Here is a 70,878-nt window from a genome sequence, read left to right as displayed (position 1 = left end):
TAGATAGATAGATAGATAGATAGATAGATAGATAGATGTGTTTGTATGCATATACACATATACACATAAACACACATATATACATATACACATACAAACTGTACTGTCATCAGCACTCCACTTTTCTGGAATAAAGTTTATTTTCAGTGGAAATGCTGATGTTGCTTTCTGGAGACTTAGATAAATTGCCTGAACATTTCTGTAAGACTTGGCACAAAATGTAATCAGAAAGTACTGAGCTTGAGGTCATGTGAGCTTCAGAGGCTGCCAAGGAAACTGCCCATCCTATTAGCTGCTTTGATGGGAGTCACATGAATGTTATGAAATGAATGCTCTGGAAAGCAGTTAGTTGTTACCCCACCAGGATCTTGATGTTGACTCACTTCCAAAAGCTGCCAACTAATTTAGCTGAAAAGAAAAGTGCCTTGTAGATAACAAAAGTAAAATGATCCCTGTTGTCTCTTAACTCTTCCTCTTTTATTTTTTTATATTGTTATCTTTATTTTAATACAATTATACTATGCCACTTATCTTCATGGTTAATTTTCAAATACAAGCATTTGGAGCGATAATATTAATGACTCCATAGCAAAACCTTGCCATGTTAAATAAATCCTTCCAAAACCAATTGCTAGGAATTAATTCACTCTATTTTTTACAGTAAGGATAACTCTCTCACAATGCTTGGGACATAGAAAAGCATTTGCTAAATGCTTATTGGATTAATAGTTCAGTTTGGAGAAATCAATTTCTAAAAATTTATACGTGTATATTTTTTAAAGCACCACAGTAGAATATACAGTAAAATGATTGCTGACATGTAATCAAATAATAATAGCTAACATGTAGCATTTTAAAATTAAAAGCACTTTGCATATATTATCTTATTTGATAAAATCTTAGGCAAGCAGTGAAGTTTATTAAAAAGTGGACAAAGGAATTATAACAAACTTTCAAGAGAAATGTGAAACTTTATTTTTGTTTAAAGAGGAATTAAAAAATAAACTACAGTTGTCTAAAATTTACTGTTTTCAAGGTTGTATATTGTAAATATGCTTATAATATATCATATTGTGTATTTTTGTACATACAATATTGAATATTTTCCAAATACTTATAACATACAATACCATATATACTATACAATATCATGTGTGTATATAAAATATGCAACCTTGATTATATACATTCAACATCATTTATGTTAACAGTATTGCATATATACATATAATATACAAACTTGGAAAATATAACTTTTGGATCATCATATTTTGTCTTTTTTTAATAACATTTTAAAATAAAATTTAAACCCTTATCTTCTGTTTAGGCAAATGAGTAAGGTGATTTGCCCAGGGTCACACAGCTAGGAAGTGTCTAAGGCTAGATTTGAACCTAGGTCCTCCCAACTCCAGGCTTGGTTCTCTATCCACTATACTACCTACCTACCCCAACACATTGCTCTTGAAAGAATATTTAATATTAAAACTTTCTTTGACACTTTTTAATCAGCTTTATTAAATTTGCCTAACCCCCTAAAGCACTGGAATATCCAACTTTTATTTAGTACTTTTTCCCAAGTTCCGTTACATGAACCAACAGAAACCTTCACAGCATCTTAGTAGTGTAGATAATGTCTATATCTTATTCATAGCATCCAAGAACCTCAGAATTAGGAGGACTTTAAGAAGCCATCATACTTGTTCTTTAAACAGGAAAACTAAGCTAAAATAGTATTTCAGTATTTCAAGCAATCTCTTTTTCATTCAGCACAACACATTTTCTTCATTTCCAGCATACATATGTAAAAATATGATCAGGAAACTAGCCACAGAAATAATAGAAGTAACTTGAGCCAGGTAAGTAAGGTCTAATCTGGAATTGTATCCAAAAGTTCTTGGAGGAAGTGTGTTCTGAAAGAAGATAAGAGTTCTCAGTGAAAATGAATTGTATAGTGTGTTCTACAAGGAAGAGATGCCATGTAAAACAAGCTAATTAAGAACAGATTTGGACCCTAAGGGAATGCAACCCTCTCTCTCTCCTCTGCCCTCCCTCCCCCATAAATAGTTCCAGTAGAGATAGTCTTGGTTTGCACCCCTGATCTAAGGGGCAATCCAGTCCAATCAGCCAGTGCAACTGCCAGGCTGAAGTCAGAGTGGTTTTGCCATAGTAACCAGGCTATAGTGACGCCTAGTCACCTTGGCCCCTAAGCAAGGCAGCTATTTGATCAGAAGAAGAGAGGAAGAGAAGATATCAGCAAGATACATTTTTGAGTCTCAGAATCAGAGGAAATACTGTTTTTCCCATATAGGGGTGAGGTAAGGAGATTTGGGAGTGGGGAGGGGGCATAATCTAAAGAAATGTCAGTGCTGGGAATCCTCAGCCTCTACTTTGTGGGGCACATTTAATACTATTTACTCCCTCATGTGGAGGTTATCTGTCCTCATAAGTGTTATGGCACTTTGTATCTGTCTTTTTAAAAATTAAGTATCTACATGTTTTATTTTCTCTCTGGATTGTTAATTCCTTAAGGACAGTGGGTATTCTTCCTCTAACACTGACCTTACACACAGATGCTTGACAAATTTTTTTTTTTAACCCATAACCTTCTGTCTTAGAATCAATAGTATTGGTTCTAAGGTAGAAGCCTTAGAAACCCTTACTACTGGGCATTTGGGATTAAGTGACTTGCCCAGGGTCCCACAGTTCAGTACTTCTGAGCCTTCATTTGAACCCAGATCTTTCCATGTCCAGGCCTGGCTCCCAATCTACTGTGGTACCTAACAGCCCCCAAAGGATATTTTTTTCATAATTCACATTGGTATAGCAGTTTATAGTTTTCTTTTTCTTTTCTTGGGTTCCTTTAAGGGCTTTCCAGGTTGAAACCCCATTTTTTTTTTACTTTGTCTAACTTCACTTAAAAAGTTATAAATTTATTTTGTTTTTGTTGTTCAGCAATGTTTTATTTTTTACTAGTTACATGTAAAAATAATTTTTGGCATTCATTTTCTGACATTTTGAGATCCAAATTCTCTCTCTTCCCTCCCTTTCCTTTCCCTCACCCTAAAACATTAAGCAGTTTGATATTGCTTCTACGTGGGCTATCATAGAAAACATACTCCCATATTCATCATGTTGTGGAAGAAGTTTAGAAAAATAAATAAATAAAATGAAATATGGCATACTTTGATCTTTATTCATACTCCACCACTTCTATTTCTGGAAGTTGATAGCCAATTTAGAGTTTTCAATGCACTTTCTTCAAAACACCTCTGTGAGCTGCATAATGCAAATATTATTATCCTATTTTATTTACCTATTTCCCAGATAAGGAGGTTGAAACTTAAAAGGATGAAATTATTTGCCCACAGTGAACCAGCTTTTGTAATAGAGTAAGCACTTGAACCCAGGTGTTTTGCACTCTTTGCAGTGTGTATCTAACAATTGAATTGAATTTCTCCATGCTTGAGTAGGACCCTATTTTCTCTTGTGAGCCATTGACACACAGAAGGAAACAAAAAGTTCTTCCAGAGACCCCAGTGGGGTAAAAAGGGAATTTAACAATTAATTTTTTATCTGATTCTTGTGTTTTTATATCTTAATATAAAAACTTAAGAAAGCTTAAGAACTGAAAATTTTATATATATATGCATATATATACATAAAATTTTCAGTTCTTAAGCTTTTATAATTAAGAATGAAGAACACAAAATTTGTTGTTATATACTCGATAAATATACTTCATTTTCAATTCATGACCAATTAAGGGAAAGAGATTGAGAAATAGAGGGGAAAGGTATGAAAGAGAAGGAAGGTAGACTAGGGATCTGAAATTAAGCCAAAGACTTGATCTAAAGGCTCCTTATTCCTAGGCTATATAGCTGCTGGCTGGTTATTGACAAAGCCATATGAATTTGTATTATAAAAAACTAAGAAAAATAGATGCTATTTATCCTTTATTGTAGAACTGAAACACTACCGATGCCAAGTGAAACACATAATATCATAGGATTATAGATTTAGAGCTGAAAAAAAGATCTAATAGTTCAACCTATATAATTTCTTCATTTTATATATATATATATATATATATATATATATATATAGCTTAGGAAACTAAAGCCCCATTTTGTCTCTCCTATTAGAGTGTGATCTCAAGTAGTACCCTGCCTTTCTTTTTCTCGTTAGTGCTTAATTGGCACATAGTAAGCCCTTACTAAATGCTTATTGAATGACCAAATGATTTGGTGTTCATACAGATTGTGTGTGTTGGGGTCAGGATCCAAAAACTCACTTTTAAAGCATTTAAATACTAAGGCTACTTGATAGATACTGTACTGCATGTACTTCTTTGATACTTCAACAGGACCACTTCTATGAAATTTATGTGCTTTTACTGTAGACAGATTACAACCCATCTAGACTCTCCTTCTCCTATATAGTTCTTAACCACATCTTAAAATAAGTCCTCCATAGAAGATCCACCCAATATTTTAGAAACCTTCCTTTGGTTCTTTTCATATTTCATGCATACCAATGGAACATGCAAGCTGTCAATCTGTTGTCCCTCCTCCCTACATAACAGGCCCACCTCCAGTTATGTTTACCTTTTATGATATTGTAATTTACCCAAAAAATATTTTATTTGATTTTCCTTATATAAATCATTTTCAGACATATGCTATAGTCCATATTTTAGAGTATCTGCATATCTTTCCATTGTCTGTAGGTCACTTGTCATTCTGATTTTTGAGATCCTGTGATTGACAGATTAGACCACCAGGAGAGTATTAAAGATCAAAGAGTTATTAATATCAGCTTTGTTTAATTATGTATTAATGAATTAATTTTTATTTATGTTGTTTGTATTATTAATATTAATTAAAATATTAAAGAGTTGGGTGTTTTTAAAAAATAGGCAGCCAGGTACCATTATAAGTGATACCTAAGGACTTCCAGAGCTCTTAGGGAATTGGACAACTGGTCAGAAAGAGGTTACAGAAGTCCCTTTGCTGACACTGAGTGCAGGGCTGTTGCATTGCCCATATACAGATCCTGGCCACAGTTCTGGGTCAAAGTCCCAGGACAAGGAAGAATATTAGTACACCAGGCAGGGCTTGTGATCCCAGGTGAACAGGGACCCTGATCACAGTTCCAAAGTGGGAAAGGGTGCTTATGATCACTCATAGGCCAGAGCACAGGTCAGTAGGGTAGTAGATACACTTCTTAGCTCAAACCACCTTGGAAGAACTGAAAACAAATCCCCCAAACTAGCTCAGAAAACACAGAAAATCTGAAACTTGGGACAGTGCCCCCACCCCACAAGCAAAAGCCCAACTTTAACATAATGTTTAAAGACAAGGAATAGGCTAGGAAAATAAGCAAACAACAAAAAAGAACCTGACCATAGGAAATTACTGTGGCAACAGGAAAGATCAAAACACAAACTCAGAAGACAGCAAAGTAAAAGAAAAAACTACATTCAAATCAATACCCCACCCCCCTCAAGAAAAATATGGATTGGTCTCAGGCCCAAAAAGAATTCTGGGGAGAACTCAAAAAGGAATTTAAAAATCGAGTGAGAGGTAGAGGAAAAATTGGGAAAAGAAATGAGAATAATGCAAGAAAGTCATGAAAAAAAAGTCGAAAGCTTGGTAAAGGAAGCAGAAAAAAATATTGAAGAAAATAATACCTCAGACTGTGTGTTTGTACATATATATATGTATATATATCTCCAATCCTAATATCTTCTGAACTCTAATTCCATATCACAGTTTACTGTGGCAGCAAGGTGGTACATTGGAGTCAAGAAGATCTAAATTCAAATCAGACACTAGCTGTGTGACTGATCAAGTCACTTAACTCTGCCAAGAAAACTCCAAATGGGATCATGAAGAGTAAGACATGACTGAAACAATCAAAAAATCCTTATTGTGCATCCCCAACCAGATGAACTTAGAGATCTGACTTATGTCATTTCCATATTCAGAAACCTTAGGAGTGACCCACAGAATGATTCTAGGATAAAATACAAATTCTAGTCTTTTCCATCTCCCAACTCCATGCCTTTGCAGATATTGTCTCCTAAACTGGACTGTATTCCTTATCTCTGCTTCTCAGAATCCTAGTATTCCTTAAACACACAGCTTGAACTTTTCCATGAATCTTTTCTTGAACCCCATAGAATCTCTATTCTCAGATTCTACCCTCAATTATATTTATCTTTTAAAATGTGTTTTTTCAGAAGAATGTAAGCCCATTGAGGAGAGACTTTTCAGTTTGTAACTAGCATAGTGCTTTGACTAGAAGAGGTACCTGATAAATGTTGACTTACATTGAATTGAGTTGAATTGAATTGACCAGCTAAGTTTATCGTTTATCCCATCTTCCCCCTTCCAATTTTTTCTTCCATAGAAATTTCTCTCATTTCTTTACCATTTTTCCTCTCACATCATTTATTAAAAAGAAAAAAACACTTTTAAACTCTTGTTTCATCTCTTCTAAGAATTCTATTTGAATTTGTGCCCAAGCTGTGTTTTTCTCTGAAACCATGCTTGTAGATATTTTAGAGTCAGTCTCTGACATTTATGACTTGAGCATCTCTGTTACCATAATAGCTCAGTATAGTGGGGTCCTTTTTTTGTTTGCCCATTATTCCAGCTTACTTTCTTGAGTCTGAATTTAATGTTAGGGCTAGACTCTGTAACACTTTTGGAGGGAAGATCTAGCCTGGTTTTGTTGCTGACTTCTGAGTATTTAGTTTTGTGTTATTCCATTATTTCAGGGGCAGACTAGGGATCTATGAGCTTTCAGTGTTCCCAAAGTGGCCTGATTCAGAACAAAGTGTGAGTGCTGTCCCTTTGGTCTGAGCTCTAAAAATTCCTCACCTGGCTTTGGTTTTGAGCTAGAGTAAACTACTGCTGGACTTCATCTCTATCAGCCACCTGGAAAGCACTCTTGGCTCAGAGCAGCAGAATTGTAGGCTCTGCTTTGGTCTGGAATGTCTCATTATTTCTTTGCAACTGGCCTAGAAGTTGGAAGTGAGACCTTGCTTTGCACCTGAGGCCTAAACCACACTGTTGCTACTCTGCTACTGGCTTCTGAACTTCCTTACCCATACATTGCCCAGAAACATCATTGTCATGTGTAGGTCCCCTTCTACTCTGCCTTGGATCTGTGACCTGGGACTGAGTAGTGAGAGACAAAACTTCCCTTTGGAAGCTCATCATAGAAGTTAATATGGCAACAGGAAAGATCAAAACACAAACTCAGAAGACACTGAAGTCTTGGCCCTTATTGTAATCACAGGCCCTTGGAATGGGCCTGGGGTGACCAATATGGATCCAAGACCACCTCTTGCCCTGGGGTATAGTCTCTTACTAGGGGATAGAGTGCTCTACATGCATCACAGTACAGCATGTTCTTTCCTTGAGCTCATGTGAAATGTCCACAGACCTCCCTGCCTGTTTCTCTCTGCTAATTGGGCTAGACAAATATCTCATCTGACATTTTGGGGAATTTCTTTGTCAGGATACACTATGGTTCATTTTTTTAAAAAAACCCTTACCTTCCGACTTAGAATTAATACTAAGTATCATTTCCAAGGCAGAAGAGCAGTAAGGGCTAGGCAATTGGGGTTAGGTAACTTACCCAAGGTTATACAGCTGGGAAGTGCCTGAGGCCATATGGATTTGAACCTAGGACCTCTAATCTCCAGGCCTGGCTCTCTATCCATTGAGGCACCTCACTGCCCCTATGGTTCATTTTTTAAATCTCTTCGGAGGAGTTTGTGGAGAGGGACACATTGCATTGTTTCCTATTACTCCACCATCCTGGCTCTGCTTCAAATGAAAAACTTTAAAAATAATTATCCACAAGTATAATGGACTATCTCAGGAGGTAGTGGGTTCCCCCACACTGGAGATCTCCTAGAAACAGCAGGCCTTTCTACATTTGTCCCCTTGTCGGGGACCATAGAAATGGTTCCTGTTTAGATATGGGTTGGACTGGTGACCTTTGAGATCCCTTTTAATTTCCAGTCCCTTCTTATCAATGGTCCTTGAATTTGGGAGCCAGTTAGGAAAACTATAAGCAGAAGGGCATTGTCTTGGATTAGATCAGAAGAGAAGTGAGAGGCTGGAGTGGACTACCACATCATTACACAAACTCATGCTACAAATCAAGCTTCAGCAAACAAAACTAGTAAACTAGTCTTCAAGTAATTCCAAAGAACCTAGTTACTGGAGTTTCAAAAATAATTACTGAGAAAACTGAAAAGCAGACTGATGGGTTAGGTTTGGAGCCATACATCATATACCAGCTTAAGCTTCAAATGGATACATGATTTGAATATAAAATGTCACATAATAAAGCAAAAAAGAAATTGCCTTTTGGATATATGGATAGGGGAATAACCAAACAAGGGATAGAAAGGATCACAGAAGATAAAAAGATAGTTTTGATCACATATAATTTTAAAAGTTTTGTACAAACAAAACCAATGTAGCTAAGGTTGAAAGGGAAACAAAAAGGGAAAAGAATCTTAATAAGTTTCTCTGGTAAAGGTCACATTTCCAAGGCATATGAGGAACTGGTTCAAATTTATAAGAATAAGAACCATCCCACAACTGAGAAATGATGAAAAGGATACGAATACAATTTTAAAGGGGGAAAAATTTCAAGCTATTTTCAGCTGTATGAAGAAACACTCCACATCACTAATAATTAAAGAAATGCAGTCTGAAGTAACTCGGAGGTTCTGTCTTACACCCATCAGATTGATAAAGTGAGAAAAAGAGTCCTCAGGGTCACAAAGAGTCAGACTCAACTAAATAACAAGCAACAGTCTCGGTGAGAGGCTAAGAGTGCCTGAATTAGGACAGTAGCCACGTGAATAGAGAGAAGGGGACAAGTGGAGGAAATGAAATGCAAGTCTGGGCAACTTGCTTTAGACTGGGTAGGAGGGTAAGGAGAGGAAAAAGGAAAGAACACTCCAAAGTGAGCCCAGGTGACTGTAAGGATTAGTGATCCCTCCAAAAGAAATGGGGAGATCTAGAGGAAAGGAGGTTTTAGGGAGAAAGAATGAATTCCATTTTGAACATGTTGAGTTTGAGATGCCTTTGGGACTAACCACTCATTGGGTTCCTGTGTGAGTATAATTAACTCTGATAAATGAATGATTGTGCTGATGAAAGAAGCATAGGGTTACCCCCAACTAATTACATTGATTAGGCTTCAAACAGCATGACATTAGATCAAAGAATGCTGCAGTGAGGGTTAGGAAGGGCCTCTGAGGAACAACATTACAGCCATGTTTCATGACTCGATGGTGAGGTTTGGCTCTCATGTGTTAATGACTGCTGTGAAGTCGTGCTGGTCAGGACAGTGTTCTACAGGGGATGCATTTGTTCTCCATGTTCATTTCTACTTTTCAGTAGAATCTAGGTTTCTAGAGGGCAGCGACTTAGGACAGTTTTTATCTTTGTGTCTGAAGTTAACTAGATTGACTTTGCTACTGTCTGGAGCCCTCGCACGTGGGAATCACTTAATAAATAATAGCTCATAGTGCTTTAGAGTTTGTAGAAGGTGAGAAGGGAATTTAATATATCATTCACCATACTTTATAAATAAAAACAAAGTCCCAGAAAGATTACAGAATTTGCCTAGAATCTTGCCATTTAGTAAATGGTCAGAGTCAGGACACAAATTTAGGTTTCTCCTGGCTTTTTTCTACTGCACCATGCTACATCTAAATGTTTGTTGTTGATGTCATTGCTATGGTGACGTGGTGACACATTCTTAGACATGATTAGAAAAAATAGGAAATGAGATTGAGCAAGCATAGTGAATGAGCAAGCCAGGGAGGCCCAGGGCCCAAGCCCTACTTTTTTTTTTTTTTAACCCTTACTTTGTTTTAGTAACAACTCTAACAGATGGCAAGAGCTAAGTAATTGGGGTTAAGTGCCTTGCCCTGGGAGTCATCCAACTAGGAAGTGTCTGAGGTCAAATTTGAACACAGGACCTCCTGACTCCAGGCCTGTCACTCTATCCACTGAGCAATCTAACTGCCCAAAAGTCTAGCTTCTGATACCTACTAGACCCTGAGCAATCATTTATTTAACTTCTCAGTTTTTTAAGACTAAACATTGCAGACAATTTTCTAGCTTGCATTTGTAGAGGGAGTTTTTCTTTCCTTGAGACTTCCCTCTATCAATGAAATTAAAAATCCTTCACCTTATGTAGTAGGTTATGTGATTTTTCCAGAGCCACACAAGGGGGAAGTGCCAGAATGGGAGTCTCAGTCCCCTGACTTCAACTTCAATGTTCTCTCCACTGAATTAACAATTATTAGAAAGTCTTAAAACCTCAACTCTTGAGATTTAATTTTACATGAAATGTAATACTTATTCTTTTCTCTGGGTATGTTTCCACAGCTTATTTTAATCAACATATCTATGCCCCATTTCTGCACTGGAGCTCAATTTATTCATGAGCAAACATCAGGCATTTTAAAATTTTATTAATGAATACATAAATGATACATTTAAATAAGCCAGCAGGATGTAAAAATTACCACCATTCTTGGGTCACACAGACGTTCTGTGTTAACCATAGAATGAAAGGGAAAGAGGTAATTGTCCACTTCATTCTAAAATATCAAAGAGTAAAAAAAATAATCCTTTTGAAGCAAAATTCTACAAGCTGGTAATTTGTAGGCTGTATTATAACCAGTTTCATCCATGCTGTTGTGATGCATCGGCACTAGGTGTCAGCAGACAACAACCACAGAACTTAAGAATGAATGCCTCAAAGTATTTATCTGCAAGAAAAGACCAACATGTTAATGCTGACAGACTGGATAGGCACATGGTGGAGAGAGAGAGCCTCTGCATCAGGAAGACCTGGGTATAAAAAGTACTGACTAATGTGACCTTTTACATGTCATCAAACCACATAATGTACCAGGCACCTCTTTAAGACAAGTCGATAGAGGTGGTTTCCTTCTTGGGAGTTCCCTCTGCTAGTGAAATCATAGATACTGGCAAAAATAAATAAATAAATGAATAACAGATTAACATTCTGCCTGCGCAAAAAAAGGGAAGTTTATCATATAATCTCTGTTCAAAAATAAGGTTTCGGCCATACAAATAGATACCAGTGATTGTTGGGACAGGGGAAAGAGTGCCAAAAAGACCTCAGATCTAGGCCTAGCCCTTCTACTTCCTACCTATGTACCCTTGGGAAAGTAATCTTACCTCCTGAGACTTGGTTTCCTCATCTGTAAAATGGGGCATTGCACTAGATGACCTCTGAGATTCCTTCTAGAGCAGTAATGGTGAACCATTTAAAGAATGAGTGCCAGGGGCAGCTGGATGGCTCAGTAGATTGAGAGTCAGGCCCAGAGATGGAAGGTCCTAGGTTCAAATCTAGCCTCAGATACTTCCTAGCTGTGTGACCCTGGGCAAGTCACTTAACCCTCATTGCCTAGCCCTGTGACAAATAAAATTAATATAGAAGGATGTATATGAAAAGATTTTAGGGTTTAAAAAAATTTTTTTTAATAAATAAAGAACAAGTGCCCAAACTGAAACCGTCACATCACATGTGAGCTCCCTTACCCCAGACAGGGGAGGGAAGAAGTGCTCCCATTGGCTGCTGGACAGAGGGGAGGGTCATGGGACAAATGGCCTCAGTTGCATGGAGAGGGGGAGGGGATCAGCCTCCTCCTGTACATGTGCCATATAGTTTGCCAACACGACGTAGATCTAGGCATCTGACCTTGGTTAGGTGGGGGGAAATACAGAACTTGGAATTAGGAGAAGCCCAGTTTTGAGCTCTGGCTCTGACATTTACCACCCTTGTGACCTTGAAATAGTTACTACACTCCTCCGCCTCAGTTTTCTCAATTTTAATATGGAAATGGTAATAATATTTGCGATGCTATCTCACAGTTTGAAAACCTTAAAGTGCTTTGTTGTTGTTGTTGTTACTTAGTCTTTTTTAAGTCCTATCCAACTCTTTGTGACCCCATTTGGAGATTCCTTGACAAAGATACTAGAGTGGTTTGCCATTTCCTTTTTCAGCTCATTTTACAGATGAGGAAACTGAAGCAAACAGGGTTAAGTGACTCTCCCAGGGTTGCATAGCTAGTGAGTATCTGAGGCCAGATTTAAACTCCGGAAGATGAATCTTCCTGACACCAAGCCCAGGGCTCTATCCGTTACACCTCCTAGCTGCCGGGTGCTTTGTTAGTTAAAATTATAGCAGAAGCTCATTTTATACCACCAGTACATTCTTTTTTTTTTAATATTATTTTTATTGTCATGCAAAACACACTTCAATATTAATTGTTGTTGTAAGAGCACATTCATACATAACCAGAACCCAAAAATAAAACAACAGATACACTGATGTGAGAGACAATTCCAACAATTCTTTCTCTGGAGGTGGATAGCATTCCCTGTCCTAAATCTTTCAAGATTGTCCCAGATCATTGCATTGCTGAGTTTTCACAGATAATCATCGTCCAATATTGCTGTTATTATGTACAATGTTCTCCCAGTACTGCTTATTTTTCTCTTCATCATTTCCTGCAGATCTTTCCAGCTTTTTTCTGAAATCATCCTGCTTATCATTTCTTATACCACAATAGTATTCCATCACCAACATGTATCACAATTTATTCAGCCGTTCTCCAATTGATGGACATCCCCTCAATTTCCAATTCTTTGCCACCACAAAAAGAGCAGCTATAAAACATTTTTGTACAAGTAGGTCCTTTCCCCTTTTTTATTATCTCTTTGACATACAGACCCAGTAATGGTATTACTGGATCCAAGGGTTTGCTCAGTTTTATGGCCCTTTGGGCATAATTCCAAATTACCTTCCAGAATGGTTGAACTAGTTCGCAACTCCACCAACAATGTATTGATGTCCTAATTTACTGTCTTATTGGCCAAACTGATAGGCACAAGGTGGTATTTCAGTGTTGTTTTAATTTGCATTTCCCTAATCAGGAGTGACTTATAACATTTTTTCATATGATTATTGGTGACTTTGATTTCTACTTCTGAAAATTGCTTGTTTATATCCTTTGACTCTTTATCAATTGGGGAATGGCTTATATTCTTATAAATTTAACTTAGTTCTCCTTAAATTTGAGAAATTAGACCTTTATCAAGGACATCTGTTATACATTTTTTCCCAGTTTATTGTTGCTAGTATCTTTTTAAAAATTTTTGCATCTATATTCATTAAGTAAAATGCCCTATAATTTTCTTTCTCTGTTTTTGTTCTTCCTGGCTTAGGTAACAGTACCATATTTGTTTCATAAAAAGAATTTGGTCGGATTCCTTCTCTATTTTCCCTAGTGGTTTATGCATATTTAGATTAATTGTTCTTTAAATGTTTGATAGAATTAACTTGTGAATCCATCTGGCCCTGGAGATTTTTTTCTTAGGGAGCTCATTGATGACTTATTCAATTTCTTTTTTCCTAAGATGGGATTGTTCAAGGATTCTATTTCCTCTTTTGTAAATCTAGGCAATTTATATTTTTGTAAATATTCATCCATTTCACCTGGATTATCAAATTTATTGTCATATAATTAAATAAAGTAGTTCTCTAATGATTGCTTTAATTTCCTCTTCAGGTAGTGAGTTCACCCTTTTCATTTTTGATACTGATTATTTGATTTTCTTCTCTCCTCTTTTAAATCAAATGAACCGATGCTCTATTTTGTTTTTTTCATAAAACCAACTCCTAGTCGTATTTATTTTTTCAATAGTTCTATTACTTTCCATTTTATTAGTTTCTCCTTTATTTTTTAGGATTTCTAATTTAGTCTTTAAGTGAGGATTTTAAAATTTGTTCTTTTTGTAGGTTTTTTTTTTAATTGCATGCCCAATTCATTAATCTGCATTTACTCTGTTTTATTGATATAAGACTTTAGAGATATAAATTTTCTCCTGAGTTCTGCTGTATTTTGATATGTTGCCTCCTCATTGTCATTCTCATGAATAAAATTATTGGTTGTTTCTATAATTTATTCTTTGACCCACCCTTTTTTACGATTAGATTATTTTGTCTCCAATTAATTTTATATTTATGGAGCTTTATTTATTATAAATATTATTGCATTATGATCTGAAAAGTGTGCATTTATCATTTCTACTTTTCTGCATTTGGTTATGAAGTTTCTGTACCCTAATACATGGTCGATTTTTGTGAAGAAGCCATGTACTGCTGAAAAGAAGGTGTATTTCTTTCTATTCTCCTTCAATTCTCTCCAGACATCTTTTAGTTCTAACTTTTCTAAGATTTCATTCATTTCCTTAACTTCTCTTGGGGAGGCAGCTGGGTAGCTCAGTGGATTGAGAGCCAGGCCTAGAGACAGGAGGTCCTAGGTTCAAATCTGGCCTCAGACACTTCTTAGCTATGTGACCCTAGGCAAGTAAGTCACTTAACCCCCATTGTCTAGCCCTTTCAGCTCTTCTGCCTTGGAACCAATACACAGTATTGATTCTAAGACAGAATATAAGGGTTTAAATTTTTTTTAATTAAATTAAATTTTTAAAAAACTTTTTTTGTTTATTTTTTTGTTTGATTTATACAGATCTGAAAGGGGGAACTCAAGGTCCCCCAATAGTATAGTTTTACTGCCTATTTCCTCTTAAAGTTCATTTAATTTCTCCTTTAAAAATTTAGAGGCTATACTATTTGATGCACATATGTTTAGTATTGATACTACTTTATTGTTTATAGTACTTTTTAGCAAGACGTAATTTCCTTCCTTACCTCTTTTAATCAGATCTATTTTTTCTTCATCTTTGTCTGAGGTCATGATGGCTAATCCTGTTTTTGTTGTTGTGGTTGTTGTTTTTTGCTTCAGAGGATGCACAATAAATTCTCCTCCTTATTAGATCCTTCTTAATTACCTTTCTAGGCTTCTCTTAGGTCTTGTGTTTGGATATCAAATTTTCTGTTTAGGTCTAGTCTTTTCATTAGAATGCTTGGAAATCTTCTATTTTATTGAATGACCATTTTTTCCCCTGAAAGAAGATACCCAGTTTTCCTGGATAAGTGACTCTGAGTTGTAAACCTAGGTCTTTTGCCTTCCAAAATATCATATCCATTTCTTCTGATCCTTTAATGTGGAAGCTGCTACATCCTGTGTAATCCTGACTGTAGCTACATGTTATTTGAATTGTTTCTTTCTGGCTGTTTGCAGTATTTTCTCCTTGGCCTAGGGGCTCTTGAATTTAGCTATTATAATCTTAAGAGTTGTCATTTGGGGATTTCTTTCTGGAGGTGATTTGTGGATACTTTCAACTTCTTTTTTACTTTCTTATTCAAGAATATTAGGACAGTTTTCTTTGATAATTCCTTGTATTATAATGTCGAGGCTTTTTTTTTTTTTTTTTGATCATGGCTTTCAGATAGTCCAGTAATTTTTAAATTGTCTCTTTGGGATCTGTTTCCATGTCAGTTGTTTTTTAATGAGATATTACATATTTTCTTCTGTTTTTTTATTCTTTTAATTTTGTTTTATTATTTCATGAGAAAGAGGTCATTGGCTTCTAGTTGCCCTATTCTAATTTTATTAGGAATGATTTCCTTCCATGAGCTTTTGAGCTTCCTTTTTCATTTGGCCCATTTCTTCTTCCATTGCTTTCATTTCTTTTCCCCATTTTCCCTATACCTCTCTTAACTGATTTTTTTTTAAACCCTTAACTTCTGTGTATTGTCTCATAGGTAGAAGAGTGGTAAGGGTGGGCAATGGGGGTCAAGTGACTTGCCCAGGGTCACACAGCTGGGAAGTGTCTGAGGCCAGATTTGAACCTAGGACCTCCCCAAGTCTCTAGGCTTGACTCTCAATCCACTGAGCTACCCAGCTGCCCCCTTAACTGATTTTTTAAATCTTTTTGGAGCTCTTCCAAAATCAGAGTCCAATTTATATTTTAATTTGGAGTTTTTCATGTTTGCTTTGCTTTCACTGTCCCCTTATGTATCTGTATCTTGCTCTTTGTCTCCATAAAAAATTTCTATTGTTAGGATTTTTTTCCCCAGGCTCATTTTTCCAGCCTTTTTTCTTGACTTTCATTTTTATTTTAAAGGTAGGTTCTGTTCTCTAGGAGGATAGAACACACTTTTAAACTTTAGTTCTTCTTTGATGCTACCCTTAGTCTTATTTCTGGGCTTTTGCAAGTTTCATTTCTTCCATGGTGGTATAATGGTCTATGGACTGGAAGCTCTGAGAGCCACGACTGATGATCCAATCACCCCTTGAGACTGCTGATGGCTCAAAAATCTAGCCTCAGGCTTGGGCAGAGGCTTTTGGTCTCCCTGGACTTCATCTGGTTAGACACATTGAACATTGCTGACTGCCTTGCCCTGGGGCTCTGCCTTGAGCTTTGGCAAAAGCCACCCAGGCTCCCATAAGCCAAGACCCTGGGGACTGCCCCTGCCAGGAATTGGGGACCCAGCTCTGGGTCTGTCAACTGCTTCAAACTGAGATTTAGGCCCTCACCACAAGCTCAAGCTGGGACTCTTGGCCTCACTCTGGGCCCACACCATTGCAGCACAGACTTTCCTGGACTGGAATTCTGGACCTCCCCGCAGGTTTGCTTGGAATTTAACAGTTTATGTGTTTGGTTGGGAGGCTGTTGGCCCAGGCAGGGACTCAGGACCTGGATATTGGCTTGGGCCCAGGTTCAGAACCTAGAAACATAGATGTAGAGGATGGATGTTGGCTTGCTCCTTACTTCTTGTTATGGTCTCCTGCTGGCCATGCTCCCCTCTCACCCAAATGACTCAGACCCTCTCTGGCTACCTCTCACATTGTTCTCTTTTATGCAAGTTGCTTCACTTTGTCTCCTTCTTAGATCTTTCACTCCTGTGTTCATTTTTTGGCGTTATTTTAAGATTGGTTGGAGAGGATTCTTATGGTGGTTTTGAGCTTCCCTGCTTCTATCCTGCCATCTTGGGTCCACCCCTGGGCACACTGCCCAACCAATACATTCTAAGACCCTTTGTGTAAGTTAAAAATTGCTCATTATAATCAACCCCATTATTTGGTATTTCTTATATGAACATACCTAGGCACTTTACAACTCTTCTTAGGCTTATAAGAGCTCCCAGCATCATTATTCTTGTACTCTGGGGCCATTATTAATAACTAAATAGTATTAATGAAACAAAGAGAAGCACTACTCTGACATAAACATGACATTTTATTTTTTTTAAACCCTTAACTTCTGTGTATTGTCTCATAGGTGGAAGAGTGGTAAGGGTGGGCAATGGGGGTCAGGTGACTTGCCCAGGGTCACACAGCTGGGAAGTGTCTGAGGCCAGATTTGAACCTGGAACCTCTGGTCTCTAGGCCTGACTCTCAATCCACTAAACTACCCAGCTGCCCCCAAACATGACATTTTATGAGTGAGAACTATGGACAAAAACTGATATGGAACTAATATTTGCAGCAGAACAATGTAATAACTCACACTAAGGCTTCTCAGGGTGAGAATGAGCATGAATGAGCAAACTGCTGTGAAAATTTATGCCACTTGGGGAAATGGTAGAGATTTAGCATGTAAATGAAAATTTTCATTTTATTTATTTTTCTGCCATTATTTTTTCTATTACCAGTTGTATATACCTGACTTCACACGTATTGCGTTCACATAAAACAAGGTCCTTCTGTATTTTAAAAATCTGTTATGTGCTAGGCTTCCAGAGTGTATCCCTCTTATCTAAAGTCCAAGTTTGTTCATGTCAAACCCAAAGATAAAAACCAACACAATTTCTGCTTTCAAAGAGCTCATATCCTATTGGGAGCTGGAGGAGGAGAGGGACTAAGCCCAAGACATACTTAAAACTCTCTAAAGTGTGCCTTCAGCATGGTGATGCATTTGCATGAACTTGGCCACTGACCCATCAGCAAAGAGTTATTTGGTTAAGTTCTCCTTGAAAATAGACAATATCAAGCCCAAGCCCAAGATGCCATTTTGATCATGACAGAGTGTCCGGGTGCTTCAATAGAGAATGATGCTGAGAAAAAGCAAAGCCTGAAATAGTAAAGATCAGAGACTTGAGAAGAAACTACATCATGAGATATCATCCTAGGGAATCATAATATTGTTTTGAGTAGTTTAAAATGTAGGGTGACACAGAGCTTGGGTCATTTCAGTTATAGGATATGCGAATCAGAGTAAGGCTTTCCAGCTCTCTGTTAAGATATCAGGTGATAGAGGGCAGCTGGATAGCTCAGTGGATTGAGAGTCAGGCCTAGAGACCAGAGGTTCCAGGTTCAAATCCGGCCTCAGCCACTTCCCCGCTGTGTGACTCTGGGCAAGTCACTTGACCCCCATTGCCCACCCTTACCACTCTTCTGCCTTGGAGCCAATACACAGAAGTTAAGGGTTTAAAAAAAAGATATCAAGTGATAAAATAAATTGTATAAAGAAACGGGAGCATGGTGCATATATTGATTGAAATAAATAAAAGCAATTCAATCCAGGCTTTGAAAGTTTTGCCTTTCTTTGGAGGATGTGTTATTAATTTGGCTCTTCTTTTTCATATAATGCTTTTAAGTATCTGTACTCAAGAAGTCAATAAAAGAACCCTGGATAATTTCAATCAAGACATTTGAAAAGGTAGCATTTACTTCTTTAGTACTTCAAATGATCCATGTTTTTATTGTGGGCATACTCTCCAGTGACATAATCACTACTACATTCTAGTAGATGAAAAAGATCAAATTTAATAAGAATAAATTTAGGTTAGATCTAGCAGTTTGTATTTTTAAAAGACCTGGAATTTTTAGTGGCCTGCAATTTCATACAGTAGTATGATATGGCAGACAGAAGAACTAATATGATCTTGATGATTTTTCTTTTGTTCTCTGCCTGAGTTAGGCCAAATCTCAATACTATATTCAGTTCTGGCATAGGGTACATTTTAAGAAGTATGTTTACTGAAAAACTGGAGAGTATCCAAGGGATGGTGACAAAGATGAAAGAGAACTCAAAACATGCCTTATGAGGATCAGTTGAAGGAACTGAAGATATTTATAGCTCAAAGCAGAGAAAACTTTGGATGGTCTGGGAAGGAGAAGATGATCCCTGTCTTCAAATATTTAAAGGATTGTCATCTAAGAAGAGAAATTACATTTATCACTTAGCCTTAAAGGGCAGGAACTATAGAGAAATAAATTTTGATTAAAGAAGAACTTACAGTTAGTCTTGAGTTTATTATCCGCATTTTATGGATATCCTTTCTTGTTGAATGATTGATTTCCAATAGTTAGTTAATAAATCCACTGAAGTCCTGTGATATTTCATTGAGACGTAGAAATGTCCTTGGCTTCTTGAAGATTATGTCAATAAAACACAAATTCTGATAAGTTCTACCAAGATATAAAAATATCAAGTATTGACTTTTTTAAAAAATTATTTTCAGTTCCAAATTCTCTACCTTCCTCCAATCTCTCATCCACTCACCAAGAAGGCAAAAAATGTGATGTCCATTATATACACAAAGTCATGCAAACATTTTCACTATAGTCATGTTGCAAGAAAGAGAGAAAAACAAAGAAGGAAGGAAGGAAGAAAAGGAAAGGAAGGAGAGAGGGAGGGATAAAAGGAGAGGAGGAAGATATATTTCATTTTGCAATCAAAGTTCATAATTTCTCTCTCCAGGGGTAGATAATATTTTTCATCATGGGTCTTTTGGAATTTCTGTGTATCATTGTATTGTTCTTTCATAGTCTTTCACGGTTGTAAGTCCTTTCACAATTGGCTATCATTATAATACTACTGTTACTATACTTAATATTCTCCTAGTTCTGCTCACATCAACTCACATAAGTCTTCTCAGGTTTTTCTGAAGCCATCCCCTTTATCATTTCTTTTGGAACAATAAATATTCCATAACAATCATATACTACATAATTGTTCAGCCCAATTGATTGGTATCCCCTAAATTTCCAATTCAAAAATTGCAAAAAAAAAAACTACTACAAATATTTTTATGCATATGAATCCTTTTCCTTTTTTTTTTTTTTAAATCTCTTTCAGACACAGACCTAGTAGTTGCATTGCCAGCTCAAAGGGTATGCAGAGCCCTTTGGGCATAGCTCCAAATTGTTCTCCAGAATGGGTGAACCAGTTCACAGGTCCACCAGCAATGCATTAATGTACCTATTATTTCCACATCCCTTCTTTTGACAATGCTCTTATTTTTTTTTTTATAAATTTGGCTCCAGTTTCTTAAATATTTGAAAAATAAGACTTTTATCAGAGAAACTCACTGTAAAATTTATTTCTCAGTTTCCTGTCTTTCCTTCTCATTTTGGTTGCAATAGTTTTGTTCATACAAAACCTTTTTAATTTCATGTGATCAAAATTATCCATCTTACCTCCTGTGATTCTCATGCTGGGTCATGAACTCTTCCCTTATCCAAAAAATAATTTTTTTCAGTGTTTCCCTAATTTGTTTATAATATCACCTTTCATGACTAAAGAATATACCCATTTTGAACTTAACTCAGTATATATATATGGTGTGACATATTACTCTATGCCTAATTTTTGCTAGACTTTTCTAGCTTTACAATAGTTTTTGTCAAATATTGAGTTATTGTGCCAATAGCTTAGATCTTCAGGTTTATCAAACATTAGGTTATGGTTATTTACTTCTGTATATTGTTTATATATACTCCATTGATCAACCATTTTCATTATTAATCAGTACTGATTGTTTTGATGATAACTGCTTTGTAGCATAGTTTGAAATCTGGTATTTCTAGGCCACCTCCCTTCCCTTTTTTCCTTAATTCCCTTGATATTCTTGACTTTTTGTTCTACCAGATGAATTTTCTTGTTTTTTTTTCTAGTTCTATAAAATAATCCTTTGGTATTTTAATTACTATGACACTGAATAAGTATATTGATTTAGAGAGTGTTATAACTGCTATTATATTGTCTTGGCCTACCACGAGCAATCAGTATTTTCCCAACTGTTTAGATCTGTCTTGATTTGCATGAAAAGTGTTTTGTAAATGTGTTCATAAATGTGTTCTGTGTGTCTTGGCAGACAGATTCCCATTTTATACTGTCTACAGTTATTTCAAGTGGAATATCTTTTTTTCTATCTCATCTTGCTGTTTTATGTTGGTAACATATAGAAAGCTCCATTTATTCTTCTGCTTTCTGGTGTTTTTAATAGGAATGAGTGTCATATTTTGTCAAAAGCTTTTTCCACATCTATTGATATAATCATGTGATTTGTATTGTTTTGTTATTGATAAAGTCAATATGCTTATAATTCTCCTAATATTGAAACATATGTTTCTGGTATAAATCCAAATTGGTCATAATGTGTGATATTATAATATATTCCTATAGTTTCCTTGCTATAGTAGTTTTTTTATTTTTTAATAAATATTAGAGAAATTGGTCTATAGTTTTCTTTCTGTTTTTATTCTTCCTGCTATAAGTATCAAAACCATATTTGTGTCATAAAAGGAATTTAGTAATACTCTTTATTATTTCAAATAGTTTATATATTAGAATAGTTGCAAGTAATTGTTCTTAAAATTTTTGGTACAATTTCTATTTAAGTCCATTTAGTCCTAGGAAATTTTTTCTTAGAAAGCTCATTTATGGCTTTTTCAATGTTTTTTTCCTAAGAGGATTATCTAAGTATTTGTATATGTGTGTTTTCTTCCCTTTTTGAACCAGTACAAAGAAAGTGATGTTCCAACATTACCCACTTAACCCTCTATTGTAAAAATTCCTCCTTGTGTGCTTCTTTTATATGAGATAATTTCCCCCATTCTTCCTTTCTCTACCCCCTCCTCTCAATACATCCCTCTTTCTCTCTCTTCCAATTTACTTTTTTTTTTTTTTTTTTTTTTTTTAATTTTTTTTTTAAACCCTTAACTTCTGTGTATTGACTTATAGGTGGAAGAGTGGTAAGGGTGGGCAATGGGGGTCAAGTGACACTTGCCCAGGGTCACACAGCTGGGAAGTGTCTGAGGCCGGATTTGAACCTAGGACCTCCCGTCTCTAGGCCTGGCTCTCAATCCACTGAGCTACCCAGCTGCCCCCACTTCCAATTTACTTTTGAGATCATCCCAACATAATAGATCTATGTCCTCTGAGTAAATAAACTCCTTGTAACTTTCCTAATTATGATAAAGTTCCTAGAGTTTCCCATTCACAAATATAAACAGTGTAATCTTTTTAAGGTCTTTATGATTTCTCCCTCATGTCTATCTTTTTTTTATGCTTCTCTTGAGGCCTGTTTTTGAATGTCAGAGCTATTCAGCTCTGGTCTTTTTCATCAGGAATGCTTGAAAGGCCTCTATTTCACTAGAAATTCATTTTATCCCCCTGTGAGAGTATATTCAGTTTTCCCGGGTAGATTTTTCTCAGTTGTCATCTTAGCTCTTTTTCCTTCCAAAATATTACATTCTAAGTCCTCCATTCCTTTTTTAAAGAACCCTTACTTTCTATCTTAGTAACCACTCCAAGACAAAGGGGCAAAGCCTAGGTAAACAGAGTGAAATGACTTGCTAGGGTCACACAGCTGGGAAGTATCTGAGGTCAAATTTGAACCCAGCTCCTCCCAAATGTCTACCCATTGTGCTCTGAGAGACTGTCTGTAAAAACGTTTCCCCAGTTTTCTTCTTTCCTTCTAATTCAAATAACATTTCTTTTATTTATATAAAAACTTTTCAATTTAATGTACTCAAAATTATCCATTTTACATTTCACAATGATCTCTATGTCTTGTTGACTCATACATTCCTCTCTTATCCATAAATCCAATGGGAAATATATTCTCTGTTCTTCTGATTTATATCTGTTTATATTGCTTTATAGTTTATTGATGTCTCATGAAATGATTAGCTTCCACTTGACCAATTCTAATTTTTAAGGATTTTCTTCAGTGAAGTTTTGTACCTTCTTTTACCATTTGCCAATTCTGATTTTTGAAGTATTATTTTCTTTCTTTTCTTTATCAAACGTTTAATTCTCTTTTCATAATTTTATTATATTGCTCTTATTTCTTTTCCAATTTTTTCACTACTGTTCTTATTTGGTTTTTATTTTTTACCTTTTTATCTTTTTTTAGTTTTTCTAGTAATTCTTTGGGGGGCTTGTGTTCAATCTACATTTTTCTTTGAGGCTTTCTTGTAGATGCTTTCAAGTCATTGTCTTCTTCTAAGTTTATGTCTTGAGCTTCATGTCACCATAGTAGATTTTTATGGTCAGGTTCTTTTTTGTTGTTTCTTCTTTTTCCCATCCTATTTCTTGACTTTGGACTTTATATTAATTTGGACTTTGCTTATTTTTGAGGGTCAATGATCATCCCAAGCTTAAAGCTTTTTGCCCTGTTGCTTTCATAATTAGTTCTAAGGGTTTGTTGGTTTTTTTGTGTTTCCAAGGTGGTGTGATTCAGGGAAAGGTATGATCACTGCTCTCCTAATTTACCCTTTGATCCTTACTAGTTAGGGCCTCTCAACCATAATTCCTCTCTGCCATACTTAGGTACAGCCTCTGCCCTCTTGTGACCACAAGAACTCCTCATCACCTTGAACTGTGACCTAGATATAGAAATGTGCAATAGAATTGCAGAACGGCATCCAGTCCAGTACTTGAGCAAGGGTCCCTTGTGTTCTCTTTTTGATCAGGAATCCTTTACCAGGTCAAGGTGCTGAGTGCTTCCAGTGGAGCTGCTGAAGCTGCCTCTGCTGCCTCCAAGAACCACAGTTGGTTTTGTTTCTGGTTCACTTCACTCCTAACCATCCCCACCACAGTGTCCATAAGGTCTCTCTTTCTGATCTCTTAAGTTGTCTTGGGCCAGACAAATGATTCACTTTTTTTGTTTGTTGTGCCACTTAGAACTAAATTTAATATTTTTAAAAAGTGGTTTAGAGAGGAATGTTGGTAAAGCTAAGAAAAATCCTCCCTTTATTCTGCCATCTTGGTTCTGCCCCCTCTCACTGACTATAGTCTTGGTGATAGACTCTATTTGTTCTCTGAAAACTGACCTATCTTCAGAAAAGCACATTATCAAGCTGGCCACAGATTAATGAAGTTAAGTTGACACCAGCTGTCAGGTGCCACCTAGTAAGTTAAAGAGAAATTGCTAATCTGTCATAATAAACCTCTATCTCATTAAAGCATAACCTAAACCAGTGATGGGCAACCTTTTGAACTTGGTGTGTCAAAATTCACCAAAAAACCAAGCATAACTCAGGTGGTGTGTCACTTCGAGAAAAAAACCATAATTTTGTGATATTTATAGTTTAAATAACAAAAATGTATAATTGTAATTTATTTGTATATTTAATAAACCAAGATAGGTAAATTAAAATAGGTAGAATTGTCATCTGTAGTGCAAGAGTATCTACACTACACTACAGCAAATGTTTCATCTTTGGCATGTGGCCCCATACTTCTCACGTGTCATCGAAAATGACTGCCAGTGTCAGTGCTGACATGTGTGTCATAGGTTTGCCATCACCGACCTAAGTGATTAGAAGAACTGATTTGAATGAATGAACTAGAAAAGAGAAATAAAATTCCTTAGGAAGCAGGGCATTCCCCAGCATTGGAGGTCTCTTCAAATGGAGGCTAGATGAAAACCCATCAATAAAAGGGATTTATGTTTTGGTTAATGGGTTGGACTAGCTGATTTCCAAAGTTCCTTTCAAATACCTGCAGGACCTTGAATACCAACATAAACAGTTTGTATTTTATATTATAGGCAATGGGAAGCCACTAAGGATTTTTGAGCAGGTAGAATGATGAAAATAGAATTATTCTCAAAGACTATTGAAACACATCTTATTTCAGCTTTATTTAAGTAGATATTGAAGATATAGGTTTAAACACCAGGTGGCAACATTATACTCTTCCTTCAGAGCATTGCATTTGATGCTGATCAGTAAGTGCCAGGCTCTTTATGGTTACTAGAGAGCCATATATCTTCTCTCCCCCTACTCTGCCCTTCTCTATAGGGAAGCAATACTTCTTGTCTAATACTGTGTCAATTTGGGGACCTAGCAACTAAAATGGTAATGAGAAGCTCTCTAACCTCACTCTCAGATCAAGGAAGGCTTTGTTCCAACTTTGGAGCTTTCCCATTCTAGGAGATACCCTGAAAGCTGAGGGGTGTCTCTTTAGAGTTATCAGCTCAAATGCCACTTTGGTTTGTTTCTTCTTACTATTAGCAGCAGTGAATAGTGTTCCAGTTCTATTTATCCACTTATCCTCAACTAGCTTTTACTAAGATATTTATTTCAAAGTTATACAATAACAAAAGTACAAACACTCTCAGAATCTTAGAGGTTTGCCAAGCTATTCTGGAGCAGGAGGAGTGGAATCAGCAGTCAGCCTAAGCAAGCAACAAGCCTACAGACCCTTCATTTTTTAAATTCAGTTTTATTTTCAGTTCTGAATTCCCTCCCCTCTCCCCACCTACTGAGAAGGCAAACAAAATAAATCCTTTTAAAATCTGTATAGTCAGCCCGCCTCCTTTTCACTCTTTGCTGCTTTATCTCTGTGCCCATCCCCAGCCCTATTTCCCTCACTCTCATGTACAGCTGGGAGAGTGGTGACAGAGAGAGAAAGGTGCCATGGCTACAATCAAAATAATCACAAAACAATGTTTTTTAAATATTCATTAAAAAAGAAAAAAGATATACCAAGTGGCACTATTGACCCAAACAACTAAGTTGACTGAAAGGGGGTGAAGTAGTGTGAAACCATCTTTTTGTCTGTACAGGAAGTTCTCAAGTGAAATGTTCACAATTCAAGGAGGAGTCAAACTACAACTGTCCCACCTAGTGTTGTCAGGATTTTCTACATAAAGGAAAATATTTCAGCTTACAAAAAAAAAAAAAAGTCAAATGAATAAAATGTGCTACCGTACAGACTTTATTTATCCTAAACAAAATACACAAAGGACTCACATATCTGAACACACAAACAATCAAGACAATTCTTCCTTCCTTCCCTGGTGAGCCCTGGTTCAGAATAACCCATGCTTAGGGAAGATACTTAAGACATCTAGAGAGTTGACCCTTCTCTCTAACCTGCAAAGCCCATAGAACACACAGTACCATCAAAAATCCAGATCTAGGTTTGTTCTCCCTCATCATGATTCTGTCTCTGCTCCCTGACTCTAGGTCCTGCTAGGTCCAAGCGTGCAGATGCTTAATCCAGAAATTCAGCCTCTCTCAGGTGTTACACTTTTATGCTAAGCCCAAGAGTCTTGGTTCAAAAACATCACTGATCTACTGCTGCTGCTCCACTGGATTCTTCTCCAAGGAATCAAATTTGAACTTCTGTATGTAGACTCTCTTCTTTGCATCTCTCTCTGGCTCTATATTTCTCATTTGCTCTCTCCAGTCTCACATTTATTCAACTTTTCTTTGCCCTTATGTCTCCTCCTAGAACCTCCATTTAGGTTGGGTACCCAGATCAGCCATCTCTTCATTTTTCATGAAGCTGAACTCCATCATGCACTTGTGCTAGGTTTCCTCTTCCTATTCCCCATCCACATTAGAATATAAATTCTTTGAGGGCAGGAACTATCCTTTTTTTTTTTTCTTGTAGTTGTATACTCAGAGCTTAGAGTACAGTGCCTGGTACCTAGTAAGAATTTAATGAATATTTGTTGACTGATTGATTAACTGTAAGGGACAGACAAGCCAGGGTTGAGGAGAGGAAGGTCCATAGTGGTAGGACCATTCCTGCTGGGTCCTTGAACTGCCAGTTGGCATATAACAACTCTAAAGTTTTTGCATGAATCTAAATCTAATTCCTTAATTTCCTCTTGAATAACAACTTTTCTACATGCATTACATTTTTCATTGTCACTAGTATGCATCAACACTTGAACGGCAACTCTTAACAAAGCTTAGATCAATCTGCCCCTTGACTGTGAGTGCCATGTTTTAGAAAAGATATTGTTTGTCCTTTGTTTTCAAAGAAGACCACTGACATCATTTGTGCATGAATTGGATTTCAGCGAGGCAGAATTACATGAAGTCATCTGCCTCCCTCTCTCTATCAGAGCCATCCAAAGTCCCGTCAAGATACTGATAAAGTGAAGAGCGACCAGAGGAGGGCAATGAAGATGCTAAAGACTCTTAAAGACCATGCTCTCTGAAGATCTGTTAAAAGACTTGGTGCTTGTGTAGCCTGGTGATGCTGACTTGGGGAAGAGAGAGGAGTTGGGGTAATAGTTGTTTTTCAGTCCGAAGGACTGGCCCACAGATGAGAGTTTAGACAAGTTTTGCCAGAAGGGAGAACTAGGAAGGTAGAAGTTGCAATTCAGGTTCGATGTAAGACAATATTTCTTTTTTTATTTTTTTTTTATATTTTAAGAAAAAATTTTCCTATGGTTACATGATTTTTCTTGCTTTCTCTCCCCCTACTCCCCCAACCCCCAGTAGCCCACCCGCATTTCCACTAGTTTCTTCCTGTGTCGTCGATCAAGACCTATTTCCATATTATTGATAATTGTTCTAGGGTGGTCATTAAGAGTAAGACAATATTTCTTAAGAATTAGAGAGATTCAAAAATGAAGCGGACTCCCTCAAAGGTAATCAAATCCTCGCTAGGATCTTAAGACAAAAGATAAACATTAATAAAGTATGTTTTCTGACTCTTGCTCATGTAATAGTTGAACTAAATGGTCTTTGAGATCCTCTACAACTCTGAGGTTCTGGGACCTGGAAACTACACATCCACTTGGGGAGTCACCATCTCCGCTCACAAACACAGGGGAACCTAGTGAAGTTTTATTTAGGAACTCATGGAAATGGATGGGGCATTTCCTATGTGGGCCCCTAACAAATGAACAGACCTCCCTCACACAGGTCCGCAGAGAGAGCATGACTAAGGGTCCCGCCCCACATAGGATTCCAGCGGGGAGTGGTCGGAGCTTGTTCCCGCCTATCCGCCCGTCCCACGATGCTCCCCCCACAGATCCTTGCTGCATCATTGCTGTTCCGCAGCTTTTACTTCCTTCGTTTTTCACTGTTCCCTGTGGCTGCCGTCCTCCCCAGCTTCAGTTTAATTCTTGAGCCTAAGGGTCCTCTTGTCACTGGCGCCTCCTCGTGTAGACCCTGTTGCCTTTCTACTCCACTCTTGCCCAGTCCTCTGAGCTCCCAGTTCAGGTTGACTCCTCTCTCTCCCCAGCCCCGCAAGCAGTTTAGCAATTCCGTTCTCATCCACCAGATGGCACTCGCCACCTTCTGCTTCCAGATACCTGGCTTTCATTCATTCAGGGGTTCTCTCTGCTCCTCCAGATAGTGGGGGTTTTCCTTTTCGGGGGGACCAGCTCTCTGATTGCCTCGTAGACAGAGGATCCTCTAAGTATGTTTTTTGTATCTCCAAAGAGCCACGTTTCCAGTATTCTTAATTTTATACAAGGTTCCAAGAGCACAAATTTTCCCACAAGAAACCCCTGGGATGCTAGAGTTAAATCCTTTTTCTTATAGCTTGCGACTGGATTTGTCTTCCACCCCATGGAGGCCTGTAGTAATTCATTACTGTTTGCTTCCTCTCTCTTTTAAAATGTAGTTATTGTGTTCTCTCTTCTATCTCAAGGTGTAGGAGAATATCCTATTGTCTACTCCTCCCTCCTTCTTTCCCCGACTCTCCCATCTCCCTTCTTTGGTTATTCAGATTATCTGAGGATGGTTCCTGGGTCATCTAGGAAAGAGAGAGAGAGAGATACCAGCTCCTTTTGGCCCAGACATCTTTGTCCTGGAAAGAAAAAGGGAATTATAGTCTCTGAACCATATTTAGGAGAGAGAAAACTATAATGTTCTAATTTAATTTTTTACTGTTATTGTGACAAATTCCAGGAGAGTAGGAACATTTCTATGCATATCCCAGACCTTGTTCAGTGATTTGCAGATCGCTAGCTGTCCTATCAAGGCTGCCTTCATACCATCACAGTACCTTCTTTCTTTTAATCCTGTTTTCCATTCTTATTTTTTCTCACCTTCATACTAACTTTGTTCTTTATCAAGTTAGAATATACTTAAATAGCTATTGATTCAATGAATTAATGATTAAATGAAATGCAAATCAAAATCCCTATGGTTTTTTCCTAAGTAGATTTGTTGCTGTGGGCAGCTAAGTGGACTAGCAGATAGAGTGCTGGGTTTGGAGTAGGAAAACTCATCTTCCTCAGTTCAAATCTGGCTTCAGACATTTATTATCTATATGAACCTGGGCAAGTCATTTATGTCTGTTTGCCTCAGTTTCCTCATCTGGAAAATGAGCTGAAGAAGGAAATGGCAAACCACTCCAGTGTCTTTGCCAAGAAAACCCCAAATAGGGTCACAAAGAGTCAGACACAACTAAAATGACTGAAAAATAAAGATCTGTTGCCAAGAAAAATAATCTAGAGTAAAAGTATACAGAATGCCAATATGTCAAAGAAGTAGTTTTATTTGTTCAGTCAAAAGTTAACAAAAGGTTTCAAAGCTTAATACTCCACTTTATTATGACCTGGAAGAACCTTAAGTGTGTTCTTACAGCTTAAGCAGAGTGCCAAAGTAAAAAAGCAAACTTGTTATTACTGTGTGTTCAGTGAGCAGTTAAAGACAGTACACAGTGAACTGGAAATCAACAGCTAAAAATTTTACCTTGTGTCAAGATCCTAGCCTGCAATATTTCCTTCATAGAGTTTGAATAGTAAGGGCTTCCTCTAACCTATTCCTTTTGTTCCTATCGAGAAAACTTTTCAAGTTTTTCCCCCTTGCCTTAATCCTACCCCAGGCCTTTTTTCCAATTCATTTCTTGAGTAATTTTAATTTTTTTCCCTTTTATTATGAATTTAAGAATCATTAGATAATGTTTTCCAAGTTATTTCTCATCCCTCTCCCCCCTCACAAAATTTGGTGCAATATTCACATTTTTGTGCTGAAAGGCTAGCTTTAATGAGATATATCTGTGTGGTTTTTCCTCTTCTGGCTCAGTTCACTAATTCTAGAATTCAATTCTCCAAGACAAATCAAAGTTCAAGTCAACTTCAACTCATGGAATTATATAGGTGCTGTCCAGTTGAAAGGCAGAATTGTGTCTTGTCCGACCACTCTAGAATTTATCTTGTTCAGCTGTTTTTTCAGTTGTGTCTGACTTTTTGTGGACACCATTTGGGGTTTTCTTAGCAAAGATACTAGAATGGTTTTACACGTCTAGCTCATTTGTCAGATGAGGAAACTAAGGTGAGAAGGTTAAGTGACTTGCTCAGAGTCACATAGCTAGGAACTGTCTGAAGTCAAATTTCAACTCAGGAAGATGAGTCTTCCTGATACCAGCCCTGTCCTAGAATTCCTAGAATTTGCTCTTTTTTTAAAAAAACTATATGAAAAGATTCATAGAGCTATCCATGGGTTCTCTTTCCTTTTTCCTCAGAATCAGAGATTACTTCTTAATATATTCCATTTGGATCCTGGTATACTTGGGAGTTCAGTACATCCTAATGAAGAATTTAAAGCAACTCCCAGCATTTGGCTTGAATATATAAAAGCTATTTAGTAAAAGTATTTGCATCTGACTTTTTAATTTGATCATCTTCTCTTCTCAGGTTCCTAACCTTCTTACTCAATGTCATTCATCAACTGTTATTAAATTAACAAGAGCTGAAAATAGTCCAGAGAGCCTCAAACAGTTTTAAAGCAATTAATTCCTTCAGTCTGCTGACTCCAGATCTTAGCCTTCTTCATTTCAGAAATTAGAAAGTTCTCCCTACCTCCAAATTTAACTGGAGGTAAGGTCAAAGAGGGCCAAAGCTGCTTTGACCTCAAAGACCCAAACTTTTTGTTTTTTTTCATAGAAGGAAGTCAGACAAAACTAATCAAATGGTGACCCCTCAATATTCACAAGGAGGATTGCTTTGTCTCCTTTGTTAAAATTATACATTATTTCAGAAGAACTAATAGTGTTGTAATTACATTACTTCTTTTCATTTGTTTCATTGCTTCAGAAAAGATCGGTAATAAACTTGGAATCCTGTAGTTTTGAGGCTAATAGATGCATAAATAGTTACCAAATGTCAATAATTTATAGCCACTCCAGTTTGGTTTGATTTCTAAGCAGTGTGACAGAGAAAAAGGGAAAGATCTAAGCCAGGGATCAGGGGAAAAACAAATTGTATCAATTAGTTTATGAGATTACAGGTAATTTTTTCCCCTAAAACCTGTGATTTCATTGGTTATAGGGAGCTCCAGGTGAGGAACTTCCTCTCTCAATACAGATCAGTACTCTCGAATTAATTTGTAGATTTAGAGAGAAGTCTGGGGCCCTGGGGTTAAGTGACTGGCCCAAGGTCATATGGCCAGTGGATGTCAGAGCCTGGATTTTTAAACCCAAGGCTTTCTAACTCCAAAGCCAGTTTTGTCTCCTAAGCCATGGTACCTCTATATGTAATCACAGTAATCTTAAAAGTTTCAAGACCACATTCATTAGTTACAAAAATTCATAAAGCATAGAATAATGTTTTTCCCTCTTCCTTTAAAATTTTTTCTTTTCAAAAAATTGGGTGATCCCTTAAATTATTCAAGAAACAGATGGGTTTGTTGTTTTTTTGTTGTTTTTTTTTTTGGTAAGTCTTTCTGATAATGTCTTGTTGCATAAGTGAACAACTGCATGCATTATCTGTTATGAAACCAAACAAGAAAAATGCTTAGGGCAATCAAAATGTTTTTTTTTTTTAAGTATGTTCAAAGCAAGAAAAACAAGGAAGGATTAGGCCCACTCCATGGGACAGATGGTGTAATGTTAGCAGATGACAAAGAAAAAGCAGAACTACTCAGCAACTAATTTGCTTTTGTTTCCATTATTACTCCCATTGAAGTCTTCCTTCAGAGCTTCATGTGCAGTGTGACATTGGCCATTCCAAGGGTTCTCAAAGGCTATGCCCTAGAGGGCATGATTTGGCAACTTCCTCAAAGGAAAGGCAACAAGCATTTATTAAGAGCCTACCTCTATTCTGGGCAACTTTGGATAGAGAACCAGGCCTGGAGACAGGAGGTCCTCAGTTCAAATCCAGAGACAGGTCTTGGTCTCAAATCTGGCCCCAGATACTTCCTAGCTGTGTGACCCTGGGCAAGTCACTTGACCCCCATTGCCTACCCTTACCACTCTTCTGCCTTGGAGCCAATACTTAGTATTGATTCTAAAACAGAAAATAAGGGTTATTTTTTTTTAAGAGTCTACTATGTGGCAGATCCTGTTCCAATCCCTAGAAATAAAGAGAGGCAAAAAGCTGTCCCTGCTTTCAAGGAGTTCAGTTTAATGAATAAGACAACATACAAACAAGATATATACAAGATAAAATGGAGATACTAACTAACATTAACTGGGACTTTTTGCAGAAGATATGATTTTTCCAAGATTTAAAAGAAACTAGAGAATCCAAGAGGCAGAGAACTTCAGGCTTAGGGAGAAGCCAGTGAAAATGCCCCACAGTGGGAAGATGAAGAGTCCTGTGTGAGGAATGGTAGGGAGGTTAGTGACACTGGATCGCAAAGTACGTGGGGATTGGGGATCAGGTGTAAGAAGACTGGAATCCAGTTATAAAGGGCTTCAAAATCCAAATGGTGTCGTTTATAGTGGTTCCAGGAGGTAAAAACTAGCCACTACATCTTATTGAATCAAGAAGTATTAGAAACGTAGGGAAATTCTGCAGAGTGGGGATGGACTGGAGTGGGAAAAGGCTTGAGGCAGAGAGATCAACCAGAAAGCTACTGAGGTTCTCTGCCTGTTTTCTAACGATTAGCCTGAATTTAGAGAGATCATTACCCGACTGGTTGCCAAATTGATGAATTTTTTTAGCCACAGTAGCTCTCAAAAACCCTTGGGGGCAGCTGGGTAGCTCAGTGGATTGAAAGCTAGAATTAGAGACGGGAAGTCCTAGGTGCAAATCCAGCCTCAGACACTTCCCAGCTGTGTGACCCTGGGCAAGTCACTTAACCCTCATTGCCTAGTCCTTACCACTCTTCTGCCTTGGAGCCACACAGTATTGGCTCCAAGACAGAAGATAAGGGTTTAAAAAAAAAAAAAAAAAACATTTACTAAGGAAGACAGGCATTCAAGTCCTACCCTTACCAAATACTAGAATTCAAGTCCCTAGCTTCCTGCAGGTCCCAGATAAACCCTTATTTTCTACAAGAAGCCCTTCCTGATATCCCTTATGCTAGTGCTGTTCCCCTATTGATTATTTCCAATTTATCCTGTATATTTCTTACTTGTACATACTGGTTTCCATGTCGTCTCAGCCTTCAGATTGTCAGCTCTTAGAAAGAAAGAATTGTTTTTTTTGCTTTTTCTTTGTATCCCCAGGATTTAGCTTACTGCAGAGTTGGTGGTAGTGGTGTGTTTGTATCTTTGCCAAGAAAACTCCATGGACAGTATTGGAGTGTTGTGGTCCATAGGGTCACAAAAAGGCTGACACAACTATGTGTTTCTGAAGTAGTTTTGCTCAATTTTTATTTTAAATTTTTTGCATTGATTTGCATTAGAGATATTGGTCTATAATTTTTTCCTCTTTTTTTTGACTCTCCTGGGCTAAAGGTAACAAGACCATATGTGTATCCTAGAAGGAAGTTGGAGCAATCTACTTTTGCTCCTCTGCCTTTCTTTTCTTTCCAGTGGCACCCAATCAAGTTCTTATTCTTTCTTTGTTTTCTTTATAACTTCTCTTTGAGATCCACCTGCCTAGCCTTCCCTTCTTTATCTCCTTCCCCTATTATTTCCCTGATACTGTTTTTTTTTTTTTAACCCTTGTACTTCGGTGTATTGTCTCATAGGTGGAAGATTGGTAAGGGCGGGCAATGGGGGTCAAGTGACTTGCCCAGGGTCACACAGCTGGGAAGTGGCTGAGGCCGGGTTTGAACCTAGGACCTCCTGTCTCTAGGCCTGACTCTCACTCCACTGAGCTACCCAGCTGCCCCCTACTGTTTTGAAAATAAGTTTTTATTGTTGCATTCTGGTTTTCATCACCACCATATTTTACCCCAGTATCCCTCTTCCCTTCCCAGAAAACCTTTTCATATAACAAATATTATTTTTTTTTTAATTTTTTTTTTATTTTAAACCCTTAACTTCTGTGTATTGACTCATAGGTGGAAGAGTGGTAAGGGTAGGCAATGGGGGTCAAGTGACTTGCCCAGGGTCACACAGCTGGGAAGTGTCTGAGGCCAGATTTGAACCTAGGACCTCTCGTCTCTAGGCCTGGCTCTCAATCCACTGAGCTACCCAGCTGCCCCAACAAATATTATTTTTAAAGGCAAAAAAAAAAAAAAAAAAGAAAGAAAGAGCAAAAAAATCAGTATAACTTAAAAATTCTGAAAATATTACAATGTGCAAATTTTGTAGATCTCTCAGCTCTGGAAAAGGGTAGGGTGAGAGCAATTTCTTTTATTTCTTCTTCTGAGCCACACTTGTTCTTTGTAACTTTGCAATATTTGCAAAAAAAAATTTTGTTTGTTTATTTGGGGGTGGGGTTGTGATTGTCCTTTTAATTTACATTATCCTAAATTAATTCTTTTTATTAATTCTTTTGGCTCTAAATATGTTACTCTGAGTTTAGATCTTTCTAGGCTTCTCTGTATTCATCATATTCTTCATCTCTTATAGCACAGTAATATTAGATAATTTTCAAGTGCCACAAGTTGTTTAATCATTCTTCAATTTATGGGTATCTGCTTTGGTGAAATGTTCTTCCCTGCTATGAACAGTTCAGATGAAAGTGAGGTTTTAACAGTTCCCTCCATTATTTCCCTTCTTATTTGCATAATATTCTACTTGCATACCCTAATTATATGAGGATTTCCCCCACTATTCCTTTCTCGTCTTTCCCTTACTGTATTCCTTTCTCCCTTCCTTTTCCATTTCTTCTTTTAAATTCATCAAACATAACAAAACTACTCCCAGGCCCTCTGTCTTATTACATTCCCTCCAATGATACTATTGTTCTGAAAGAGCAGATGTATCATCTCTCCATATTACTCACTAATCTTTATTTTCGTTATGATTAAAATTCTTTAGAGATCATATCTTGATTTTATAATTAAAAGGGGTTCAGATTAATATTAACTTTCCACATCTTTTTATGTTTCTCTTGATTCCTTTGCACCTCAAAGTTCTTTTCATCTGAAGTGTGTGGGCATCATCTGTTTCATTATATGGGTCCATTTTTTCCCCCTTTAGGATTATATTTAGTTTTGCTGGGTATATAATTCTTAGTTATGAGCTATAACTTTTGCCCTCTGGAATATTTTATTCCAACCTCTCTGCTCTTTTATGATGATAGCTAATAAATTGATCTTGACTGACTCCTCTATAAATGAGTCCTTTCTTTCTGACTGTTTGCATTATATTTTCTTTGACTTGGAAATTCTGGATTTAGGGTATGTTCTTATGAGTCTTCATTTTGGGATTTCTTTTAGGACATGATCAATGAATTTTTAAAAGTTCTAATTTGATTCCAGTTTTAAAAGATCTAGGCAGTTTTGTTCTAAAACTTCTTGAAATATTTCACTGGCTTTCAGGTCCAGTGATTCTTACCTTTTTTTCCTTTAATCTATTTTCTAGTACAATTATTTTTCCTGTGCAGTACATTAGTTTTTTTTTAAATATTTTTTCAGGTCTTTGACCTTGTTTTGTTATTTCTTCTTACATCCTGGAGATACTAGCTTCTGTTTAGTCCATTTTGATTTTAAGAGAATTTGTTGCTTGTGTACTTCTTTATGCCAAGCTATTAATTCCCTTTCCATTCTTTCTTCCATAACTCTCATATCCCCCATTTTTCTCTAACACTCTCATTTCATTTATTTAAAAACTTTAATTAAAAAAAATAAAAGCCTTTTGTTTTATATCTCCAAAGGTTTTCGTTGAATTTGTGCCCGAGCTGTGTTCTCCTTTGAATCTGATGTTTTGGAGTCATTCTCTTCTTGAGGTTTATGTCTTGAGTATCCTTGTCATCATAAGAGCTTTTTATTATAGAATTTTTTTTGTTGTTTATTTGCTCTTTTCTTCTAGCCTATTTCCTAACTTCAGACAATGTTTGGGCCAGGATCTGCATATTTATGGAGCAACCGTCTGGGCTGGTCTTGCTGCTGCTTTCTAAGAGTAATGAGTGTGTGAAAACAAAAAAATAAAATAGGGAGGCATTTATCTGAGTCATATTGACATTTCTTGTAGAAAGTTGTAAACTATAAAATGCCAGGGCTCAGACCTGTCCCATCTCAGCCCATATATATATATATAAAGTCAAATTATACAGACCCACTTCCACTTAAAAGGGGAGTAGTCTTCTGAACATCTCTTTTCAGAGGAGGTGACCAGAGGTCTCTTTTTTTAAGAAAGTATATTTTATAAAGTAATGAATAATTCCATATATGATAAAAATCAAGATCACTTCCAGTAGCTCCAAAGCCAACTGAGATATCATACTATCTCGACACCTCCTAGGATGCTAAATGCATGTGCAAAGCTCCTCTTGGCAAGGATATCTTTTTAAATCTATTTTTATTTTATTGATTAATTATGAAAACTTTTCCATGGTTACATGATTCATATTCTTTCCCTCCTCCCAACCATCTCCCATATTGGCAAGGATATCTTGCCAAGGCATTTCAGAGTATTTTCTTTATGATTTTTACTCACAATATGATAATTGATTACTGGTTCTCATCCATAATTAATTAATAATTGGGGTTATTCTATTTTAATTCTAGTATTATTATTATTATTTAAGAGGATTACATGCATAAGTTATACAGATGTAAAATATTAATAAAACAATGAATATATCCTAATTAAAAGAGCTTAACTAAGATATCTTATACAAATGTTATGTTATTCCAGGATCTCAGGGACCACTCAGGGAGGAGTGCTCAGGAGGAGCACTCTCAAAGGGGACTGATGAGGAGCTCTGATCTTTGCCCCTCTAGTCTGAGCTCTGTAAGTTTTTGACTTGAGTCTGGATCTGAGCAACAAGAGATGACTGCTGGGCATAGCCACTGTCAGCCATCTGGGTAGTTCAGTGCCATGAATTGTGTGTGACGTAAGGCCAAGGAACAAAACTCAATGTTTGAATATAACTTTTTCAGTCTTAGAGCTTTCTTTTATTGCACACATGCTGGCTTATGTTCCCTACCTGGGAACATTAGAATTTGACTCATCTACTGGTCTCCACAACAAAATGAAAAAAAAGTACTCAACTCCCATGTAAACTCATGTTAACAAGATACTTGATGTTCCATTGTCCAGGTTCTAGTTTTAGGTTGAAAGCATTATGGTTTTCTCCTACTGCTTCTCATACCTTCCCAGCAAAAATTTTTTCTTATATATTTCCTTTAACTTATCTCCTTAGGACCAGCTAGCTATATACTAGAAAGATTTGGAGCCAGAGAACTTGCATTTGAATCTTACTTCTGCTTTTTCCTACTTATATGACCTTGGGAAAGTCATTTGATATCTCTGGGAGCCCATTCCTCACTTAGAGGAGAATTGGATTAGGTAGTCCCCAAAGACTTGTCCTAAATCCTATGATCCAATATTCTGGACTCTGTCTACCTTAAGTGCCCTTCTAGAGACAATGCTTCCACCTTTTTAATTGACCAAAAGAGTGACTCTAACCATGGAAATTTCAGACCATACAGGAGCACTATGGCAGGCCAGCAAGGAAAATATTTTGGAATAGTAAGAAACTTGCAAGATGCTACAAATTATATAATGTAGGTGGCTGCCTACATATATTATGTCAAAAAAGAGACATTCTTGGGAATACATGGCCTATTTTAATACATATTATTTATCTTTAAAAGCTTTCAATTTAGAAATATTTTTTACAACATTTTCTACTTTTCCCAAGCTCACAGTGATAGATGGTACAACTAATGACTCATAGCGTTAAAGCCTAAAGAAATAAAGCTCTTAAACATACCCTTTTCTTTCTCTTTTTTAAACATTCTCACTTATCTTTACCCTAACTGAACACAAACCATTTTAAGGTTTAGGACTTCCCATTTTTGCAGGAAATTTTTCCTATTGCTCTCTTCCTTTATTAAGTATGGATTACTTAAAGATTTTGGTAGGTGCATAGTTTTGCAAGAAAGGAATGCCTTTAATCTACTTTAGCTGGTAAAGTATGCAGGTTTCTCAAGACAGTCATTAGCAAAATTTACAAAAAGGAAGTCCAGGCTAACATAGTTCTAGACTTGTTATTTTCCATTGTTTCCAATCAAGAAACAATTTGCTTTATAAAAGCAAGGGAAAGAAGGGAATGGTTTACTCAGAAAAGAGAAAAGAACCGGCTTTGTGATCCAATCCTTTCATAGTACTTAATTTTTTAGCTTAGCCATTTTGTCTTTCTTTTTTTGTTGGTTTGAAAATATGTTTATTTTTATAAAATGTTATCTATATAAACATGAAATGAGCTTATTATTTTAAATGAAAATAATTTAAAATACCAGTTTTGTTTCTAATGCATTAAATATTGAGAGATGTAATCCACATAAACAAAAGCTTTGGGAGTTCTCAATGTTGTTTAAGGATGTAAAAGGCATCTGAGTTTTAAAAGTTTGAGAACAGCCAGTGTAGTAGATAGTTTGCTCTACTTGAAATCAATCATTTTGCCTTTCTATTAATGTGTGAGACTCATTTTTGTCATTTTTGTCTTTCACTTGTACCTTATTCATTTAACTACTGGAGAACTTGAACCTATCTTGGCTTCAATACCTCTGCCCAAAGTGAAGTTATAATTTATTGACTTGTTTTAACTATCATTTCAGCCTTCAGAAGATGGCCAAACAATGGGAACTTTGCTTCTCTAGTTTATTGCTAATGAAGACTTTTCACTTCATTTTAGTATTTATGATGAGGAAGGAGGGGAAAGTCAGGTAGAATCTGGCATGTAACCTAGACTTTGAGAGAGCAGATTTTAAGGGGTTTGAAAGAGGGATTGGTGGGATATCCTGTGCTATCATTCTACAGGAACTTTCTGACTCCAAGTCCAAGTCCAAGTACAATCGATTTTTTCTCAGTAGAAAGTGTATTTTAGTATCAGTCCCCTGGAACAGTAGTCATTGTATTTGATCTGAATTCTGTTGTCTTTGACACCAGTCTGAGTTGTTTGTTTGCTTATTTTTCTAAACTGTTACCCTCTGTCTTAGTATCAATTCTAAAACAGAAGAGCAGCAAGGGCTAGGCAATTAAGGTTAAGTGACTTGTTCAGGTCACACAGCTATGAAGTGTCTGAGGCCAGATTTGGACCCATGTCCTCCTGACTCCAGGCTTGGCACCCTATCTACATTGCTACTTTATGGAGAGCTTGCTCTCTGCTGGTATAGGGGCTCAGAGATGTGACAGTGTCAGTAGATAAGATGAATGAATATAGTCTGCATTTCAATCATGTATCCCAAAGACGGTTTCTGGCAGCCTCAGGCTGGCTTTATTTTTTATACCTTTCTCTTAAGATTACATACATGTTGGCATGATTTTCATTCTCACCTTACATCTTTTCTTAGAAATAATGGATTGTCATACATTAATTTCTACTGAATTACAAAATCATTTGATTAATATTCTGTGATTATCTTGTTCTTTATGATTAATAAAAGATGAAAAGCTTGTCAAGAATCACGAAATAACTGGGTTGGAAATTACCATTCTCACCCATTCCCAAGGTACAAAGATTTGCATTTCAGGCTAGGAGAATGGTCAATTACATTTTAGCCAATCAAGTTAATGATGATTATATTTTGCTCTATTCAAATGTATGATTAGTCAATGATGATTCATTATGCTAGTTGATTATACAATCACAAATAAATCAAGTTTCAAAAAGGTACAATGATTCCAACTTGGTCCAAATATTGTTTCAATAACAGCCTTTCATTTTTCAATATTTTTCAAAGGTGAGTTGAAGTTTCAGCTAGCCTGCAGGATTATCAAAACAATCCAGTAGGGAGAGGTGTACTTGAAAGCAAGTTCCCATATTTCATCCATTGTCCTTTTCTGTGTTAACATTCTGGATCAGAGATCAGGAAGGGGGAAAAACTTGGAGACTGTTCTGGCCTGTTTTTGCAGGCACCTGTGTATGGGAGTGAGAAATCTAAGTTATCGTTTTTAAATCTTTAACATTAACTCACTAATTGCTGATTTGTTATGGAGTGATTTTTAGGGGAATTTCTGTATTAATGCATGTAAAGGTGGGAATTTCCTAGGAGTCTGTAGGGGGTCTGTAAAAGCTCTAGTAACAGCCTTTACTATTCTTCTGTATTTCCCTGGGGCTGAATAGGGATACTGATCACAATAATTTCAATAATAAGGAGTGTTAGTAAGAGAAGAGTCATACAGGAGTATCTGAGTGGGGGCTTTCCATCCTTCTTGAGGCTGCCATGCACTTCCTCAAGGTCCCGCCCTGTTACCATGTCAGACAGGGTGGGTTTGATGGCCCCTGGAACTACTTCACTACTCCAAGACCAGGCTAAGTTTTAAAAAGACATGCACAAAAGATGGATGTAAGGATGAGTGTTTATCAAATTTCAGGAAAAAACTAAATGATTGATTGAATGAATGAAAAAAAATTAAATGTTTACTATGTGCCAAGCATAGTACTAGGGAAAGAAATACAAAGGCTAATAATCCTAGCCCCATCAGGGATATATATATATATAGTGGCCAGGAAGGAAAATTTCAGTGGATTAGTAACACTCTGAATGACAAAGACAGAATTTAAAAATTTCTTGACTGGCCAGAATATTTCACCAAATCCAATAAAATAAATTATAATGAGGATAGACATAGAGCTTTACCCTGGATTTTTTCTTAAAAGTCAACACTTATATGTAAGAGGACAGACAAGCTAACTACTGGTTTGTCTAGAAAAGATCTCTTCCTTCCTTCCTTCCTTCCTTCCTTCCTTCCTTCCTTCCTTCCTTCCTTCCTTCCTTCCTTCCTTCCTTTCTTCCTTCCTTTCTTCCTTCCTTCCTTCCTTCCTTCCTTTCTTTCTTTTTTGAAACCTTTATCTTCCATCTTAGAATCAATACTGTATATTGGTTCTAAGGCAGAAGAGTGATAAGAGCTAGGCAATAGGGGTCAAGTGACTTGCCCATGGTCACACAGCTAGGAAGTATCTGAGGCTAGATTTGAACCCAGGACCTCAGATCTGGGCTTTCTAATGAAATAAAAGTTTAAATTGAGTCCATAAAATGATGTGGCCATCAAAAAAGCTAATGTAATCATAAGACTATATGTAGAAGAATAATTACTAATGTATTCTGCTGTGTCCATACCACATCTGAAGTATTATGCTTGTGCCACATTTTGGAAAGGATTATGATAAGCTGGATAATATCAAAAGAAGAATAATTAGAAAAGTGAAGAACCTTGAGATCAAGACATATGAGGGATGACTGAAGGATTAAGACATGAGTGGCCATGATAACAGTCTAAGTATTCAAAGGTATAAGGGAAATCGACTCATCCGCATTTAACTCTGACACATTTTCATAAATTCTCCCTACTTTTATCAGGTGAAAACCCAAACTTTGGTGATACATCTCACCTCATTAATTATTCTTTGGAATAAAGGGGGATGGAGTACTTAACTGGTAACTAATATGTACAGTGACTTCATCTAAGAATATATACAACTATCTGAATCTATTTGCAACCTACTTCTCTACAAGAAGGGAAGTTTTATCATCTGATCTGGTTATTACAATTAATCAGAGTTCAGCTGCCTTTGTTGTTTCTACTTATAATACTCTAGACATTTAGTGTTCTCCTCCCTTCACTCTGTATCAGCTCACAGAGCAGTGGTTCCCAAACTTTTTTGGCCTACCACCCCCTTTCCAGAAAAAATATTACTTAGCGCCCCGTCACATACTATCACTGCCCCCTTACAGTTATTCACCGCCCCCAAATGCACTTGTGGCCATCACCGCCTCCCTGGATCGCTGCAGCATCCACCACGGGGTGGTGGCGCCCACTTTGGGAATCACTGTCATGGAGGTTTTCCCACACTTCTCAGACTTGGAATGAAATTAGAAACTCCTAGAACATCTGACAATTAATTTAATTTATTTTTTTATTTTTTAGAAAAATTTTCCATGGTTACATGATTCATTTTCTTTCCCTCCCCCCCAAACCAGCCCCCACCCCACCCCCGCCCATAGTCGGCGTGCATTTCCACTGGGTTTTACATGTGTCATTGATCAAGACCTATTTCCACATTATTGATAGTTGTATAGGGGTGGTCGTTTCGAGTCTACATCCCCAATCATGTCCACCTCAACCCATGTATTCAAGCAGTTGTTTTCTTCTGTGTTTCTACTCCCACAGTTCTTTCTCTGGAATGTGGATAGTGTTCTTTCTCCTAAGTACCTCAGAATTGTTCTGAGTCATTGCATTGCTGCTAGTAGACTGACAATTAATTTTTAAAAATTGGTTTATTCAGATGTAAAAGGGGAAGCATATTCAGAGCAGGGAAAGACTATTCAGCAAGAAATATGAACAAGTTCCCAAGCCAGCCATGCTCACTCCTCCATTCACTTCCTGACCCTCCAGACCTCTCCACTATTCCCCTGGAGCCTTTCTCATCCTAGAGGATACTCCCTCTCCTGTGGCTTCCTATCTTCTAACTACAGGCATACCTAGGAGATATGGTGAGTTCGGTTCTAGACCATCACAATAAAGCAAATATTGCAATAAAGCAAGTCACAAGAATTTGTTTTGTTTTCTAGTGCATATAAAAGTTGTGTCTAAAAAAACAATGTACATACCTTAATGAAAAAATACTTTATTGCTAAAACTGCTAACCAACATCTGAGCCTTCAAGTGAGTCTTCATCTTTTTGCTGGTGGAGGGTCTTGCCTCCATGTTGAAGGCTGCTGACTGATCAGGGTAACAGATGCTGAAGGTTGGGGCAGCTATAGCAATTTCTTAAAATAAGACAATAAAGTTGTCCATATCAATTGGACAACATCTTCCTTTCATAAAAGATTTCTCTGTAGCATGTGATGCTGTTTGATAACATTTTATCTACAATGGAACTCCTTTCGAAATTGGAATCACTCTTCTCAAACCCTGCTGCTGCTTTATCAACTAAGTTTATGTAACAGTTTTCAATATTGTTATGTCTTAGAGAACAAGGAGACCTGAGGAGAAGGAGAAAGACAGTGGAATAGCTGGTTGGTGGCACAGTCAGGACACCTACAATTTATCAATTAAATTCACCGTCTTATATGGTATAGTTTGTGGCACCTCAAAACAATTCCACTAGTAATATCTCAAATTATTGATCACAGGTCACAGTAATAAATATAATAATAATGAAAAAAGTTTAAAATATTGAACGAATTACTAAAATGTGATGCAGAGAAATGGAAAATCGAAAAATGGCATCAATAGACTTACTAGATGCAGGATTATCACAAACTTCAATTTGTTAAAAAAAAAAAAAACATACTGCTATATCCAAAGCATAATAAAAAGAGGTGTCCTGTAATGACTTTTTCCTGGAACCAGTCATGCCCACTCCTTCATTCTTCTCTTAACTCTGTTCATGACTCTTCAGACTTCTTCCCTTTATGTCTTGCCATACCCATTGGAATATAAGATTCTGAAAGGCAGCAATTTGGCTTTCTCTTTGCTTGTACTTGTGTTCCCAGCACTTAGCACAGTGGCATTTTTTAAATGTGAATTTATTTGTTTGTTTGTTCATTAAAATACCCAGGTAACTCCTTCCTTCCTTCCCCTCCCTCCATTAGAGAACACATCATCTGACAAAAAGATAGATATAGATATAGATATAGATATAGATATAGATATAGATATAGATATAGATATAGATATAGATATAGATAATGATGTGCTTATTTCTGTGTAGTTTTTTCTCTGGAGGTGAACATACACTTCACATTCTTCAAACAATATTTCTGTTGCAGTATATAATGTTCTCTTGGTTCTGCTCATTTCACTCTTCATAGTTTCATGTAGGACTTTCTATGTTTTTGTTTTTGTTTTTAATTAAGCTGCACAGGGATGATAGGTGACTCAGGAAATAGAGAGACACATCTAGAGATGGGAAGATCTGGGTTCAAATTTGGCCTCAGATACTTCCTAGCTGTGTGACCCCAGGCAGGTCATTTAACCCCAGTTCCCCAGCCTTTACCAGTCTTCTGTCTTGGAACTGATACTTAGGTATCAATTCAAAAACAGAAGATAAGAGTTTTTTAAAAAATCCACCTGCTCATCATTTCTTATGGTACAACAGCATTCCATCACAATTATATACCACAACTTGTTCAATTTCTAGTTCTTTGCCACCACAAAGAGAGCTGCTATAAATACTTTCTAATTTATAGGTTCTTTTCCTTTTTCCCCATTAACCTTAGGAAATAAAACTAATAATGGTATTTCTGGGTCAAAAGGTATGCACAGTTTTATAACTCTTTGGGCATAATTCCAGATTGCTCTCTAGCATGGTTAGATCAGTTCACAGTTTCACCAACGATGTATTAGTGCCCCTATTTTGGGCACATGGTAAGCACTTACTAAGTGCTGCTTGCTTGACTCTCCTTGTCGAGAAAGGATGCTGCATTGTTTCTTTTGGGCACAGCTTCTCTGTTTCTGGGTTACCTTTGATGATGTACTGGTTAGACTGAGGGAGAAGCCCTGGCTTTTTCATACAAGGACCACTAGGAAGTTATATCAACAATCCTAGCCTTAGTCCCCCCAAGCTAATTAGTGCTCTCTCTCAGGACTTATTCTCTGTATCCTCGCCACTGTCTTCCCATGCTGGAGACACCTCTGCCCTGAGGCTCCACTTTCCTGATCAATGATCCTTTTACAAGAACCATCATAACTCTCTGCCATGTTCATTTCCCTGCTGGCTCAACTTACTGTGCACCAACCACTTTGCCTCCACAAAAATCCGCCTCCCCCCACCTTCTAGCTCCCCTTCGTGCATTATCTTCCTCATTTGGAATATAAGCTCCTTGTGGATAGGAAGTGTCTTTTTGTTTATGTTTGCATACTTAGCACAGTGATGGCAAACCTATGACACGTGTGTCAGCACTGACATGGAGCTGCATGAGGTCGCACACAGAGAAGTATGAGGCTGCATGCCAAAGATGAAACATTTGCTGTAGTGTAGTGTAGACACTCTGTGCACTATAGATGACAATTCTACCTATATTAATTTACCTATTTTGGTTTATTAAATACAGTTATATATTACAATTATACATTTTTGTTATTTAAACTATAAATATCACAAAAATTATGTTGTTTTTTCTCGAAGTGACATACAACCCAAGTTATGCTCGGTGAATTTTTGGTGAATTTTGACACATCAAGCTCAAAAGTTTGCCCAGCACTGACTTATCACTTAATACAGAGCTGGCCATATAATGGGCAGCTAAGTGACGCATGGATAGAGTGCTGGGCCTGAAGTCAGGAAGATAATCTTCCCAAGTTCAAATTTGGCCTCAGATACTAGCTGTGTAATCATGGACAAGTCACTGAAGCTTGTTTGCCTCAGTTCCTCATGTGTAAAATGAACTGGAGGAGATGGTGAATCATTCTAGTACCTTTGCCAAAAGTACTCAAATAGAGGCAGACACAACTGAAACAACAGACCAACAAAGTCACATAATAATAAAATGCTTTATTTATTTAGCTATCTAGGTATCATCTTTCTCACCAATGGCTTTACTTATATTTGAATGTGTAAACTAGAATATCTGTGATCCTATTAGTATATGTATTATCTCCCTAATGCAGAATACAATCTTCTGACATCTTTTTACACAATGAGATTCTCATCTAGCTCCTTCTGTACATCTTCCTGTGAAAGAAAATTCAAACTCTCTTTGTCTATTTTAAGTTAATTAATCAAGAATCTGGAGTCCCCCACCTTTCACACTTAGTCATTAATACTTAGTAAGTACCTTTTACTAGAAAAGGAAGTTCATACCTTAAAAGACCACAAAGGCAAATTGGGAGACTGTGATTGATTCCTGAGATGTGGGGAGGAGAGCTGAAATTATGGGTGGAGAAAACTGAGTATAAGCAGGAGCCTCAGGGCCCCTGGGGGTTCTTTTGCTGTCTTTTACCTTGAGGGCATGAGCTCTGGTGAGGTTCTTTTGTGGCTTTGGAGTTCAGCTTCCTGATGTGGACTTTGGATTCTAGTGAAGATTCGACTTTCTGCATTGGAGACTCTGGGCTGAAGAGGGGCTCTTACTCTGGTGAGACTCTTGCCTCCTTGGTGTGAGAGACTGCCCTTTGTGGCTCAGCCTCTTCAGTGTTTGTCTTTGGATGTTGAAACGCCTGGCTGGAAACACTCTCGAGGGCTGGTGAGATTCACATTTGAATTCACATTCCTGATCTGGAGGCACTTGGACTAGACTTAGGGTATTTTTAGCTAGGCAATATTTTCTACCTCCTTCCTACATTTCCCTCTCTTACTATCACTATTTTGCTAAAACAAAGCAACTAACAGTCTAATGACTTGATATTTAATTATTATAAAAAGCAACCACAATTTTTAAATTTAATTTATATTTGTCAAATCCATTTTAATTATTACATTCCATAATGGATCCACCCACATTAGAGGTCTTTCTCTAGTTATTCTAATCTTCCTGAAACACCGGTAGGGCACTTAGGCAATCCATCTATTGTTTCTCATTCTTCCTGCATGACTTGGCCTATCTCCCTTTCCAGACAAACACAGATTTAATAATATATTTAATGTCTAATCTTATTTAAAAGTCATATTTAACCATATGCTATAGCCTGCTTATGCTCACTTAAAAAAAATCCATATATTTCCTTTGGGTCACTCACAATTTTAATTCTTTTATAATCATGGATGATACTTGACCCATAGCTAGATAGCATCACAAGGAAAATGTTGGTGTTAAAAATGTGGACTTTTCAAGCAGTAAGAATCTTAACACCAAATGCATTTCAATGTGATCTTTTCCTCCTTCTTTACCCTGGCTATAATTCAATGATCGTCTGTAAGATCTGTCCAATTTGCAGTGTGTTGAGCTAGTCCATTAAGTCCTCATACATCATTCAGTGTACTAGAACAGAACAAGAGTTTTTGGATTATGGGGATAACAATATAGTTTTCCTGTGATTTAAAATTTTATTAACTTCCATAAAGTAAACTCCAGTGCCTAATCTATGACTTCATGTTCCAAATGATCAGGTTTTCTATTGATATGGATCATCAAAAAGTACTAATTGAGAAACAGCCAGGAGGTTCAGTGGATAGCTTCAGGCCTAGAGAGAGGAGGTCCTGGGTTCAAATTTGACCTCAGATACTTCCCAACTATGTAAACCTGGGCTAGTCACTTAACCCCAAGTGCCTAGTCTCCTTCCCTGCCACTCTACTTTATAACCAATACTTGGAATTGATTCTGAGACAGAAGGTAAGGGTTTAAAATTTTTTCTTATTGTATTAATTGAGACTCTCCTGTGTGAAAGAGACTGTTATACCATAACACATTTGATGAAAGAGAAGCCAGGACCAGGAGGAGAAAGACCAGGAAGAATAATAGGCACAAATTCTTCTGTTCTCTATCTATTTTTCATGCATAAGCCTTAACTTATAGGAACAGCTACTGTGTAGAAAGGAATAGATTAAAATCTTCATAACATGAGAGAGAAAGGAAGAAAGAGGGAGTAAGAAAGAGAGAAACAGAGATAGAGAGACAGAGACAGATAAGCAGATTTTTCTTGCATCTACCATAGCCTTTAGCATAATAAGTATTAAAGATTTATTAAATTGAGTTCTATATACTTGAAAGAGTCCCACAGGCAAAAAAACATATCCTTGTTCTATATGGTTTTCCTACTATTACCTGTGGCACATTCACCCTCCCTACTTCCACTTCTCACCAAGGGACTTTGGACTTATCGGGATGCTTGTCTAATCCAAGCATAGTTGACCAGAGGCAAGAGTCCTTCTCTCCTGCTCTTCTCCATGATATGGCTTTCATCCTTTAGGTACAAGGAGGTCCTTTGTTGAAGATCCCCTTCTCCCTCTAGGAAGCAAGTTCCCAATCAAAATTAAAATCAGGGACTCCTAGTACCTCTAGAACTTGCAGAAAGAGCATTGTCAATAACTCTTCCTTATAAAATAGTTTGTTGTTTGGTTTCTTGGGGGTTGAGGGAAATATTGCAATGAGCTCCCAAGAATAAGATTCATTGAACCTCCCCTTGTCGTATTATCAAGAGTATTCTACTTGTAATAAGGTAAAATAGAAGGTAAATGTAACAAAGTTGGAGTGAAGTTGCATAAATAATTAATACCTTCATAAATGAGGTACAAAACTGAGCTATACACCTATGTGTGAGCTAGGAGACCTCTCAGCTTGTGACCAGTAGTAGTTAACTATAACTAAAATGCTTTCCTCTGTGTTGAGTTCACACAAGTTTTATTGTATTTCTCTGAATTCTTCATATTTGTTATTTTGGGGGGGCACAATATTTCATTACATTTATATACTACAATTTGTTTAGACATTCATGGATCAATACTTACCCAATTTATGCTACCACAAATGTTTTTTTTTAATGATGTGACTTTTTATATTGGGATCAATACTTATTTATAGAAATTATTAAGTATCTCTGTTAAAGTACCATGGAAAATTAAGTTATTTTACCCAGTAATTCTATTGCTTTGATGATTAACACAATCTTATGGTTATGCTAACTCAAAGTCTGACAGCTTAGGCAAAAAGAATTGAAGTAGAAAAAAATATTTATAGCCACGTTTTTTGTGGTGGCAAAAACCTGGAAAACAAGGGTATGTCCTTCAATTGGGGAATGGCTGAACAAATTCTGGTATATGCTAGTGATGGAATACTATTGTGTTCAAAGGAATAATAAAGCAGAGGAATTCCATGTGAACTGGAAAGACCTCCAGGAATTGATGCAGAGTGAAAGGAGCAGAGCCAAAAGAACATTGTACACAAAGACTAATAAACTGTGGCAAAATAGAATGTAATGGACTTCTGTACTAACAGCAATGCAATGATCCGGGACAATTCTGAGGGATTTATGGAAAAGAACGCTACCCACATTCAGAGGAAGAACTGCAGGAGTGGAAACACAGAAGAAAAACAACTGCTTGAACACATGGGTTGAGGCAGACATGATTGGGGATGTAGACACTAAACTAACACACCAATGCAACTATCAATAATATGGAAATAGGTCTTAATTGATGACACATGTTAAAACCAGTGGAAATGCATGTCGGCTATGGGGGGTGAAGGGGAAAGTAAGAACATGAATCGTAACCATGGAAATTTTTTCTAAAAATTAAAATTAAAAAAAAAAAAGAATTGAAGTAGGAAAAAAGTTCATGAGGTAGTATGTTTCCAAATATATGTAAATTCTAAATCACTACATGCCTGAACTTGTGAGCATCTTGTAAGGTACTTCTGAATGACAAAAGTTTAAATTTTTCTTTTGATAGCTTTCTGGGATTAAAAAAAAACCAACATATTCTATTGAAAATTACTGGAACAGAGAGCACTGTGGTAAAGAGAAACTCAAGGAATCATAGTATGTAGAGTTGGAAAGTAATTTGAATATCATCTCATCCAAACTTCTCATTTTATAGAGAAGAGAGATCAAGTGATTCACCCAAGGCCTTATAGCTGGTCTAGTGCCATAAGAATCAATCCCCAAATCTCTTGATTACTACTAGTCCAAGGCTATTTTTATTACTTCAACAAGTATTACTCTGATTTTTTTTAAAATAGTGCTCAAAGCATGTATAAAAAATCACTTGAGATTTTGTTTGCATTTTTTCCCTAAAATTAGACTCAAGATTTGAGCTAGAAGAGACTTTATAGTCCTGTCATTTTTCAGATGAAGAAACTGAAAGCCAAAGATCATCACAACTTTTGGATAACCCTTTATTACCCATTGCATCTTCTCTATATCCAAAGTATATAAATTGTTATTTACAATATTTTTTAAAAAGTCATTCAGTTCCCTGTATTCAACAGAACCTTGAACTCTGCCCTTTCCTTGATCTTAGATCTCTGAGCAGGAGAGGACACAGAAAGAACATGTTTTCTACCTCCCTGCCTTGAGGTAAATAAGGTATTATTAGGTAATTATAGATCCCTTAATTAAATCCAGTTCCATTTAATAAACATTTATTGAGAATCTACTGTTCCTGGAACATGACCCTCTGTCTCCTGGCTGTCCTCCATACCTAAAACATTCTCCTTCCTCATCTCCACCTCTGGCTTCCCTGGTTTCTGTCAAGTCTCAGCTAAAATCATACCTTCTGCAAGAACATTTTTCTAGTTCTAGTTAATACTAGACTCTTCCCTATGTTGGTTATCCCCAATTTGTCCTGTACATATCTTGTTTATACATCATGGTTTACATGCTTTCTCCATCCATTACACTGTGAACTCTTTAAGAGCAGGGACTGTATTTTGTCTTTCTTTGTATTTCTAGTGTTTAGCACAATGCCTGGTACATTGTGGGCAATTAATAAATGCTTGCTCACTTGATTTGACCTATGTGCAAAATACTATCCTATTACAATTGTGAAGAGTGACTAAAGACAAATACAAATTTGGAAGCAAATATGGTATGAGGAACTTTAAATTTTGAGTCAGATTTCTTGAGTTTGAATACTGGTTTTATTGTTTACTAGCTGCGTGACTCTGGGCAAAAAAAAAAAAAAGAGTGACCATTTCCTTATCTATAAAATGGTGGTAATTATGATAGAACCATTTACTTCATAAGTGATTGTGAAAATAAAATAATATCAGGTATGTGAAGTACTCACTCCATTAGTGTCAGCTGTTATTAATGAACAATGCCCCTAGCCATAAGAATATCAAAATTTAGTTGTATCTTACCAAGGACCACAAATTCTAATACAGGCACACTCAAGGGCCCCTAGGGGATAACTCAAAAGATGCTTTCAGGTATTTATTTATAAGATCATAGATTTAAAGTTGGAAGGGACTTAAGCTATCAGTTCCACACTATTCATTTAATAGAAACTGAGGCAAAGAGAAGTTAAATGACTCCCTCACTCATACAGCTCAGAAGCCTCTGAAAGAGGATTAAAACTGAGGTTATCCTGACTCTAAATCCAAATGCCATGCTTTCTTTCTTTCTTTCTTTCATTGATTGGGGGAGCACTCATAATTCAGGAAGAAAAGAAAGGTCCCTAGAAGAGCTTGTCTTGAGCTGAATTTCAAAAGGAGTTGTTATGTAAAGGATGGCAGGATGGAATCCCTGCAAAATACAGGGTCAGCCTCACCCAGAATTCCAGGGGACCCGCCCCTGGAGAACTTTGGGTGAGGGGACAGTTGAGAGGGAGTTAGGCAGTTGCTTCTGGAGGGTAATTGTGGGCAGATCTCATTGCTTACTGCTCCTGATTTGGGAGGTTCACCTGAGAGGGCCATTGTGGCTAAACCATGGTGGTTTCTACTCAGGAGTTAGTCTGCCTAATAGGGATAATCCTTAACAACATCAATACAACAATTATTTAGTGATATAGAGATTAGAAATATTCATTATTAACAAGAGAGCCAGTTTAGCCAAGTGCCCATCAACCAATCCTGAGGGGGGTGTGGATGAAGTCTCATTGGGAAATAGGAGGGAAGATATAACAGCAAAATATGGTGCCTGATTTTGTCCCATCCATGTGCTAAACTTCTCCTTGGTGGATGAAGCAGATCTAAAACAGGCATACTCCCCGAGGGAAGTAAAGCACTGGGTAGAAAATCTAGGGGCCAAGTTAGTGAGAGGTGTATGGTTTTCTAGTGAGGACAAACCCATTCTTCCAAGATCTTTATATAATACCCTATGCAATGCATTGCATGCCAAAGGCCACTATGGGACCCAATCCCTGGTGGATGGCATTCGAAGGCACTGGATGGCTCCTGGCATATCTACATGTGCAATTAGAACATGCCAGAAATGCAAGGTTTGCTTGCAGTACAACCAGGGCGTGTTTGTTTTAAATTCCGGGAAGTGCTATTTGGAAGTGTCTAGCAAATTTTCTATGGACACGTGGGGACTATCAAACTATATTTCCCGTGGTCCAACGGGTTTCCGGTTTAAATGGGAGGAGGGCCGAAAGAAAGGTCTCTTGATCTTCCTGAAGGGCTGACTGACATGTGGAGAGGATGGGCTCCGGCAGTAAATATAAAAGATAGGCGCGGGGGGCAGCTGGGTAGCTCAGTGGATTGAGAGCTAGGCCTAGAGATGGGAGGTCCTAGGTTCAAATCTGGCCTCAGACACTTCCCAGCTGTGTGACCCTGGGCAAGTCACTTGACCCCCATTGCCCACCCTTACCACTCTTCTGCCTTGGAGCCAATACACAGTATTGACTCCAAGATGGAAGGTAAGGGTTTAAAAAAAAAAAAAAAAAAAAAAAGATAGGCGCGGTCATATATATATTTACCAACATGGCCATGGCTTTAATTAAAATACTAATTTCTATTATTATATCAGTCTTTATCATTTTTAATCTTAACAATAATGGCAACCACAAGGTTGAAATTCAAATTCTCAATTTTCTAGATAGCCTAAGAAGAAGCCATGCGGCTCTGGGACCCAGTCTCAGAAATGATCTTTTTCCTCGCCCAGTCCTCTCCCTACTCTCCCTATTTTCCCCAGCCTCTAAGCTGCCTTTTAGGGGAAAGGGACAATGGTTTTAATTGCTGCTGGGCTGCGAATTATTTTGCTCAATGCCCCGGGCCTGGTGGCCCTTGTGGACACTGACGGACTGCCAGGTTTTCTGCTGGCCTCTGACGCTGATCGCCCTGACCTGGCCTCCCTTCCTCCGCTTCTGTTCTCTGCCTAATCCTGAATCTTGAGCCCGAGAGTACAGACCACTTCTCCGATCCTGCCTCGCTGGTGCTGCCACTTCCACTACAGCCCTGCCCTGACTTGGAGACTGCTGGAACTGCTGACGCTTTCACTACCACCTGGCCCTGACTTGCCGAGTTCCTCCGTTTCAGCTTCAGCTCTGCCGCTAAAGATTTGAGAAGTATATTCCTCTTTTCTCCCTACTTTCTTATAGGGGACTCTTAACCTGAAAGGCCATTCTTGCCCTCCACGGGGGAAACCCCCGCCCACAAGCTCTACACGTGGGATTTTCTACAAAACTGACCTAAGCTTTTCTCTAGCCCCGAGCCCACGACCCGACCCCACGTGGACCTAGTGTCTGAACCTTGAACTAGTGATTACTCTCCATCGGTTGCGTGGCCTACTCAAACTTTTGTGATTATTAAAAACTAAAACTCAGGGGAAGAAATTCTTCTCGGAACTCTGAACTAAGAGCAGAGACTGATTATAAAAAAACCTTAAAGAAAAAACCTTTCAGAACTGAATGACTTTTAAAGAGACTGTATCTTACTGTATTTTGCTAATTAGTTTGGTGAATTAATCTTGCTTATTTCGTTGATTTTCCTTTGCACTGAATCATCTTAAGTTAATGAAGTTTGTGGCTGCTACATTAATTCTGTTTGTGATTTTATTGTAACTCCCAAATAATGAGAAAAAATCTATTAGAACTGGTAAGAGGTTTTGACCAGCTTGTTAATCTGATACTCACATTATATTTCCTACACATTTTTTAAAGTTGTAAATTGCCTTATGTATACTGGATTTATAGGAGCACATGTCTTTTAAATTTTATTCTGTCTTGGTAATCGTATAGAGCCTTGGAAGTTTCCATGCCTTGCTTTTATATATTTTATTATAAAAAAATTATTGCCTTAAATGGATAGAAGCATGAAAATTTCCTACCCGGGATTGCTTTTTAAAACAGGAAAGCCAAGGAGCTCCTGTATATTCTTATCTGAGGATAATTTAGACCAGAAGAATTTTTAAATATCAGATTTTGCTATGGAAGCAATAACAGAGTTTGTTGAGAAACTCTTAGCCAAGATTTAAAAGTTGTTAACAAGTATATGATTTTTTAAACATCATTGTTTATTGTTTTGAAATGTGCGATTGGAAATTATGGTACTCTATTTGAATATGCATTGTGAATCTGCTATTTGTAAGATCCATTTTCTCTCACAAAAAAATCTCATTTTTGGGTAACAAAACCCTTCTAGTTCTAAGCTATATATATATATATATATATTTGATTTTTAAAACATTTTTTTTAATTAGAGCAATTGATTTTTCCTTTTTCTCATCTTGTACTGGAAGTACATATATAATCATTATTTATCTTTTTTCTGATTCTACAGCAATATAAGCTTAATGCAAATACCTGAGCCTGAGATTGAGAATATGGGACTGTGATTTAATGCCTTTCTGTCTGATTCCAGGAGAAGGGAACATGAGAGTTGTTAATAGTGCTAAGAAAGCACATGGTCACTTGACTAAAAATCTGTATGGATTGTAGAGGTCTATGCCAATACTTTAGGGCTTGAAATTGGGGTTTGAATCCTGGAGTCCCAGTCTTTTCTAAAACTTTAGAGGACGTGGGTCATCTCAACTTAAATTCCTAGGCCAGCACCTAAGATTGGTTATTTATTTGGCTCACTTCCCTGAAAAGTTGATGGCAAATCCGATCAGAGAGAGACATTTCCCTTAAGTCCTGGCCCTAAATGGGTAATTGCAAACTGCTTAAATCACTTAAATTGGGCCTTGATTCAAGGTTTATTTTCCTTACATTTTTTGCACATTTTACATTTCATTCACAAGTTAATTTTTTCTTCTTTTGTCTTGAATTTTATTCTTTGTATTTTGCCAATTGATTTCATACAATCCCTGTGAATCAGCCACTCATCCTTAGCTGACCTGAGGTACCCTTTTCAAGGAAAAAAGGTGTGTTTAGAATTTTCCTCAGGGGGATGGGATGTGTATTAAGTTTTTTTAAAAATTTGATAATGTAAAAATATATGTATATTTAACTCTTTTAGGAGTAATTTCAGGGGGAAATGTATGATTCTTAGAAGGAAATGTATGTTTTATAATCTATAATGTTTAGTTTAAATGCTTTTGAGAATAATTTCAGGATAAGGATTTTGCCATCTCCCCAGAATCCAGACGACGAACCTGTTTGGGAAGACACCATGAAGATACCTGAAAAGCCTTCACTGTACCATGAAGACCAAAATTGAACGTTGGGGTGCAGTTAATTGAATTATGGGGAGTTGAATTTGAATTGAATGTATTGTTTTAATTGTACATGTTATGCCAATAGGGGACTGCCCCCAAATTGTTGGGTTTTTTTGTCAATGCCTCTAGCATTATCCATTTGTTCTTCTATTTCTTTTATTCCACAAATTCCTGGAATTTAGAAGTTGTCTATTTTTACAGGTCCAGCAAAGAAAAAGGGCTAACCTTTTTCTTTGCTGGACCTCAGGGGGAAATGTTGTTTTAAATTCCGGGAAGTACTATTTGGAAGTGTCTAGCAAATTTTCTATGGACACATGGGGACTATCAAACTACATTTCCCGTGGTCCAACGGGTTTCCAGTTTCCGGTTCTTTGGGTGTGGGGACGTCTACGTCCCCATGCATAGGACAGTTTAAATGGGAGGAGGGCCGAAAGAGAGGTCTCTTGATCTTCCTGAAGGGCTGACTGACATGTGGAGAGGATGGGCTCCAGCGGTAAATATAAAAGATAGGCGCAGTCATATATATTTTACCAACATGGCCATGGCTTTAATTAAAATACTAATTTCTATTATTATATCAGTCTTTATCATTTTTTATCTTAACAGATGTGACCAGAATTAAGGGACTAGGAGGCAGACAATTGGCATATACCCCATTTGAGTGCTTGCAGATCGATTATATATCAATGCCCAATTGTCAGGGTTAAAAATATGCCCTAGTCATTATTGGCAGGTTGACTCGATGGCCAGAAGTGTTCCCTGCAAAGAAAAACAATGCAGCCTTTGTGGTAAAGATACTTCTGAGAGAGATAGTTCCGAGATTTTCTGTACCAGCTACAATAGATTCGGACCATGGGCCACACTTTTCCCAGAACATCTTGCATGAGATTTATAAGACCTTGGGGATAAAGAGAAGCTTACATTCAGTCTATCACCCCTCATCCTCAGGGCAAATTGAAATCTGCAATAAGAGAATTAAAACTCTGATTGGGAAAGTGTGTTCTGAAAGCCATCTGAAATGGGTACAATCACTCCCCATTGTTCTTTTTTATTTAAAAAGTCAACCCTGTAGTGACACAAGATTGTCACCGTATGAACTTCTGTATGGGCACGTTCCATGGCATAGTTCATCCCAGAAGTCAGCTCTCTTGTCACACATTGGAGCTGAGTGTCAGCTATATAGATATATAAAAGCTTTAAAGAAGAGACTGGATGAATTGCACAAACTTGGCTTGTTAACCCAGAGAATTCCTTTGGACTTTAGCTTACATCAGCTTAAACCTGGAGATATGGTCTACATAACAGAGTTCAGGGGGCAGCTAGGTGGTTTAGTGGATAGAGGGCCAGGCTTGGAGACAGGAGACCTTTGGCCAAATCTGACCTCAGACCCTTTCTAGCTGTGTGACTCTGGGCAAGTCACTTACCCCACTGCCTAGCCCTCACTGCTCTTTTGCCTTGGAACCAATACTTAGTGTCCATTCTAAGACAGAAGATAATGGATAAAAAAACACCAAAACACCAAAAAACCCAGAGCGATAGATTCCAAGAGACAGAGATGTAGAGGGAGAGCATTTTAACATAAAGGATATCTTGTGCAAAGGTAGAAGATGGAATGTTACATAGGGGTTGGAGAAAATATTTCAAGAGAGGTAGGAAAGGATAATTAGCCTGGAGAAGTAGACTGAAGTCAGATTGGGAATGATTTTAAATGATGAGACAGAAAATTTTACATTTTATCCTACTGGCAACACAGGAACAGCTGAAGCTTTTTGAGCAGAATAGTGACTTTGTCATATTGATGCTTTGGAAACATTTGTATGGAAGATGGTTTGAGAATGAGGGAAACTAGATGCAAGAATGATATTCTATCACTTCAGCTGAGAGGTCAAGAGAGCCTGGAGTAAGGAGGTTGTGGTTTGGGACAGATGTGTTGGGAAGATAATATCAACAAGACTTGGGAACTAATTAGATAGTGGCTTAAGGAAGAATGAAGACCTGAGGATAACTCCTGGCTTTCAGACCACTATAATTAGAAGAATGAGGAAAAGTGAAATTAGCAAACATTTACTAAGTACCTACTATGTGCTAAGTAAGAGTATTGTGCTAAGTGCTTGACAAATATTATCTCATTTGATCTTCACATCAATTCTGTGAAGTAGTATTATTATTATCTCCATTTTAAAGTCTAGGAAACTAAGGCAGATAGGAAGGTCACATGGCTAGGAAGTATCTGAGGCTGGATTTGAACTCAAGTCTTGCTGACTCCAGGTCTAGCACTCTATTCACAGAGCCACAATCATAGAGTTGGAGGGGTAGAATCATTTAATCCAATCCCTACTATAACATACCTGGCAAATTATTATATCCAGGCTTTGCCTGAAACCCTTAAAGGCAGGGGAATTCATCAGCTCTTAAAGAGTCCATTCTATTCTTGCAAATTTCTAATTATTAAGAAGTTTTTCCTGACATCAAGACTAAATTGGCAACTAGGTGGCTCCGTGGATAGAGACAGGGTGGAGACAGGAGATTCTGGATTCAAATGTGACCTTAGACACTTCCTAACTAGGCAAGTCATTTAATCCCAGTTCTCTAGCCCTTATCATTCTTCTGCCTTGGAACCACAATTAGTTTTGATTCTTTAATGGAAGGTAAAGTTTGAAAAAAAAAAAAAAGATAAAATTGGCCTCTGTTTCACTAATCCATTTCTCCTGGCTCTCTCCTATAGGATCATAGTTTAATTCTAAATAGAAGGAAAATCCTTTAAGGAAAACCTTTTTCATTGTCCTCAGCTTTCCTCCTCCACCTTTGCTCATAAGGGGATTTAGCATCACTGATTAAATTTGTGCAAAAATGCCACACTTTGATTTAATATCTGTGACTTGCCCTTCAATCTTCTTTATGTACATTTCCCTTTAAAATCTAAGTTGGTAGCAGCTATGCAAGGATCCAGAACAATGCTGAGGGACTTATGAGAAAGAAAGTTATCCATATTCAGAGGGAGAACTATGGGAGTAGAAAAACAACTTCTTAAACACATGGACTTATGGGGATATTATTGGGGATGTAGATGCTAAACGATTACCCTAGTGTAGGGGTCAGCAACCTTTTTGGCCGTGAGAGCTGTAAATGCCATATTTTTTAAAATGTAATTTCGTGAGAGCCGTACGGTGCTCACAGTGCCGCTCCTGTAACAGTGCCTGAAAAAAAATTGACTTAATGGCTCCTGCAGAAAGAGCCATATCTGGCCCTCAAAAGAGCCATACGTTGCTAACCCCTGCCCTAGTGCAACTATCAATAATATGGAAATAGGTCTTAATCAATGATACATGTAAAACCCAGTGGAACTGCACATTGGCTGTGGGGGAGGGGCGGAGAGGGAAAGAACATGAATCATGTAATCATGGGAAAATATTATAAATTAAAAAAAATTTTTTTAAATAGTTGCACCATAAAAAAAAAAATCTAAGTTGCTTGATGAGTTCCTTCTGCATCCACCTTGATCTAGACAAATTTTGTTTTTCTTTGTCACTAAAATTATTTTCCTTTGTATCATTAGAATGTCCTTATTATGTATCTCCCAGTCTTCCTCAGTAGACTTCCCTATAGAATTTCCTTAATCAGTTGTTAATCATTTGTCAATCTTGAATATGGAAAGTATAGATTGGGCCCAATAGGCCAATGGGTTTTATAAGAGTCAATTTAACAGTCTCCTATGGCAATACAGGAAGTCAGACACTTTTTGTTTCTAGAATTATAGCTCCAAAAATATAGTTTTCCTTTCTTGTTTTTTTTTTTTAATAGATGTTCTTCTAACAGTAAAACAAACAAGTTGCAATGGAATAAGATGATGCTAATCACCTGGTATATAATCCATTATTCATCATCAACAAAGGCCTGAGAGTCTAAGGAATAAAAGGAAATTTGAAAGGAAATTTTATTATTTCATTATTTGTTTCATGTTATCATTGTATCATATATTATTAATTATTTTATAGTTATTTTAATTATTTTTTCAATTCAAATAACATCATGTTGATCAACTGCCACTAATGAATTGGTAAGACTGTCATGAGTCTGGGAATAATAGGGCCCCCTAGAACATAAGTCTTGCTTCCATCTTAACCTTTCTCCCTTCATTCCCCACCCTTCCCAAGAATCATCAAGGGGAGCAGCCCTTTAAAAAGAGTCTGATATTCCTGCTACCACTTTCAACAACCACCAACCAACTCCCACCAATGGAGAGATTAAACCAAGAGCCCCAGAAATAAAAGTAGCTTCCATATGTCCAGCCCTGCTTCTGGCTTAGCCTCTAAAGTACTCATCCAGGGGAGAAGCCTTTCTGGGCTTCTTGTGGGCTTGAAATGATTCAATAGTCGTGATGGCAGCAATATTCTAATCCTTGCTCCTCCCCATACAAGTGAGCCTTTTTTTTCTTTAATAGGTATTTCACGTCACTAATATTTGATTGGAGACTAAAGATTCATGTTGATATCATCCCCTGGTGACTTGAGTACAAGGCACAGGGAACCACAGATTCTCTTTGATGGTTGGCCTTGGGAAAGGGCCCTCCTTAAATGGAAGTTCTAGAAAGAGCTATCTAATCTGACGGAGAGGTCATAGGAATAGAAGGCATTTCTAATGTGTGAAATTGGAAATTTCCATTCCAAAACTGTAGTGAGTTTCTAAGATGAAGAGATTTCTGAAACACTATGGGGAAGTTGTGAGTGTAGCCTGGGCAGGAATGAAGAAATCCCCACTCCTAGTGGCTACCAGGTAGAAATGAGAGTCACTGAAGCCTTAAAAAGATATATATTTCTTATGTCCCAAGTTGGAACTGAGAATATATTTTCCCATTGTTACACATAATAGCTGAGTTCCATGCTACTGCAAATATATTATTATTCTTAATACACATCTTAATTATTAGATAGATTTTTCTGGTCTGACTTGGGAAACCATTTTTAACATGCTTATATACAGAATAATATGTAAAATTGCCTTTAATAATAAAACCTATTGGCAAACAGGGCATAGCTTGTATTTTCCATATTCCAGATTGACAAATGATTTACAATTGATTAAGGAAATGAGAAAAACAAGATTAAATTTAAATGTTAAGTCCTCTGATTCTAAATACTGTCTCCTAGAAGTAGAAGATTAATATTCTTTAAATAGAGAATGTTAACCTCTGGAGAATTACAGATTAATTAGTTAATAATTAATATATAACATTTAAAGCATTAGTTTTTTTAGATCTTATCAAGATATAAGCTCTTAACTACATTTTTAAAAATTCAGAAGTGTATTGTGAAAATGCCAAAATAGAAATTTTGCATGAACTTTTTTTTTTTAAACCCTTGTACTTCGGTGTATTGTCTCATAGGTGGAAGATTGGTAAGGGTGGGCAATGGGGGTCAAGTGACTTGCCCAGGGTCACACAGCTGGAAGTGGCTGAGGCCAGGTTTGAACCTAGGACCTCCTGTCTCTAGGCCTGACTCTCACTCCACTGAGCTACCCAGCTGGCCCCTATGCATGAACTTTTAAAAATTATTTCAAATTTATTTTTAATTCCATTTTTAAAATTACTTATAATTTTAAAGTGATAATCACTTATAATTTTTAAACTAAAATGATTTTAAATTGCAAAAGAGGATGAGGTCATGATGACTGAGTAGCAGGAAGAAGTATAGTAAGCTCTCTGCCAAAAATAAATCTTCCAAAAAGATCTAGAAAATGTACTATATCAAATCCTGATGGGGAAATCCAAGGGAAAAAAATCATGATGAGTCATTTTTTTTCTAGCTCAAGTCAGCATAGGGAAATAGAAAGAGAGATCTAAAGCTACTGGGGACAGGAGCACACCAAGAAATATTCTAGTGGAGGGAGAGGATATGGATCAGGGCAATAAGAATCTCAGATCCAGCACAAAGACACTTAAACTTCTTCGTGGTATGGGAACAAGTACCAACTGGCAGTTCTGTTTCTCATTACCTAGGTCAGAGTCACAGATTTTGGATGGACTAAGGAGAGGTCCTAAACATTGAGATGGTAATCCATACTAAGGAGTGGCTGCAGGCCTTAAAATGTATACCAAGAGGGGAACAAGTTCAGAATCAAGAAACAGTGATATAGCATGGACCTTATGAGTGGATCAGGCTCTCAGTTCTAGCCTCTAACCCAGTCTGAAGCACATATTGGAATAACTAGGACAGGAATCTCAGACCAAAAGGGATATTCTAATATCTGTCAATAAATCAGTTCTGTCAATCTGAACCAGCAGAGCTTTCCAGCTGGCTGATAGCTGCTGTGTCCAATAGTAGTCTACTGCAATTCCAAGCAGGGGCAAGTCCACAGGTGTGTTCCTCAGACCAAACCCAAGGCATGAACCTGCATAACTTAGACAAACAGGAGAGTGATCAGACTTCTCTGAATCAGACCTCTCTGGGAGCACTGAAAGCTTGCAGGTCCCTGGCCTGAGATCCTGGGATAACTTCATACTACCAAGAAAGAAATAGCAGGACCAGTCAAGACATTCCCTCCAGAAGTGTCCAGAGCCTGGCACTAACTGAAGTCAGGAAATGGACTGGAAGAATGAGCAAACAAAAGAATCCCACTACGAAATTTTATTGTGATAATAAGGATGTTCAAGACATGGAAAAAGGGAACAACTCCAAAATGTTTACAAGCCAAGTCTCAAAGAAAAACCCAGCTTGAGCTAGAATTCCTAGAACAGATAAAACAAGAGGTTTGGTTTGGTTTTTCAAAGAGCTAAAAATATTCTTATAAGAAAAATGAGAACACACTAGGGGAAAAAATGGAAAAGAAATGAGAGTTATGGAAGAAAAAAGCTGAAAGAGAATTAATAGTTTGGCATAAGAGGTACAGAACTAACCACGAATTACCTAAAAATTAGAATGGATTCATTAGAAGCTGAAAACTCCATGAAACAAGAAGTACTAAAAACAAAGTCAAAAGGCTGAAAAAAATAGAAGAAATTATAATGTATCTTATGACAGTTTGGGGAGGGGATGAATACAATCAATGGGGAAAATTGTTTTGCTTGACTATACATAGTTTTAAAAGAAGTACAGCAAAGGGGTTGTTTTTCTTCCTTTTTCAGCTGAAAGGGAAATTGAGAGGGGAAAAAAGGCATACTTTTGCTGATTAAAAAAAACCCTAAAATTAAAGGTATTTAGCTAGGTTAGCTCAGGTGTTACCTTTTTTTTTTTTTTAAACCCTTAACTTCTGTGTATTGGCTCCTAGGTGGAAGAGTGGTAAGGGTGGGCAATGGGGGTCAAGTGACTTGCCCAGGGTCACACAGCTGGGAAGTGTCTGAGGCCAGATTTGAACCTAGGACCTCCCATCTCTAGGCCTGACTCTCAATCCACTGAGCTACCCAGCTGCCCCTGAGGTATTACCTTTCAATGAAGCCTTTTCTACATTGGACCCCGGCCCCCAATGTTGTTAGTGCTTCCCCCTCTCAATTTTCCTTGACCAAACTTACTTTGGCATATGTTTTACTCCTCCTCCTCTAACAAAGTATACATTTCTTAAATACAGAGATTACATTTTTGTCATTGTATCCCTAGTACTTAGCCCAGTGTCTTATACGTATTAGGTACTTTGTAAATGTTGCTTGCATTAAATTAAGATGAATTGTTGAAAAATCACTTCTAGAAACTCACAGAGTAAGTCAGATAGTGATTCCATAGGCACAATAACCAAAAGACCACCCTGGCATTCGGAAGCTTCCTGAATAGCTGAGAAGAAACTGAGCACTGTAGAAGTTAGACAATTCCCAAATTGTCATAGGGGTGTTTAGAGGCAGAAGACATCATTTTCCTGGGGAAACATGAGAATGCTAAATGCTTTAGGCTTAGAAAGAAAAACCAAAGCCAGGTTGGGTGAATGGTAGCTAGATAGCCCAGAAGTTAATTAGCCTAGAGTTCAGCTTCTGTGTTAAATCCCATCTACAGTCAGTGAATCTCCTCTGTTCAGTGAACAAGAGTGGTGTTGGCAAAGTAACCAGAGAGTTCCAGCACAGATGGCCTTTGGCATGCTGTAAAACCAGTCAATGCTCAGTTAATAAAAGCAAATGGGAAGAAAGGTTAACTTGCAAAGAGCCAGAGGCAGATACAGACACACAAAGCTTGTATAGCTGCAACTAGGGCTTTATTCAAGAGTAATTAGTGTTTTGTCTTAGAGAAGCAACACCAGGTAGGTAATTTCTCCTAGAATAGCCTCCCCCCTCCCCCAATTATTTCTCATGATCATTTTCTGTCCTAGTTCCCAGGCCCTGAGCCAAATCCTCAAAATCTAATCACCATTTTATGTCAAAAATGGGACCTCTCTTTCTCTATCATTTTGCCCTCTGCCTACTATTTCTTCACCCTCTTCACCTCTGGGCTCATCTCAGGGGTTGAGAACCATCAAGTTGGGCCATGGATGTGTGGGCTGGGCTATTTGGGGAATAGGTCACTCCTTCTTCTCTTAGGACTGTATTGGATTGAAGCTATGTTGTTCTGATGATTGAGAACCATATCTTTCACAAGTAATACCTGCAATCATTAGAAATGCAGGTGCATACGGGCAGAGATGGGATGCCAGCATCTCATTCTCTGATGAACTTCTCACCATAACTAAATTTATCTAAAGATTCAAAGTTCCTACTTATAGCTCTGGAGGCAAGAAATGCTTCTGGGAAGCTCAAGTAACTAGACATCTTCAAGGAGGACCAAGAAAGTGACTAACTGGTGGTCAAACCTGGAATGCAGGTTGATAGTTGCAAGATTTTGTTGCAAACTGATAAGCAAACAGAGGTTAAGTGACTTGCCCACAGTCACACAGCTAGCAAGTATCTGAGGCCAAATTTGAACTTGGGTCTTCTTGATTCCAAAGAGTAGCCATTAATGGGTCATGGACAAACTAGAATTGAGTTAGAGAAAGAATGTTGGTCCAGTTTATCATACATATGGGTTGATTGTGTATTTATGTATGTCTGTATATATGCATATTTTCAGCCTGGCTGAAAGCTAGCAAGAATTGTCCTTTCAGGCTTAGGGTCTGGAATTTTGGAAATTGTCATGGTGTGTGGTAATTTTTGATTGAATTCTCAATAACTTTCTATGTGACCCTGGGTAAATCTCTTAATGTTTCTGAGACTCACTTTCATTTATGCACTCTTTCATTCTTCATCTCTCACTAGGTTACAATCAAGACTCCTCTATCATGCTCTAGACAACTCTTCATTCAGGAAGACAAATTCAGCCCTGGAATTCATACATCCTAAGTACCCTCAGCTTCTGCGGTCCCTCCCTGTGTTTGGACAGTTCCTCCTAGAACCTCCTTTAAGGAGAACCTGAACCCTGTGATTGGACAGCTCATCCTCAAACTTTCATTTAAGGTGACAGAACCCCCATTGATGGAGGGAATCAGGGCCAGTTAGTTCTTCATTTCTCAGCTAGTTCTAATCCTCCAACTCTGTTCTTCAGTTTCCTTTGGAAAATAAACTCCTTAAGGGTAGGGACTGCCTCTTTTTGCTTGTATTTGAATTGTTAGCTCTTAGCAGTACCTAGCACATACCAAGTGATCTACTGACCAACTGATCTACCTCAGAGTTGTCGTGAGACAATGTAAAATTAATGTGTGAAAGTGCTTATGAAGCATTACAAAAAGTACTATTGATAATGAATATTTAAGAAAAACTAATATTACCTGAAGTCCTCCTGATGCAGAAATCTCTATTATGATTTCCTTTTAGAAATTATTTTGGGCATGAGGTTGGGACCAACAGTCTTGTGTTCATCTTAGAATTCCTCATAACCTGACCAGCAATCTTAACTGTCAAGGATCAGCTGGTTGTGAATGTCCTAAAGGAAGACCAGATTCCCCAATAACAACATCACTGTTGTTGAAGTTGGTGCAATTGGCATGGCATGTGCCACTAGTATCTTAATGCAGGATTTGGCTGATAAATTTGCCCTAGTTGATATCATAGAAGACAAACTAAAAGGAGAGTTGATGATCCTCCAACATGGCAGTCTTCTCCTCAGAACACCAAAGTCTGGCAAAGACTATAAACTGAAAACTGAAAGCTGGTTATTGTTACAGCTAGGACATGTCAGCAGGAAGGAGAAAGTCATCTCAATTTGGTCCAGCATAACGTGAATATCTTTAAATTCATCATTCCCAATATTGTTGTTTTTTTTTTTAAAAAACCCTAAATGCAAGCTTTTTGTTGAATCTAATCCAGTGGATCTTTTGACATATGTGGCCCAGAAGCTAAGTGACTTTCCTAAAACCATGTTATTGGAAGTTGTTGCAATCTGGATTCTGCCCATTTCTGTTACTGATGAGGGAAAGACTTGGTTTCCACTCTTTAAGTTGTCATGGATGGGGTAACATGGAGACTCTAGTGTTCCTGTATGGAGTGGGGTGAATGTTGCTGGTGTCTCTGAAGAATATTCATCCAGCTTTAGAAACTGATAGTGATTCAGAACATTGGAAAGATGTTCACAAACAGGTAGTTGAAAGTGTTTATGAGACTAATCAAGCTGAAAGGGCTGTACTTCCTGAGCCATTGGCTTGTCTGTGGCAGATCTGATATAAAGCATCATGAAGAATCTTTGGTGAGTGCATACACTTTCCACTATGATTACATGGCATCGAATGAATGAAGATATCTTCCTTAGTATCCCATGTGTCTTGAGGCAGAATGACATCTCAGAAGTGTTAGGATAAGAATTTAATTAGCTAACTAACTTAGTTAGACGTAAAGATTTAGTCTAGAGAAAGAGTTTTGAAGTTTACTTTGGCTCCTTTAAGCAGGGAAGAAAAATCTTATCTGTGATACTAAGAGAATTGCATGATAGGAAAGACAATTAGAGAGCTCTGATCAGTCTGTGAAGGATCTTCATGAGAGTTAACTTTGGAGAAATTGAAAAACATCTTTATATCTGAGGAAGATTAGTAGGAGTAAGCCCTTTTCGCTGAGAAAGAGAAAAGCAGCCAGAGGGGGGCGCTGTTTTCCTCTCACTAGAGCAGCGGCAGCCTGCTGAGAAGAGTCTGACCCCAACTGCCATTAGAAGACAATTAGTTTGAGGCAGCTGGTGAAATTTTAAAGATAATTTAAGGAGAATTATATAAATTTAAGATCATCTATTAGGATAGCATTAGTTAAATAGATTTGATCTTTAGATAGTAAGAATAGATGAGTGTAGGTTCACCCCAGTGAACACGAAGCAGTCCCTTGCAAGGCAGAGGGGTCTTGGGTTATAGTTAGAAATCTTAGTGTTAGATTTAATAGATCCTGCTTTATTTCTACCTTTTATCCTATCCCTGCCCTTTCTCTTAATTATAAATAAATATTGTTGGATTAAGCTGCCCCCAGCTAGTTTATCAACCCCTTTCCACTAGAGCTCTCTGACAGCATTAGTCTATCCATATCAACTGGCCATCAATATCAATATCTCAACAAGATCAATATTATACATAACAGAAGGTAACCATGACTCCAGAGAAAGAATTTCAAAGCTTTTTAATGTGCTTCCACTTTACTGTCTGGAGAACATGACAGTATTTATTATTATGTATGATGTCCATTTCAAGTGGGTCAAATCCCTCCTCTGATTAGTGATTCAATACCAATATAAAAGAGAAATATAAAGCCTCCTGTAAAGATTTTTCTCAGGCTGCTAAATGACTGGCAGCTCCACAGCACTGGGCAGTTGTTGGGGCCAGTAGCTATTCAAATCCCCTGCAGACAAGAGCTTAGAAAATCCTTCACACTGAGGGCCCAAGTCCAATGGCTCCTTTGGTGATGTCAACAGAATATCTTGTTTGATGTCTTAATATGGCTTGGAAGATAATTGCCAATACTAAAGATATCTCTAGTTGCTAGGGATCAATTCACAAGCTGAAAGTTGTATAGAAAGCCTATGAAGATCTCCCATAGCTAGGAGTCTCTCCCAACTGCCAACTCCCAACAAATATAGAGAATTCCATGGAGTGAAGATGGTCTGAACAGTAAGATGACAACTGCTTCTTATAACTGGTAATTTCTTTAATTAACTAAGGAGAATATTAACAAAAGATTCTGGGAACTTAGGAAAGGTGGGGAAGGACAGAGGTTTCAAGGAAAACTAATACTAAATCTGATAGAGTGGGAACTAGACCATCCCCCTTTCAGGGAAAACCTCTGATGAGGTTCCACACTCCGCTTGGCTACAACTTCTGCTCTCTAACTTATAGATGATAGGGCTAGTTGGATCTGATGATTTTAAGTGACTATATTTCTTCAGAGATGATTTGTAGACATTGATGGCAATTGACTGATGAAATATATAAGCTGCAGAATACAGGTCATAATAGAGATAGGCTACACCAGCTGGATACAGCACTGAGAATTCAGGTTAATCTATAATGGGGAATACCCGGGTTGTCGCCTTAAATATTATTTTGTGGGCTCAGTGGGTGTGAGGGAGACGGGAATGACAGAAGGCAGGACAAAACAAGGTAGGGAGACTGGGTTTAACTGCTAAGGAGATTATCTGTTAACAGAAGTGGCAGTTAGGCCCTAACTGTCACTCTGCACCTTCTAGGCAAGGGGCCTATAGAGACTAGCAGGCAAAAGGCAAGAGTTTATAACAATTTAATTAAAGAAACTAAGGTAAAGGATGGGAATAGGGGTTTCTACACTTTTCAGACTAAGGGCAAACCACAGGGTCAGGGGAAGGACTTAACTACACTCAACTGAGACCTTAGCCAGGCAGGGCCCAGAGGATAGCAGGACTGAAATAGGAATCCTCACAGCAAAGTCCAGAGATGTTACAGGATGCCAGGAGCCAACTCCTCCAGAACCACTAGCTGCACTCCTTCAGTTGGGTAGATTCTGGGAGCTAACCCAGCCCAAGTTAACTTGCAACTCAGGTTGGGATTAATAGTCTCTACCAAAATCTCCCACAAGTAGTTGTCAGTCTTCCTTCAGGATCTCTGGAAATCTGAGTTCTCCTAGGGTCAGTTGCAACTCATCTCAACCACCATAGAATCCTTCTCAGAGAGAGCAAGCCACTTCCTGCTTCCCCATTCCATGTGGAATTCTCCAGCCCTTCCTGTTAAGCCTCCTAAATGATAATTTAAGTAATCTTCCTCATAACAAATCCCAATCCTGAAGTAGATTATAGGGGTTCAATGGAGAGTACCCAAAACTTCCCTTTACCCTCTCACTCAAGCTCAGGACTGGGCTTGTTTGCCTGGGATCCACCTCCTTATATAGTGCTGCCCCAATGGTCTTTTAACTGACTCCTGGCTTCTTTGGGGTTCTAATTCTGAACCCCAAATTGATGTTGCTTGTAGAAAAATGGCCACTTGCACAAGATGGCTACACTATGAACATATGCTAATCTCCTAAAGTTAGAAATGGGAAATAGTACAGGGATTCCTATTTGTTAAACCCTATTGTTTGCATAGTAATGCTGGATATGACTTGTTTTGTACCGAAGTTATGAAATGCTTGTTGTCAAGCAAAACCAGCTCCCCGCAAATATGTAAATTCCTGCCTTGTAGATGTTACCAGTTCTCTTAGGTCCAAAAGTCAATTTTTGGTTCCTGGGCATACAACACTATACAGAATCAATACTATGCTGATGGATTGATTACCTTTGAGTCTCTACACCTTCCCAATTAGAGTTCTACAATATGGCTCCATGCACCTTTCCAGAGGACCCAGTTTGGTCTATTATATATATATCAGTAGTTGTAAATTTCAATATTATATAAAAAGGATCAATATACGTACAATGCAATGAATTCCTCGTGTCATACCAATCTAAATATTGAATAAACCACAAATAACTGATAAAAGAATTACTTTGTAAAGAATGTAGTCTCTTTTTTTCCTTTTTAAAATTTAGAATATTTTTCCATGTTTACATGATTCATTATTTCTTCTCCTCTTCCTTCTCTCCTCCCAGAGCTGATAAGCATTTCCACTGGGTTATACATGCATCATTGTTCAAAACCTATTTCCATATTATTCATATATGCAGTAGAGTGATCTTTTTTTTTTTTTTAAACCCTTAACTTCTATGTATTGGCTCCTTGGTAGGAGAGTGGTAAGGGTGAGCAATGGGGGTCAAGTGACTTGCCCAGGGTCACACAGCTGGGAAGTGTCTGAGGCCGGATTTGAACTTAGGACCTCCTGTCTCTAGGCCTGACTCTCAATTCACTGAGCTACCCAGCTGCCCCCTAGAGTGATCTTTTAACATTAAAACCCTAATCATATCCCTATCGAACCACATGATTGATCATATGTTTTTCTTCTGCGTTTCTTCTCCCACGGTTCTTTCTCTGGATATGGATAGCATTCTTTCTCATAAATTCCTCTGGATTGTCCTGGGTCATCACATTGCTGCTAGTAGAAAAGTCCATTACATTTGATTGTGCCATAAGGTATCAGTCTCTGTGTTCAGTGTTCTCTTGGCTCTGCTCCTTTCACTCTGCATCAATTCTTGGAGGTCTTTCCAGTTCACATGAAATTCCTCCAGTTCATCATTCCTTTCAGCACAATAGCATTCCATCACCATCAGATACCACAATTTGTTTAGCCATTCCCCAATCGATGGATACCTCCTCATTTTCCAATTTTTTACCACCACAAAGAACATGGCTATAAATATTTTTGTACAAGTCTTTTTCCTTATTATCTCTTTGGGGTACAAATCCAGCAGTGGTATGGTTGGATCAAAGGGCAGGCATTCTTTTAAAGCCCTTTGCACATAGTTCCAAATTGCCCTCCAGAATGGATAGACCAATTCACAACACCACCAGCAGTGTATTAGTGTCCCAATTTTGCCATATCCCCTCCAACATTTATCACTTTCCTTTGATGCCATATTGGCCAGTCCGATAGGCATAAGGAAGAATGTATTCTCAAAAGAATGATAGCATATTCCTCATTTGAAAAAAACTTTAATAGCCACAAGAATTCAAAATAATTTTAAAGTAGTTGGGACAATATTAAATTCTAACAATACTAAGAGTTAAAACAAAGAGTTCATATTAAGATAAATTCTTTCAAGTAATCTGGTCATCTTGACCAGTTGGCATGTGAAGAAAAAAATTTTTAAGTACAAAGAACACAATCTGGCTTACTATTCTAGTTATAGTTCTCCAAATATAATCTGCAATCCATAAATTTATACTGACTATATAAATTTTAAGAGGACAATAAATTTAATGTATACTTTTTGTCATGTTTTATGCTTGAAAATGAGAACAAGTGAATTTTAAGAGCTGGGAATTTCTCTAATAGGGAAGCATAATAGTTTCACTTCAGCTAACTTAATATAATTAGTTTCCAGATGCTTTTTCTCCAAAAGAAACATGCCAGAATTGTAGTCTTTTTGACATTTTAACTTCCTCTACACTTTTCTTACTAATGTATGGATAATAGTCTTCAAAAACTTTCATGCAACCCTAATGTACTTTCAACTTTTAAGCAGTAGTGCTCTCTTTCTATACTCTCTGTTCATTAGAAAATACACCAAATACTTCATTTTTTTGCCTTAAATCTAGGCATCTAGACCAAGCAAGAGTGCTAGTTTCTCTCCCTAAATTAATTCACTTGGAGACTTTCAGAAAAACAAATTACTTCTCCTCTGCATCATGTAAGTTAAAGCCAGTT

General features: G+C 37.5%; 1 pseudogene; it reads left to right on the top strand.

The window, feature by feature from the left end:
* Window positions 1–27,989: 27,989 nt before the first annotated feature.
* Window positions 27,990–65,936, top strand: LOC123253375 (annotated as a pseudogene).
* The last annotated feature ends 4,942 nt before the right edge of the window (window positions 65,937–70,878 follow it).

This window comes from Gracilinanus agilis, chromosome 1, assembly GCF_016433145.1.
Source record: "Gracilinanus agilis isolate LMUSP501 chromosome 1, AgileGrace, whole genome shotgun sequence".
Lineage (NCBI taxonomy): Eukaryota > Metazoa > Chordata > Mammalia > Didelphimorphia > Didelphidae > Gracilinanus > Gracilinanus agilis.
This window is presented reverse-complemented; position numbering and strand designations above follow the sequence as displayed.